General features: G+C 40.3%; 1 protein-coding gene across 2 annotated transcripts; it reads right to left on the reverse strand.

The window, feature by feature from the left end:
• Positions 1–47,479: 47,479 nt before the first annotated feature.
• LOC128506217 (E3 ubiquitin/ISG15 ligase TRIM25-like) lies at positions 47,480–60,470 on the reverse strand. 2 transcript variants are annotated; one of them, XM_053476569.1, is made up of 7 exons: positions 59,819–60,470; positions 51,739–51,834; positions 51,390–51,623; positions 51,091–51,256; positions 50,810–50,869; positions 48,837–48,884; positions 48,495–48,520 (listed from the first exon to the last, which is right to left on the reverse strand). In XM_053476569.1, coding segments are annotated over exons 1-6 (1,161 nt in total). In that variant the 5' UTR covers positions 60,422–60,470; the 3' UTR covers positions 48,495–48,520; positions 48,837–48,882. The 2 variants fall into 2 exon arrangements, with proteins under 2 accessions (XP_053332536.1, XP_053332544.1); XM_053476561.1 differs by lacking the exon at positions 48,837–48,884 and having other exon boundaries at positions 47,480–48,520.
• Between the last annotated feature and the right edge of the window lie 1,591 nt (positions 60,471–62,061).

A 62,061-nucleotide genomic window follows, 5' to 3' on the forward strand; every position in this document is an offset into this window, starting at 1 on the left:
CCGATTGGTCCGTCCTGCGCGCGACCTCCCTCTGAACCGGAACTTCCTGTTTCAGCCTTTGTTTGTATTTTGGCTTGAGGAAGATGGCGGCATGGTCGGATTTACCAAACGGTGGACAAGATTGTGCCTTGTAACCGTCCTTGACTGTGGTGTAGCAATGATCCAGTGTCCTTTCGCCCCTGGTGGGGCAGGTGATGTGCTGATAAAAGTTTGGCGCTGCACGTTTGAGGTTGGCACTATTAAAGTCCCCCGCCACAATAAGCGCAGCATCCCGGTGTTGTGTTTGGTGCTGTATAAGTGCCTCATGCAGCTCGCATAAGGCAGTGCCGTGTCCGCTTGTGGTGGAATATAAACGGCGCTGATTATGACCGATGTAAACTCCCGAGGAAGGTAAAAAGGACGACACATGATGGACAGTAGTTCCAGGTTTGGTGTGCAGGGGCGTGTGATAGGAACAACGCTTGCGCTGTTGCACCAGCTGCTGTTCACCATTAAACACACGCCGCCTCCCCTTGACTTCCCCGAGTCCCGCGTCCTGTCCATGCGGTGAACCGAGAAGAACTCGGCCGGCTGGATGGCGTGGTCCGGCACCGCTGGGTTCAGCCATGTCTCGGTGAAGCAGAGGAGATTGCAGTCCCGAATGTCTCTCTGGAACTTTACCCTGGCCCTGAGGTCATCGAGCTTGTTTTCCAGTGACTGGACGTTGGCGAGCAGGATGCTAGGCAGAGGTGTGCGGTGTGCACGTGCTCTCAGCCTGTTCCTGACGCCGGCTCGTTTCCCTCGGGGCCGCCGCTTCGCGTCGCGTCCTTTGTTGTCCCTCAGGATCTCACTCGGCCAGCTCGGATCCGGAGTTAAAAACGTTGAATTGTGAGTACATTGTATACCAATAGAAACAAGAGTGTCTCTATCATAACTAATGTACCCCATGGTGGTAATTTTGCCGGTTTTAAAACGCTGTAAACTAACTTAAAGAACAAAAACAAAGAAAAGGTGGTCGGAGCAGTCGTGACGGCAGCCGACCTCACCGGCGCCATCATACACAATCATACATTCCCACCCTCATACACACAAACAAATATTCACACACTTACACATGTAGACACACAAAAATAGACAGTATACACACTCACACTCCCCATATACCCACTTCCCTCCGCTGTGGGGACAGAAAGACCCCCCCTGGTCCCCGCAGCAGCGGAAAGGACCACCAGCCCAGACCCCGACCGAACGGCCAGCTCCTCCTCTCAGCCCCCGGCCCTGGACCGCGGATAGAGAACGGGGGTGTGGAAAAAAAGGAAGACCCCCGCTTCGCTCCTCCCGCTCTAATGTAGTGTTGGTGTGTGTTGTTCTAAAGTGCTTTAAAACAAGGGAGGGGCAAAACACTAACCACCCTCCGGCAGCTCGTGTCAGCTCTGCCCCTCCCAATAACCCTAAATGTCTACATGCCACTTAAAATTGGGAAGTGGGCACTGGCACCAGAGGTAAGGCTGATTAAACAGCCCGCCCTCTGGACGCCATTCAGTGTGCCCACCCCCAAGGCCCTATATGTATGTGTAACATGACAGTAAGTAATGAGAGTGTCTAAGATTTGATATAAAATTGAGATGCAGGTGGTCACAAGGAGACAGGGAAGGAAAACCTCCCCTGCATCCCAGCAACACCCCCGCACCCCAAAGCCCTACCTGTATGGTGTTGTGATGGAGCGGGAAGAGGGAAGCATCGGGGATGGGGAGAAAATAATCGGAGGGGGCAAGTACCCCCCCCTTGGGACCAGCTCCCCTACTGACCCCCATAGGCACCCCCGTTGCCCAAAAAAAAAAAAAAAAAAAAAAAAAAAAACGCCCAGGGCCGGGGGCCCAGGCCCATCCAAACCAGGGCCCATGGCAGCGGCCCCACCGGCCACCGCAGAGCCCGGGGCAGCCCACCAGGCCCCACAACAGAGGGGAAGAAGAAGGAAAAAAAAATAAAATAAATAAATAAAAATACTCCCACCCCCACATTCAGTCGACTCCCAGACTACATAGAACAATAGACACCCAAGTTAGGCCCGTCCTCCTCCTGTAATGGACCCCCCCTGCAAAGAGGACACTTGCAGATGGTAGAAACACATTCACCAGCTGAAGAGGCCCCCCAGCTCCACCGATGCGTCGAAGGTCCCCGCCCAGGGCCAGGCACCAGGGCAAGCACCAAGCCACATCCCGGCAGCACACCAGCCAGGGCCCAGGCCCCCCAGGCCCAGCCGGAACCCCAGCCCAGAGGTAGAGCGCCCCCAGGACCCCAAACCCCCCCCAGACCTATCTCGGAGCGGTACGGCCGCCAGGCCGGCAACCTACGTCCGCCGACACGGGCCTCCCCAGCAGCGCCGCGTTGCGGACGGTAGGGTGGGGAAAAAAAATAAATTATAATAAATAAATAAATAAGAAAATAAAAAAAACCCCGCCCAGGAGCCACCCACGCCCCCTCCAGGCCCGGACCGCAGCCCCAGCGCCGGACCCCCCAAGAAACCCACCCCCCGAGAACGCCCAGACGCCCCAGGCCAGCATGCCCCCCCGCCGCATCAGCAACCAGGACCAAAACCGGACAGAACTGCGGTCCCCAGCCACACTAGGTAATGGAGCCGATCAAAGGAGCCCAGAGAGATTGGTCTAATGTGGCAGCAGACGCCGTGTCAAGACTAATATAGTCTAACAAACGATCTCTATATTGGTTGATATTAAGATTATTTCTATTTTTCCAGTTCATGAGGACAGTTTTCTTAGCAATGCATAAGGCGGTGAAAACCATGTGGATTGTGTTGACCTCTGTAGTGACACCCTCTAGGTCACCTAACAAGCAAACTGAAGGAGAGGCTAGAATGGAACATTTAAGACACTTTGATAAGTCTTCACAAATCTCATACCAGAATTTCTGAACAGGTGGACAGAACCATAGGGCATGTATGTAATTGTCAGGTGTGTTTTTTTGGCAGTGTGAGCAGTTGTTAGAAGCTGTAAGACCCATCCGGAACATCCGATGACCTGTGTAGTGCACTCTATGCAAAATTTTGTATTGTATTAATTGTAAACTGGGATTTCTAATCAGTTCAAAAGGTTTTAAACATATCTGAGACCAGAAATTGTGGTCCCAGCTGACTGATAAATCTGCCTCCCATTTTGCAATAGGAATCGATACTGATTCATCTATTTTGGATAGTGTCCTGTATATTTTAGATAATAATTTGGGGGTCCTGAGGTTAAGGAATTCTGCCACTCTTGGTGGTATTTGTAATTTGATACGATCGGAATTAAATTTCTTTTTTATTATAGATTTAACTTGTTGATATTCTAAAAATCTGTTCTTGTTAATCCCATATTGATTGACTAATATATCAAAAGGAATAAAATCTGTCCCTTCGAATATATGTTCCAAGTATTTAATACCTTTACCACCCCAGTCCCTGAAGTTTATCATATTATTGTTTTGTACTATGTCAGGGTTGTTCCATATGGGAGTGCGTTTGCATGGGATTAGTGAAGACTCAGTCATTTTAAGAAACTCCCACCATGCTGTCAGAGAGGAGCTGATACTGATGCTTTTGAAGCAAACATGTCGTTTGATGTTTGAGCTAATGAATGGTAGATCTGAAATCTCTATATTATTGCATAGTGCCTGTTCTACATCTAGCCAAGGCTCATCTAAGAGGGTGTGTTTTAACCACCCTGATATGTGTTGAAGCCTGTTGGCTAAGAAATAGTGGTGAAAGTTCGGCAGATCTAGTCCTCCTTTGTCCTTGGCCTTTTGAAGTGAAGGGGAGAGAGGGCATCCCTGCCTGGTGCTCACTCTTAAGATGGAAGCTGGAGGATGTTTGGTCATTTGTCCTGGCACATGCTGCTGGAGAATTATATAATATTTTTAACCAGTTTATGAAGGAGTTTCCAAAACCAAATTTGTGTAAAGTTGCAAATAAAAAATTCCAATTAACCCTATCAAAAGCCTTTTCTGCATCTAGAGACAATATTGTAATTTGAAGGTTTTTATTACATGAATAGTCTATCAGGTTAAGTAATCTGCGCGTATTTGTTGAGGAGTGCCTTCCTTTTATGAAACCAGTTTGGTCTGGATGGATTATGAGAGGGGTTACCTTCTCTATTCTTTTTGAGAGCGTTTTGCAGATTATTTTAATGTCAACATTAATAAGTGATATTGGACGGTAGCTGTTAGGCAGTACCGGATCTTTGCCTGGTTTTAGTAAGAGACTAATGTTAGCAGAATTCATATTTGGCGGGAGTCTACCATTTTCCTTAGATTCCTGCAACATTCTGTTAAATGTTGGTGCCAGAATTGTCCAGAATTCTTTATAGAATTCCGCTGGGAAGCCGTCTGGACCTGGAGCCTTTTTATTGGGCATACTGTTCAAGGCTTCCTGCAGTTCATCTGATGTCAGTGGAGAATCCAATGCCATCGCTTGGTTGTCCGATAATTTCGGAAGAGTTATATGATGAAGAAACTGGTCAACTTCTTCTTTAGACGGGTTCATCTGTGGTGAATAAAGAGATTCATAAAAGTCCCTGAAAGTATTGTTTATTCTTTCAGGGTCATATACTGTGTCTCCAGTTGAGTTTTTAACAGCATATATAGTTGTTTTTTCTTTATTTATTTTTAACTGGTTAGCTAGGAATTTACCAGATTTGTTACCATATTCAAAGTTTTGCCAGCGGAGTCTTTGTGCTAAGAACTGAGTATTTTTATCAATAATTTTATTTAATTCTAGTTTTGCTTTACATATTTTCTTCAATATTTCCTTCTCCTGAGAGGATACATAAGCTTCTTCTAGAGATTTGATTGTTTCTTCTAATTCCTGAATATATTTATTTTCTCTTTTCTTTTTATGTGATGAGAATGAGATTATTCTACCTCTCATCACAGCTTTGCCTGCTTCCCAGAGAACAGATGCTGAAGTTCCAGGCTGGTCGTTATAGTCTAAATATAAAGCCCATTCTTTCTTAAAATAATTAATAAAATCTTCATCTTTAAGCAATGATGTATTAAATCTCCAGTTTTTACTTGGTGGAGTGTCCTTCTTGTTTTTTAAAGTTAAAGATACAGGAGCATGGTCGCTGACAGCTATGGTGTGTATTTCTGTGTCTGAAATGTCACCCAGCAGTGAGCTGCTGACTAAAAAATAATCCAGACGAGAGTGACTGTGATGAACTTTTGAAAAAAAAGTATATTCTCTACAGTTGGGGTGAAGAGATCGCCATGCATCGCAAAGTCCGTAGTCGCTCATGTACTGTTTAACTATATTAGTGGATTTCCAATTACGCTGAGTTCCAGCTGTGCTGAGCCTGTCCCTTTCTTTATTTAGTCCAAAGTTGAGGTCTCCACCAAGAATCAGTGTACAGTCTAGATGTTCAGAAAGTGCAGTAAAAAAAGTGTGGAAAAAGGAGGGGTCATCAACATTTGGACCATATATACTGGCAATACATAACTTTTTATTAAATATAGATAATTTAATGATTAGATATCTCTACCCTCTGGGTCTGTAACTGTGTTGAGTACTGTAAATGTAACATTTTTATGTAATAAAATTGCTACCCCCCTTTGCCTAGAGTTATAGCAGGCTGCGAACATATTAGGGAACTCAGCTGTTTTAAGTTCATCTATAGCTGTGGCAGGTCTATGAGTCTCTTGTAATAAAACAACGTCTGCTTGTAGTCTTTTAAGTTGGTAGAATATTTTTAATCTTTTCTCTCTGGAGCCAGCTCCATTCACATTCCATGTGACAAGCCTTAGTGCACCCATGGATGTGTGTGTGTAGCTAGTATTGCCTGCTGTGTGTGAAGCTTAGATGAATGAAATATGAGCGAGCGCGTGTGTGTGTGTGTGTGTGAATACAGTATGTCCTGTATGTCTGTGTGCGCTAAGAGTACGGTGTGGTAGTATTGACGCTGAGTGAATATATATTTGGTCGTGCCGTGCCGATGTGTAAAGATATAAAGTGCTGTGTGTGTGTGTGTATGTGTGTGTGTGTGTGTAAATAAGGCGGGTGATCAGTACAGTGAGAGAGGTTAGTATTAAGAAAGACAGCAGAAGGGGGAAAGAAGAAAACAGGAGGGGATGCATGAAAAAAAAAAAAAAAAAAACTTGACAGAAAGAAAAACATTTATATAACCACATTTAAACGCTGTAGAGACTGACGGTATCGTGGTAACATATCAAATTCGATTACTGGAAGAAAAACGAAGAAATATAAGAAATAAAGCGGATTCTTATCTGGAATGGTGTTAGTAAAGCCAGGGAGTTGTACTGGAGTCGCGGTAGAGCTGGGCGTTCACGTAGAGACGATCCACGGCGATGACCGCTCGGGAGCCCTTCTGGATTAGAGAGCGTCGAATTGGAAACAGAATTTTGCGCCGTTCCAGGATCTCTTTGGGAAACTGGTCGTTTACACTAAAGTCCGTTCCTTTTAGCTCCCTGCCGCGACTTTTTACCTGCTCTTTCTGTTTGAAGAATCCAAATTTGGCCACGATAGGACGCGGCCTCGGAGCTCCAGGTCTTTTCGCACCCAGCCGATGGACTCTTTCGAGGGTGATGTTTTCCACGGTGTCTTCCGAAAGCTTCAGATACGTTTTCATGAAGGTTTTAATCGTAGCCTCTGCGTTTTCTTCGGCAGATTCCGGGATACCGGAAAACACCAAGTTTTCTCTCATGCTGCGAGATTGAAGATTTATGACGGTCTCTTTTATTTTTTTATTTTCCTCGTTCAAATGGGTTACATTATCATTTAGAGACTTGACCGAGTCCCGCAGCAGTGCGTTTTCAGCAGCGAGTGTAGAAACCTGCTGCTGGCTGAATTCCAGTGATTCTTTCAGGGCCTGGAATTCACGGTGCAGGATCTCGACCAGGGACAACCTCGCGTCGAAGCTGAACAACCGCTTGTCGATTGAATCCAAGATGTCAGTAAAACTTTTCCCTGTCGGCGATGCCGTTTCAGGAGGGTCTGCCGGCCGAATTCTTTTGGAAGACGGCGTCTCGCTTTTAGCTGGGGAACCTACTAACTGTGCTTTCTTCATGACTATGCTATCGTAGCACAGGTCGATGTAACCCAGGAGAGTTTCTAAATCTTCCTCGTTGTCCTCGCTGTTCATTCAGCTTTTCCGCCAAGTCTCCGGCGTACGTCACCTACAGCATTTCCGGTTCTCTCCAGATCTCTATATTAGAGACATCTATACCATGGGATATAATTAAATCTAGCGTATGATTACAGCGGTGAGTTGCTCCATTTATATTTTGTTTAACCCCAAAGGAATTTAGTAAATCCATAAATGCGAGTGCTAAAGCGTCGTTAGCATCATCTACATGAATGTTAAAGTCTCCTACTATTAACACTTTGTCAGAGTTAACCAGTAGGTCTGATAGCAGATGTCCAAATTCTTTAAAGGGGTCATACAGCACTACAGTACATGCACTATTTTAAGCTGTTTGGACTGAACCGTGTGTTAGGAGAGTGCGTACACAACCACTCTATGATGATAAAGAGCCGCCCAGTGGTTTTCTTTTCATTTATTACAGTAACATCCCCCTTCTGAAATCAGGCCAATCGCAAAAGCCTGTCGATGTGACGCCAAACCGACAGAGGCCGATCCTACACAAGTTAATTGACACTGGTGTTTTTACCTAGGGTTAGTGACCTAGGGTACCTACTTAGGGTTAGGTATCTGAGCCACTGAGGGCGCAGTGGCTGAATTTAGTTTTTAAAGCTAACGTCCCCGCTGATTTACCTAAATGCATTCATGTTTGCACTAATCATTTTTCACCAGACTGCTTCATAAACGTGGGTCAATATAAAGCAGGCTTTACTAGGAAGCTGCTCCTAAAAATGGATCTGTACTAACGCTTCGTGTTCCTGCTTCATCTTCACCAGGCTCGGTGAGTGTGATTTATTTTACTATGACTCTTTGCAGATCGCCTTTTCTAATAATCACGATGAATGCGGAGTGTAAGTTAACTTACACTCTCATAGAACATGGTTATGGCTTCTTCTCTGTGTACATCCGTCTCTATATAATCCCTAATCGCCCGTTTATAATAAACAATGCATTAAGGTGATTGTCTAGTTGCAAACTGTGTACGTAGTTGGAAAACTATTTTATGCTTACCTTTGTTACGTTAGATGGTTTATAACGATGTCTGTCGAAGATTAAGAAGTCATGTAAACACATCAGTAAACACATCGCGTCCGTATCTCTCTCGGTAAGTTTCTCCGCTTTTCTTGTTGTTGCTCGCGGCAGCGCGACAGCCCGTTAATTCATGCCCATGCAGTGATGAGAAAGACAAATCGAGTCGATGCATGTCCATTCTTTTAATTTCTGCGTTGTTAGGCGATATTACAAACTTCCGCGTAGGTTCCGTACTTAAATCAAACCAAAAACGACTGAAGAAAACAGACTCGGGCTCTATAATCCATAGTTTTCCAGTTTGGACTGCATTACCCACAAAGCACTGCGTTGTGGCAATGCTTTGTGGGTAATGCAGTCCAAAGCATTGCCCGCACTGGACTACACTTCCGTCGCTATACCCGACGTGTCACGCCCCACAGACCGGGGGGGGGGGCGGGCTCAGCAGAGGTCATGAGCATTTAAATTAGCATGTACTGAAACAGGTTGCTGAGAACAGAGCTAGTTTTTACCAGGTAAAAGTAGTGTTTTTTTACACAATCCTTTTGAATTTTTAATTAACGTATAATACAAACTTTTCATTAGGACCCTAAAGATCATATTAAAATTTAATGAAAAATATAATGTGTAGGACCTTTAAGAAAATCGACATATGACCCCGGGGGTCCGTACACGGTGGCCAGAGTGAAATATAGCACGGGTTTATTATGTATTTTTCTGAGTGCAACATTAATGATGAGCACTTCAAATGAGTTAAACCCGGGCCTTATTTTCTGAGTAACAGTGAGTACATCATTGTAGATAGTGGCGACACCACCACCACGACCAGTTAGACGGGGCTCGTGCTTATAGAAATATCCTGACGGAGTAGACTTATTCAGACTAATATATTCATTTGGTTTAAGACAGGTTTCGGTGAGGCAGAGTGCATCAAGGCAATAATCCGAGATCATTTCATTAACAATAAGTGCTTTAGGCATGAGGGATCTAATGTTGAGAAGTCCAAACTTTAGAGGTAGATTTTGATTACTTATTTGGCCTTTTTCAGATTGTTTTGGGCAGATTTAACAAATTTATTCTTTTTTTTCACTATTCGGGGAACAGACACAATTTCTATAGGACAAGCTATGTGTGCGTCTATCAGTATGGTGAGTTGTGATGTGGCTAATGTGATTGGAATCTACGGTATGATTTACCGCCAGTCAGATGGTTCGTAATGTCCTGGAGATGTTGTCTGAAAGGACCGCTGCTCCAGCTCTGCTAGGGTGCAGGCCATCTGTGTGGTAGAGCCTAGGACGCTCCCAGAAAACATTCCAGTTATCAACAAAGGGAAATCTCTGTTGTTGACACCAAGATTGTAACCATTCATTAAAGGCAAATAATCTACTGAACCTCTCAATTCCTCGCTGAAATGTCGGAAGTGGTCCAGATACGACGATCTTTGTCGTGGGTGATGTGCTGCGGACCTTCTCAACCAGGCTCCTGAAGTCCTTCTTTAGGATCTCCGTCTGCCTCAGCCTGATGTCGTTCGTGCCAGCATGAAGAACCACAGCTCGAATGTTCTTCCTCAGGGCCGCAGGCACCTGTGCAGCAACATCAAGAACACGTGCACCAGGTAAACAGCGTGTGTACGCCTTACCTTTAGCCGTGGTAGCACGCACGTGCCGGACGATGGAGTCTCCGATGACCAGCGCGTCGTGTGCCGTCTCACGGAGAGGAGCGAAGCGGTTTTGGGTCGAGATCTCGAAGACTGGTGGTGGTATTTTGCTTTGTACAAAATAATTTACCATGTTTGCTGAAATACAGAAAAAAACACCCTTAGTGGGTTATGTAAAAAATGTTTTATACATACCAAGGAGAATCAGTTGAGGAGTTGCAGGTAGTTCAAGTGTTCTTTCTACATCAGCTGCAGTTGAAGATGCCTAAGACACAGTTACAATAATAAGGACATAGAGGCAAAATACACTAATAATAATGCCTTGTATGCATTTAATTTTTTAATTAACAATAATACCATTATAGAAAAAAAAAAAACCCTACATTTGCAAAAAGGATCAGCCCTTGCAGAGTCTCAGAGAAGTGAGCCATGAGAAGTTGGATGACGCAGAGGGAAAGCTCGAGGTCTGGCCGCAGAGAAATGACTGCCCTGACATCTGCATTGGTGGGTTTGTTGCTGAAGAACTCCACAATGGCTCTTCCACACTCTTCCATGGCAAGCTCAAGTGCACGCATAACTTTGATATCAGTAAGAAGCTCAAAATGCCCTTTCTGAGTGAAAAGATATGGCCACTGCTGTTTTAAATCAGCAATTGTGGGTGGTGATATGTTTATTTGCTGCCGCTGGAGGCAAAAGGTTGTTTCCATAAGTTGCTTAACTTCTGCTTTTTCAACCCCATTTATTCCATCTCGACGGTATATCTCCTCCAGTCGCTGACGTTTTTGCTCTATGGTTTCGTCTGTCTCCTCTGGTGGGAGATCAGGCTGAAATCTGGTGCAGCCATATGTATCAGTAGGCCCTCTCTTCAGTCCATCACCAGATGAGCGTTGTTGGCGAAAGCTGGTGGTGCGGTTAAGAATTTCAATTCGGTTTTTAATTTGAATTAAAAGTGAGGTATAACCATTTCCTAATACCTGACCATTGTCACGGAGATCGGCAAAACTTTGAGGATACTGGCGGATGATGTTTTGGCAAACTGTGACACATTGTCTGCGTGTTGGGTTTAGCTCATATTTCCTCATCTCATCTGCCAAAACTCTGACCATTTGTCGCCTTGCTGCTGGTGAAGGTCTCTTGCCATCAGTTAGTGCTAAACGAATGTCCATAGGCATTGCAGTCCAAGGAATCTGAAATGTCTCTGGCCATGTTTTTTTTTATTTGGGAGTATGGACCGCAGTTTTCGGAGCTGGTAGATTCTTGATTTGAGAGTCCACTAAGGTCACCTCTAAGGCATGTAAATAATATGAGATGAATTATGAGATTAAGCAAGTTTTAATTTATTATAAAAAAAATATATAATAAAATATTGGTCCCCTCAAAGAGCCGTAAATAAAACATTAATGACTGAAAATATCTGTATCCTGTAAAGGCCTGTAAAAAATATGAGATTAACCAAGTTTTGTTTTACAATAATAATAATAATAATAATAATAATAATAATAATAAAACACTGGTTACCTTGAAGGCCTGAAAATCAAACATTAAGTGATTGGAAATATATGTAACTTACTTACAACTTACAACTTACAACTATCAATGTGCATTAGCACAAAGACAATTGGTAAATATGCAGGAAGTCCTGGTAATTATCAATTACACTTGTAAAACAGTGCAAGTTAGAAATAAGTTTCCTGTACTTATAAGAAGCTTTAAAGGAGTAGTTCACTGACAGAACAAAAATTTACAGATAATGTACTCACCTCATTGTCATCCAAGCTGCTCATGCCTTTCTTTCTTCAGTCATAGATAAATTATATTTTTTGAGCAAAACATTTCAGGAATTATCTTCATTTAGTGGACTTCAATAGTGCCCCCGAGTTTGAACGTCCAAAATGCAGTTTCAATGCAGCTTTAAAGGGATCTATACAATCTCGGCCAAGGAATAAGGGTCTTATCCAGTAAATTATCAGGCATTTTCTAAAATAAATAAATAAATAAATAAAATAAAATAAATATGTATATACTTTTTAACCTCAAACGCTCATTATGTTTCGCTCTGCAATGCGCGTCCTTACTCTGTTATCCGGATCAATACAGTAGCATGTCAAAAATCTCATTTTAACTTTCAAATTCGCTGTTTTACCAAATTCGCTGTTTTTTTTTTTGTAAAGGGCTTTTAAACTTTGTTGCAAGTTCACTTTGTAAACACTGGGTCAGTACACTGCAGTACAGCAGTAATGTAGGATAATTTTAAAGTTGGATGAAGAAAATGAGAAGAAAGTTTTTCGACATACCCAACTGTATTGATCCGGATGATACACAGTATGCATGCGCATTGCAGAGCTAGACAAGACAAGCATTTGAAGTTAAAGGGTATATACATTTTTATTATGTTTTTTAGTAAATGACATTGTTTCATAAGATAAGACCCTTCTACCTCGGCTGGGATAATTTAGAGCCCTTTGAAGCTGCACTTAAACTGCATTTTGGACGGTCAAACTCGCGGACACCACTCAAGCAATATGGAGACAATTCCTCAAAAAACATACTTTCTTTATAAATGAGGATAGAAAGACATGAGCATCTTGACAATGGTTGAGTACGTTACCTGTAATTTTTTTGTTCTAGTGAACTACTTCGCTGTTCTGGAAGGGAACTACTTATTACCTTTTTTAAATGCTTCCAGAAGCTTCCGTAGTTGAATGGCCGGTAGTAGGTCTGCAATATCTTCTTGAGTCACATATTTCAGGTCTTGTGTAGATTCCAGACCGGGTGATACCCCTCAGATCTTCATTCACAATGCTCATTGCCCTAAAAAGAGGGAAAAGAATGGTGAAGAAGAATTATTGCCATGTCATGAATTGCATATTGAGGTAGAGGGTAATAATCCAGTAGGTCCTCCAGGTTCACACAGTAGTAACAGCTCTTGATTGGTGTGATGCAGTAAACGTCTCGGGTTACTTTGCTGTAACCCTGTTCCCTGAAAAGGCGGGAACGAGATGCTGCGTGAAAACGCTATGGGAATATCTTTTCATGTTGCCGGTTGTAAAGCATGTGTGTACCAAACACGCCAAATTTTGGCTTATATAACCTCGGTCAGGTGACGTCATCTGATTAGATGCACCTGCAGGTTATAAATAGGAGTGAGCCGGCAACATTACTCAGATTGATCGAAATACTGTTACAGATGTGGCCATTAAGACTGCGTGTGTTTTCTCGCGAGATGCTGCAATTTAGCGGGAACATTCGGGAATTTAAATAAATGTGTTGTGCTTTACTGAATATCCGCCAGATGACGCATGGAAGGACTTTATCTAAAAGCCGGACCAAGTACTGTACAACGAAGAACTGTGTATAATTACTTAGCCTAAAACAATATTGTTTCCAATGCTGAAGCAAACATGAATTTTATTTTGTTTAACCACAGATCTTTCATGATGAATGTGTGTATATGTGCTTCATATTATTTTCACAATGATGAAATGAGATGCCCAAATTCTTATATAGTTTTTGTAATGTCTTAACAGGGACAAACAGTGAAAGACATGGCAATGCCTCGGTTTAAATGGTATTGAAATTAATTTAATTTCCTGATAGTAGGCTATCTGATAGTGTTAACTATGCGAATGTCCTGATTCGTGAATATGCCAACATATCTTATTTAAAACGTAAAAATGTGTCGACATCATCAGAAGACATGAATGAACAATATATATATATATATATATATTTTATCATAGTAAGTAAATATTATTTTATGAACACAAAGTTCTTCTGGCTTTTTATAATAATCATCATATTTGCTGTAATATGATGTGATGGTGAATTCATGACTGAAATAAAGCTGTTTGTCTTTTGTAAAGTAGTTTCACTTTACAAAAGGCAGCGTTTTTATCAAAAGGTTGATAAACGTGTGTTGTACAGTATATACACCGCGACAGCGCGCTCAGTTACTCACTTCTCACCTTTCATGTAGGTCTGCTCGGACTTATTAATTTGTTTTAAACCCCTCAAAAATGCGTGTGTATACAGCTTAAAACCTCCATCAATTATTAAAGATAGCATCTATTTAGAAAAAAATGCCCCGGGCCAACTCATGTCGGAAAGAATTTATAAACGGTTTCTAAACGTGGGCTATTGTTTTGTTACTTATAACATTTGTTAATTTAATTTACAGATTTGCCGTAAGCAACATTTGGGAATTTAAATAAATGTGTTGTGCTTCACTGAATATCCGCCAGATTGCGCATGGAAGGACTTTATTTAAACGCCGGACCAAGTACTGTACAACGAAGAACTGTGTATAATTACTTAGTCTAAAACAATATTGTTCCCAATGCTGAAGCAAACATGAATTTTATTTTGCTTTACAACAGATCTTTCATGATAAATGTGTGTATATGTGCTTCATATTATTTTCATAATGATGAAATGAGATGCCCAAATTCGTGCTTTAAAATTCTTTAAAAGTTTCTTATATATTTTTTGTAATGTTTTAACAGGGACAAAACAGTGAAAGACATGGCAATGTCTCAGTTTAAATGGTGTTAAAATTAATTTAATTTCCTGATAGTAGGCTATCTGATAGTCATATGCGAATGTCCTGATTCGTGAATATGCCAACATATCTTATTTAAAACGTAAAAATGTGTCGACATCATCAGAAAACATGAATGAACAATATATATTATATTATTGAGTAAATATTATTTTATGACCACGAACTTCTTCTGGCTTTTTATAATAATCATCATATTTGCTGTTTGTGTCCAGCATTTAATAATTATTTCATACATTATTTAACCACGGCTGGAAATAATAGCTGGAATGTGATGTGATTGTTTGTCTTTTGTAAAGTACTTTCACTTTACAAAAGGCAGCGTTTTTATCAAAAGCACCACATCCCACATCATAATACATGCTGATGATGACCAACACGTCTCCCCTGATCTACCAGAGCCAAGTAAAAAGAATGGCAATCAAACAGAATAAAATTAGTAGCAGCATTAACTTGCTAGTAGTGCTAGTAATTATTATGGTGGTCAATATGAATTGAAATAATGTTTCTCAGCATTATTTCGTATTAATATTGACTACCATAATAATTAAAATAAGTAACTAGTTTACTAGCGTGAGCTAATGCTGCTACTGATTTTATTTCAGCTTACCTGTTCAGTTTTATTGCCATTCCGTTGAAAATATTGTCTTTATAGATTTATATGTTGTTTGTCTTGTTGTTGTTTTTTTTTTTGTTTCTTTGTTTTACTAATATGACCCAATATATGTTCAGTGATACTTCAAATAACATGTGTAAATAGCATTGATTTCTGTATTGTGTTATATTTTTATACTAGTAACTGGTGTTAAAAATGTATCTCCACATTAATGAGCCAATGTATTATGGTGTGGGCTGCTGTGGGCCAGGAAGTCCAGGGCCACTTTTTGGTCCCAGTCTGCCTCGTAATAACGAATGGAGAAAGCGCAGTCAAAGCCCGGGCAAAGTCGTGAATAGCTGACACTCAGTGACAGCCAATGAAATTAAGGCATTTTTGCCGCTTTCCACGTGGTGTGGCGTTACTTAAATAATATCCGTATAATATTCGTTTATCCTATAAAATCGTCTAGACCCTGGTTCGAATCCCGCTCTGGGTGAAAATGTAATAAATGTGAATCCTTTGTTTTACACTTTTTTGCTTATGATTATCATTAAATTATAGCAACTGTGAGGTGAGTGCTAATGTGTTTCATAGCTTAAGCAAAAAAAAATCTCAATTGCAAACATGCATATAGTACTGAAGCATAACTTGATAATGTAATGGCTATATCGTGGCATTTTAGCGCATAACACCAGCATTTTGAGCACTGGCTGGGAATCGAACCCGGCTCTCCCGCATGGCAGGCGATTCACCTACCACTGAGCCACCAATACCCGTCTGTGTTTAAAGCGCATAAAAACAATAAAACAATACTGTTATGGGCCTTCATCATACATCTTTGTAGTGTGCGCTTAAATAAAAGTTGAGTCTTAATAAACTAATAATGAGTCTTGATAAAGGCTATGTAGTCTTATATAGTTTTGCACATTAATCTGAGTCCTCATCTGTTACATTTTTGAGGACAATAGTTTTTTCAGCCTGTCACGGCGTGCGCCCAAATCAATATCGCTCCTCGCTCACTAGTTAGACGGCCTCCCCTTTAGATATGCGAAGCAGCGGGGCACCGGGGCCGCGGAATTTGAATTAGGCACGGATGGTAGCCTAATAGTTAAAATATTAACAAGGGGAATGTTTGATGTCATGTGGGCATTATAAGATTTGTACTGAAAACTTCTACCTAAAAAGTGGCAGATGGCACGCCTAAAAATAGACGTAGGTTAATTTTTTTTATTGTCTAAATAAAAATCCTCCTCTTTAGTGCCTCCTATTCCTATTAATCCTGGGTTGTTGTTCTTTTAGTGTGTGTGCTTAACAATGCCAGACAACATTCAAATGCAAATTATTCACTCTGTTCTTACCTATACATTCAGAGGAACTTTAATGCACCTCTCCACACTTTAAAAACCTCTTGAATCTGGGGCTCTTCTGAAGACTTTCAGTGATTAAGGCCTCTTTTTAAATTTGTGTAAATTTTATCTTCTGGATTTTAGATTCTAAAGTTGACATTGTTACCGTTTTTAATCCTTGGAATGGAAGAAATTGATATTTTCCTTATGATAGCATAAATTGCATTGTTTTAAATCAAAAAGGCCAATTTGTCTTTTCCTCATAAAGTGTTTAGGTGAAATTCCACCTATACAAATGTGACAAATATGCAAAGGAAAAAAATAAAAAAGGGGCAAATACTTTTTCATGGCACTGCACATGTAGTCAGATTGTTCCACTGGGATCCGCGGTAACATAAACACGCGCTCTTTGTCGGCGGCGCACTTGCGCATCCATATGCATAGAAAAGAGATGCATGGTATTATGGTTTCCGTCATTTTTTTTGATATACATATTGTAGCGTTTTTACACCGGAAAGGATGGTGGAGAGACGAGTGAGCTTATTTGCTGCCCAATGCAATGGCTGGGAGTACTTTATTAGGCACACAGCAGGTATGGCATGAGCAGCACCTTCACTCAGGAGCCTACATCCAATTCAGCTTCAGCCTGAACCAGAGCACATTTCACACGTCACACACCTCAACACACACACAACAGGGCCGAAGTCACTAACCCAAACACCTTTCCCCATCATGGTGAACACACCGACATCCCTGCAAGGCATGCTGGTCGTCAGCCGCCGCCCCGCCCACGCCACAATATATTTGCGTACTGACTGGGCTGGCCCATATTGGCCGGCGGCCCACCGGGAAAATCCCTGGTGCTCCAGATGGCCAGTCCGCCACTGCTCCTCTTTACTTTCCTACTGTATGTAAAATCAGCGCTTACCCGCCCGCATAAAGTTTTGTAAATTCATTTAACTTCTATTTTATAAGGTTTTGCCAGCGGTGGTACAGCGCAACGGGGGTCATTATTTACTATTAAAGAAAATTATGATGATCTGTCACGGCAGCTGCCTGTGATGGATGTGCGCCTAAATCTACTATCGCTACTCGCTCACTCCGTAGGCTCCCAGAACAGGCGGCAAAGGGACAAAGCCGCTTATTCGTTTTCGGCTGGCGATAATTAACGTTAATATGATCTCGGGCTTGCTCCACATTATAAAAGCAAGGCGCTGAGTTTAGTCCGAGGTCCGGGAAGTACATGATGTGGTGGAAAATAGGCAGAGGCGGTTCTACACTGAATTGCTCCTCGGGCGAGACTTCCTCTCGCCCCCCCCTGTCCCCGTCATCGCCACTTCTAACCCCCCTGCGCGATGTGTATAAATCAATGTGTGTGTGAATAATATGAAATTTTATTTGATATAGGTATATATTAACTTATGATAGGGTACTTTTGCTATGCTAAATTTATAAATTACAGTCAAAGTATCAAATCCAACTATGAAGTCTGATTTAATTGTTACCATTAAACATTTTATTTCTACGTGTTTATTTTTCTATTTATGTTTATGATTTCCTGGCGAAATACATTGGAAAGAACCTATATGAGGATATATGTGCAAAAATGAAATCTATATGCAGTATATATGCGCATTTATCCTCACCTATATGAGGATATATGCGCATATATGAAGCCTATATGCAGTATATATGCATATATATGATAATATATATGTGTAGTGGATGTCTTTCTGCGTTGTGTGTTTGTGGAGAAATGAAAAGATCCAACGCTATGATGCGGTTGTCACGTGGTTTATTTTCAGCTGCACAATCTGCATCAGAATATAACAGACACCATCAGACAGCAAATGGAAAATGTCTAGTCTAGCCGTGCCTTTCACCACACTGACATTCTGTGAACTAGAGAGGGCGCCCGGAAATTACATCAGCTCTACCCTTTCTCTCACACATCCAGGAGACTTGAAATGAACACTGCTTCCTTTTTATATTCAGAATTAACAGTTCTCATTTCAGAGAAAAAGCAAAAACAGTAGCACGGGAAACTATTTATACAGACTTAAGGAAACAAAAATAATAATATTACTGTGATCACATGACCATTTATCACCGTTCCAACTTCTCCCGATATAAATTTCAAAATAAAAGTCTCCTGCATTGGTACCATTAATGAACACTAATTTCAATAATCTAGTGTAACAACATTACACTTGCCACATATGCTGCATATAGGCAAAATTTAGGTGCATATATGTGCATATACAGGCCATATAGGTCTCCTGTATTGCTTCTTTATATCCACATATAAGCCCTATATGTACATACAAGATATGTACCTTATACTGCCCACAATAAAAGGCCGCCACACCACGTGGAAAGCGGCAAAAATGCTTCAATTTCATTGGCTGACACTGAGTGTCAGCTATTCACGACTGGCCCCCGCGGAACGCAGAATCTCCGGGCTTTGACTGCACTTTCTCCATTCGTTATTACAGGGGCGGACTGGGACCAAAAAGGTGGCCCTGACCTTCTGGCCCACAGCAGCCCACAACATAATACATTGGCTCATTAATGTGGAGATACATTTTTAACACCAGTTACTAGTATAGAAATATAACACAATACAGAAATTAATGCTATTTAAACATGTTATTTGAAGTATCAATGAATATATATTGGGTCATATTAGTAAAACAAAGAAACGAACTGATTTCCGTGTGATTGGCGTGTGGGCGTGTCCTGCCTCGGGTCATTAGCAGATAATGAAGTGCGACAGAAATTCAAAAATGTGTATAATTATAGTTAAATTCCATAACATGCCAATTACATGTGATAACAATTTCACGTGTTCGCACATAAGTTTTTTACATTTTTTTTAGTTAGTTCTTAGTTATTGCCCTGATAATAGAAAATATGAGCGCATCATGTATGACAGTTGCCAAAGTGAGATATGAGCTAAAATGACCAGATCCTGCCATGAGCTTTATAGGAGACATATCTTGTATGTACATATAGGGCTTATATGTGGATATAAAGAAGCAATACAGGAGACCTATATGGCCTGTATATGCACATATATGCACCTCAATATTTTTCTGTTCTTTTCAGTAAAACACACGTGCATTATGATTAATAACTAATTTTTGGAACATTTTTTTTGATATACATATTGTAGCGTTTTTACACCGGAAAGGATGGTGGAGAGACGAGTGAGCTTATTTGCTGCCCAATGCAATGGCTGGGAGTACTTTACTAGGCACACAGCAGGTATGGCATGAGCAGCACCTTCACTCAGGAGCCTACATCCAATTCAGCTTCAGCCTGAACCAGAGCACATTTCACACGTCACACACCTCAACACACACACAACAGGGCCGAAGTCACTAACCCAAACACCTTTCCCCATCATGGTGAACACACCGACATCCCTGCAAGGCATGCTGGTCGTCAGCCGCCGCCCCGCCCACGCCACAATATATTTGCGTACTGACTGGGCTGGCCCATATTGGCCGGCGGCCCACCGGGAAAATCCCTGGTGCTCCAGATGGCCAGTCCGCCACTGCTCCTCTTTACTTTCCTACTGTATGTAAAATCAGCGCTTACCCGCCCGCATAAAGTTTTGTAAATTCATTTAACTTCTATTTTATAAGGTTTTGCCAGCGGTGGTACAGCGCAACGGGGGTCATTATTTACTATTAAAGAAAATTATGATGATCTGTCACGGCAGCTGCCTGTGATGGATGTGCGCCTAAATCTACTATCGCTACTCGCTCACTCCGTAGGCTCCCAGAACAGGCGGCAAAGGGACAAAGCCGCTTATTCGTTTTCGGCTGGCGATAATTAACGTTAATATGATCTCGGGCTTGCTCCACATTATAAAAGCAAGGCGCTGAGTTTAGTCCGAGGTCCGGGAAGTACATGATGTGGTGGAAAATAGGCAGAGGCGGTTCTACACTGAATTGCTCCTCGGGCGAGACTTCCTCTCGCCCCCCCCTGTCCCCGTCATCGCCACTTCTAACCCCCCTGCGCGATGTGTATAAATCAATGTGTGTGTGAATAATATGAAATTTTATTTGATATAGGTATATATTAACTTATGATAGGGTACTTTTGCTATGCTAAATTTATAAATTACAGTCAAAGTATCAAATCCAACTATGAAGTCTGATTTAATTGTTACCATTAAACATTTTATTTCTACGTGTTTATTTTTCTATTTATGTTTATGATTTCCTGGCGAAATACATTGGAAAGAACCTATATGAGGATATATGTGCAAAAATGAAATCTATATGCAGTATATATGCGCATTTATCCTCACCTATATGAGGATATATGCGCATATATGAAGCCTATATGCAGTATATATGCATATATATGATAATATATATGTGTAGTGGATGTCTTTCTGCGTTGTGTGTTTGTGGAGAAATGAAAAGATCCAACGCTATGATGCGGTTGTCACGTGGTTTATTTTCAGCTGCACAATCTGCATCAGAATATAACAGACACCATCAGACAGCAAATGGAAAATGTCTAGTCTAGCCGTGCCTTTCACCACACTGACATTCTGTGAACTAGAGAGGGCGCCCGGAAATTACATCAGCTCTACCCTTTCTCTCACACATCCAGGAGACTTGAAATGAACACTGCTTCCTTTTTATATTCAGAATTAACAGTTCTCATTTCAGAGAAAAAGCAAAAACAGTAGCACGGGAAACTATTTATACAGACTTAAGGAAACAAAAATAATAATATTACTGTGATCACATGACCATTTATCACCGTTCCAACTTCTCCCGATATAAATTTCAAAATAAAAGTCTCCTGCATTGGTACCATTAATGAACACTAATTTCAATAATCTAGTGTAACAACATTACACTTGCCACATATGCTGCATATAGGCAAAATTTAGGTGCATATATGTGCATATACAGGCCATATAGGTCTCCTGTATTGCTTCTTTATATCCACATATAAGCCCTATATGTACATACAAGATATGTACCTTATACTGCCCACAATAAAAGGCCGCCACACCACGTGGAAAGCGGCAAAAATGCTTCAATTTCATTGGCTGACACTGAGTGTCAGCTATTCACGACTGGCCCCCGCGGAACGCAGAATCTCCGGGCTTTGACTGCACTTTCTCCATTCGTTATTACAGGGGCGGACTGGGACCAAAAAGGTGGCCCTGACCTTCTGGCCCACAGCAGCCCACAACATAATACATTGGCTCATTAATGTGGAGATACATTTTTAACACCAGTTACTAGTATAGAAATATAACACAATACAGAAATTAATGCTATTTAAACATGTTATTTGAAGTATCAATGAATATATATTGGGTCATATTAGTAAAACAAAGAAACGAACTGATTTCCGTGTGATTGGCGTGTGGGCGTGTCCTGCCTCGGGTCATTAGCAGATAATGAAGTGCGACAGAAATTCAAAAATGTGTATAATTATAGTTAAATTCCATAACATGCCAATTACATGTGATAACAATTTCACGTGTTCGCACATAAGTTTTTTACATTTTTTTTAGTTAGTTCTTAGTTATTGCCCTGATAATAGAAAATATGAGCGCATCATGTATGACAGTTGCCAAAGTGAGATATGAGCTAAAATGACCAGATCCTGCCATGAGCTTTATAGGAGACATATCTTGTATGTACATATAGGGCTTATATGTGGATATAAAGAAGCAATACAGGAGACCTATATGGCCTGTATATGCACATATATGCACCTCAATTTTGCCTATATGCAGCATATATATTATCATATATATGCATATATACTGCATATAAGCTTCATATATGCACATATATCCTCATACAGGTGAGGATATATGAGCATATATCCTCATATAGGTTCTTTCCATGTGGGGAAACATCATTATTTTGTTTATTCAAGAGTGGAGAAAACCGCTCCATAAGCCATCTGTGTGTTTCCAGTGTGAGTGTGAAGTATTTAGTTTTACTGTTCCAAAAATTAGTTATTAATCATAATGCACGTGTGTTTTACTGAAAAGAACAGAAAAATAGAGGTGTTTTAATGTTGTGTTCCCAACGGTAATGTGAATGTTTAAATGTTCTTCTATTATATACAGAGAATAAAATCAAGCTCCTCATATGAGTGTTAATGTGTCATGCACAAGAATGGTGATGAGCAGTAAGTTTAAATCACTTATTTTGTTTCTGCACTTTCTGCACAGTCTGTTAATGAAGTTATACGTCATGAAGAATTTCCATTGATGTGTCATGTAGTTTAAGCAGCCTTATTCATTCTTTTGTGCTGACAATGTTACATTTATGTTTGTGTTTGTTTACAGAATAAGAGGCTGCTACCGTTGTCTGTTATCCATTTTTTATTGATTGATTGTTTATCATTTTGATTTGGGAGAAGAATTTACTGATTTCAACAACCGTGCACAAGATTTAAGTCTCTCTCTGATTCCTCGAAATTTGCACAATAAACGCTGCTCTATTTAAAGTGCAGTCTGGAATAAAAGATCCCATTTAAATTATTCATCCTGTGTCTGGTGTTGTTCCTAAAATCATATCCCAGGCTACATATGGTTACAATACAGAAGGGATAAACCAATCCTGTCCCTCCAAAGCTGACAAAAAATGATAGAAAACAATGAGAATAAATGTATGAAATTCATAATAATCTGTATATGTAGCCTTATTGTTTAAGTGAAATGATATTGCTGTGGTATTAGTATCTTAAAATAATTTATACCATTAGACTATTGAGGTTTTGTCATTATAATTTGTCAATTTTGCTTTAAAACTCATAAGAACGGACCAAAACTAGAACTGAGCTGCAGGTTAAGCCTCATGCATATGGTGACCATCAGCATTTTAAGTGTTTAAGAATACACAAAATAGCCTATTAACAAACTACCATGACTAAACATTACTAAACGTGACAGACTAACAGTGCTGGCATTTATGCCCAGTATTTTGTTTGTATTTATAGAAAGATGATAATACATTCCTACTTACCTTTCCCACATGTCCGCCAAACATTTGTCATCCCAACAAACCGTGTTCTCTTCTCGCGATGCTTGCTTTGATTTTCTGGTTTCTGGTTTCAGTTTCTCAACATGATTAAATCTCATAAACATGAGTGTGTTGAATTTCATGCAAATACACTCTGAGCAATCACGTTCATCTTGAAAACATTAAATTATTGTTGTACTGTCCTCAACAAAGCTGTGGTGTTGGTATTGACAGTCAGATAAACTCCCCTCCCTCACACTAAACTGAAGACAAGAAGTTTGCATTGAGTGTCCACAGGTTTAATGGTCTTGGGTATAAAGTGAATCTACAAATAAAAAAAGATCAAATAATAATGTCCAGGAACAAAATTACAGTCATAACATTCTTTCATACTTGGAAACAAACATTCTTTCTGTATTGAAAATATACAGCACAGCTACATGACGTTAACACACAATGTGGCCAATACTACAGCTTAATTAAAATGGACAATCAAATAACTTTAACCACAACAGGTCACATTTATACACAAATGTAACAAACATTATTGTAATTCAATAAATACTTACAAGCGATGGTGTTGCAGTGTAAAAGATTACAGAGATGTACAGAGATTAAGAGAGCCATAGTTATCACTGCTCGCATAAAGCACTTTCAAATTTTTCTGAATTATGTGAACACCTGGAATTGTGGTTTAAAGTAACACTAAACTTGCCACTAGATGGGGCTGTAAATTATTAATAAAGTCAATAGAAAAATTACTGCCATTAATTAATTGTACTTAATAAACAATTAAAACTCACATCAAATTAAACACTAAAAATAAAACCTGTTCAAATTAAACTTGTTCCATTATGATTGTGTTAAAAAATGTGTTACACTGTTTGGAGTAATTAGTTTATATTGTAGCGTTTTTACGCCGGAAAGGATGGTGGAGAGACGAGTGAGCTTCCAGGCTGCCCAATGCAAATGGCTGGGAGGACTTTATTGAGCACCAACACAAAACAGCACATTCCACAGTCACTAAAACAGACATACACACACACACACAACCTGGCCGAAGCCACTACCCCAAACACCTTTCCCCAACACGGTGAACACATAACAATCCCTCCCGCAAAGCATGATGGTTGTTACTCAAAACCCCACCCACGCCACAATATATTAATGAGCTGATTACAGAGCTCCCGCCGTTGAGCTTCAACCGTCTGGAAACTGCTGGTATAGTTTGTGTATAGAGTTTTTACATCGCAAAGATCAACTACGATCAACAACTCAGTGTTACCATTTGGTTAATGCATTTCATTACATTACCAGCTAACAAACACTTATGTGAGAGAAGGTGAAGCTGAGCTTTGGTTTTTATTTCTTCTTTCCTTCAGCACCATCCATTGTCCAGCCTTTTTGTCCGATTTTCACGATCTGTCTTTGTATTATAACACGATTCCTAATTGTACGTAAAATTACATTTTAGTAAAGTAAACATTACTAGATTAATTTTAAGTATCTGACAAGCCTTTAGGAGATGATTGGTTGGGATCTCTTACTTCCACGGCATGACTCTAAAAATGCTGCTGGTCCTTCCTAACCCTAGACTGTAGGGCTTATAACAGGTAGCAGAGTGTGATGGGTCTTCCACAGATTCAGCCAATGGTCAGAGTTTAATGGGAAAAAAAAAAACATGATTTAGCCAAAGAATAAATGTAAGCCCATTCCACCAAGCTGAATCAACTACCGACCTCTCCTGATGTCTCCTGATTTAAAATTATAAAGTCTTTGTGGTCTCTACTGGTTCAATGGAAACAAACTCATAAGGACATGAAAACGAGTCTACAGCGCATTTTGACATGAGCAATACATGAAATAAGGACGTGTTATGTACATAATAAAGTTTCAATAACTGCTGTTAAGGAATTTAACTGAGCCCTAAATAGATGATAATGAAACCAGTAACAGTACCATCATAAAGAGAAATTAAAATAACGCTACTGACTATAACAAACTATTACGGAGGTGTTAACAATATGAAAATGATGTCATTATGTTACACTTTGTGTTTTGTATTTGTTTTTTGTTTTTTTGTGTATTCTGAGTGTATTATGACTGAAATAAACCTGTTCACACCAACGGCACTTTCACTGTGCAAAAGCCAACGTTTATTTAGTGAGTATATATTTCAGTTTAGTGGAACTAAAGTGGCCAAACAGCCTAACACAGCTAGGGAGTTTTGTTTTTCTGGGGCACTATTATCGATCTTATTTTCTCTACTGTTGCCACTCTTTATGATTGAAATCATATCATCACACTCCAACGTGCACATGGGAGAGAGGGAGAGATTCACAATCATACATGCAGCACAATCCCACTTTATAGTCCGGATCTTTATTTTTCTCCTGCTTTGGTATCAATAATGATTCTCCTTTGGCTGTGCTTCTTCCATTTATTATTATTATTATTATTATTATTATTATTATTATCTTTGCTTTTTGCTTTTCATCTTCATTTGTTTTTATCCCTACCGTCACTTCATGTTTGATTGTACAGTTAAATGTGTGTGTATTCTTTTTTATCTATTTATTTCCGTTTTTATTTTGTGACTTGATTCTGAGCTTCGGCAGTACGAGTGTATACAGGAGCCGTCATACATTACACATAATATTGTGTGTTTTGTAGAATTCTCTCTTAATCAAGTGTGTTATCCCTAGAATGTTGCCGTAAATATAAATAGTGATGCATTGTTTTGTGTATGATTAAACTCAACGCAGTAATTTTCTCTGTCCTCCTACACAGAACCTGAGCCATGCAGTGTAAAGTGTACGGGTGTGCACACTGGGGGCATCACGTTGCATGTGGGCGCAAAACCAATGCCCTTATTTTTAAAATCTCACTCCAAGCTTTTCTGAAAAGTTGACAGAAATGCATTTTAGGAATAAAATTAAGTATTTTAGGAATAAAAATGATGTGGTAAATTTGTCAAAAGACTTTATAATGAAATTAAAAAGGAATGAATAAAACACAAATCTTTTACATTAAAACATTTTTAATGTGCATCGAACTTTAACATGTAAAATATCTTTCAATTGTGTCTAATCATGACTGTTTTCCTTAAAATATCACTTTGTAAATGTTATCAATACTTCCATCTACAGTACATTTTGTCCAATGATTTTTGGCTGCCAAATGCTGCTGAACAGGTAAGGAGGTGATAAAAACTGATAAGGACTCCATAAATTGGCAAAAAAATTAATAATAACTAGATAACGGCACTTATGAATTGATACTCACAGTGATACAGGGAACTCCTCAGTCTGGGTGAGTGAGTGGAAAGGGCTCATGGTTTTAAGCTACACCACTTTTCTCAGTGATGGTGTTGAGCTGTTATTCTAATTCTTGGTCTAATTCTAGGACAGGACTCGCTAGAAGTGTTGGAGGATGACATTAATGAAGGAAGGATGCCACTGAGTAGCTGCAGATCAGACTTGACCCTATTGTCTAAAAATAGTTGCCATACTGACCTGAAGAAGAACTGGTTCCTGGTCTCACTGATATGAACAGACTATAAGGTGCAAAAAAAAAAAAAAAAATAGACTAGGAAAGATAATAGAACAAGTCATTCATTTTGATTAGACATACTGTGTGTCTGGCAGGTCAATCTTTGACAAAGTGTGCTTAATTTGTGACATTTTGGAATCTCCAGACTATTGGGGCTAAAGGCTGCTCTTATATTTATATGTTTTAAATAATCAAAGGACATTTTAATCAGTAGAAATGGCTTATTTAATAGTAATAATAATCTAGCTGTTATAATTTTATGGCACAAACTGACCTATATTAAACCACCTCCAAAACTAATAGTGGAAATACAGACCATGTTAGTGGACTTTTTCTTAGACAAGCTGCATGGGACACCACAGTGTGTTATACTCACCCAATGAGGTGTGTGGACAAGGACTCAGTTATCTAGCAGAACTGCACCATTTCAAGTTCAAAAAAGACTACCACAGCTTTAATGAGAATTTGATCTGACCAAGACTGTGGCACAGCGACAGCTGGTGGAACCGATGAAAGCAGACATCGCTCAGTCAGACGTAGTAACAGCACAGATAGGGATGAGATGTCTTAATGTTGATTGATGTCCTTGGAGCTTCACTCATGTTGTGTTCTTTCTGCAGTTACACTGGAGGATTCTTTCACTACACCAGACCACAGAGAACTGGCTGCCTCACTGCCTCGACTTGTCTGCCACCCCGCCTTTACTGGTGTACTGACACAGGTAACTCTACACTGCCACCTGAGTCACTGCTTCTCAACTGTCTCCCTGCACTGCAAAGACGCCTGCACTGGATTCTCCACATTCCTAGCTTTGGATAATAAAAGAGCTCATGTTTCTCTGTTCCACTGGTCTCTGTGTCCCCGTGTCCCCGCCTCCATCATAGTTCTTACAGTTTATATCACAGAATGTATTAAAGAGCAAAGAGAAAACTCATCTTTGTGAGTAATAAACCACAGATATTGATTTATTACTGATTTTTTTATTATTAATTTATGAGTTACAATTATGACACATAAATATTACTCATAATAATTTCCAATTCAATTCAATTTTATTTGTATAGCGCTTTTAGCAATTTTAATTGCCGCAAAGCAGCTTTACACAATCAAAAGAAGTTTGTATGAAGTTCGTCCCTGGTGAGCAAGCCGAGGGCGACAGTGGCAAGGAAAAACTCCCTGAGATGGTAATATTACTCATAATAATTTCCAATTCAATTTTATTTGTATAGCGCTTTTAGCAATTTTAATTGCCGCAAAGCAGCTTTACACAATCAAAAGAAGTTTGTATGAAGTTCGTCCCTGGTGAGCAAGCCGAGGGCGACAGTGGCAAGGAAAAACTCCCTGAGATGGTAACAGGAAGAAACCTTGAGAGGAACCATACTCGATAGGGACTCCAACCTCATTTGGGTGAAACGGAAAGCAGTAAATGATCAGCATTTATACAGTGTGGCAGGCAGTTAAGCTATAATAGCTGATGTTAATTAATGTTAATATGGAGTCCAGGTAGTTATTGAAGACCCAGGTAGACTTGTAGGAATTTCCAGTCCTGAACTATCGAACTGTCAAGTCCCCAGAGAAACAGTTGCCAACACCAGTCAAGGCCAGAACCATTTTCTAGGTAGAGAGAATCATCCCCAGACACCAGACGCATCCCAGAGAGACACACGGGGCATCCATGTGACGAGATCTTCAGCCAGAAGCGGGGCACCAGAATGGGTCAGACAGGTCCAGAGGGCAGAGGGAATCTGGATCACTGGCAGCTCGGGAACGACATGTGTAGCTCCACAGAGAGAGAGAAAGAGTGAAAGGGGGAGACAGGAGGAGAGAGGGGGGAGAAAGAAAAGGAGAGAAGAGATAGCAGTTAGGTATGGTCACAGTCACACAATGTATAATGTGAATGCAGGGCCGGAGTGGGACTCATTTTCAGCCCTGGAGTTTCATGCCTCAGACCGGCCCACTTTAGATCACAACCTATTATTATTAAAATCATGTAATTTTAAGCTTACATGTTAAGTCTACAATAGTGCAAATTGTTCTGTAAAGCCTTGTAATTCAGTGTATATTTCTAAAACATTTACAATTCAATGCAAGTAAGCGTTGCTTGGAACTAATGCTTGCTTGTTCACACATCCTGTTACAGCAGCCCACCTCTTTCTTCCATACTGACAGAAGCAACCCTCTCATCACGACTGGCTCCTGGCTCCGATTCTGACACCAAATCATATTATGACAATGGTCATGATTCTCAGCACAAATCTCTCCCTTTTACAAAGTTTTCTGATCAATTTAGGTCAGTTTCGTTAATGTAGTGCTGAATCATCTAGCATTTCAGGGCACATTTCAGATATGGCAGGTCTACACCATACACCATACATATATTATATTAATTTTAATAATATTTAGTTATTCACTCAGTGCGTAGCCTATTCCTACCTTTCCACTCTGGATTTGCAGGCTCATGGCTGGTGCATGGTGCTCGATCTAGCTTCTGAGGAGCTAAAAGACAAAGTTTCCCTGTTATGTGGCGTCACATTATAGGCCACTATCGTTTAAATGGTATAACGTTTTGTTATATGCCACAACAACACACAATTCATTGACTTTATAATTATAATTATTTGTAAAACTAAGAAATAAAATAATACTCTGGAATTAAATAATGTGTGTGTGGGGGGGGCAGTGATGTGTCTGCTACACTAGATGGACCCACATAGAAAACTTTCACGGCATCAAAACACACGTAGAAACGGCTTTATCTGTCATTGAGAAACGGCTAATGTTACTTTCCTCCTGGATCTGTAAGCTAACTCACTTGCTAACGTTAGCTGTCAGTTAAACTCCTCTACAATAAATTCATCACTGGACGTATCAGCAGAAAACCTGACAACCCAGCGGCTGGAAATATTTTTTGTATTATTGTAACTTCAACCTAAACACACAGATGCCGCCGCTATCGTGTTCATATACCATATCCAACCTTTAAGTTGAACTGTGGTTTGGAGTTAAAGTTCAACATCTTTCCTTACCCGTTTCATCGTCCTCATGTGGTGCTAGAAACTGCGAGCTCGTTTTAGTAAAAAAGGTGCCAATTTTGGCACATTTAGCTGCGTCTGTTTCCGGAGCTTTCCTCTTTTTAATTCTTGCTTTCTCCGCGCCACCTTTGCTCTTTCTACTTTCCATCTTTCAACAGCTGATCCGGCCAGGAGAACTCTGCTGCGCTGACCTGGCGCTGACCCAGTGCACCTACGCGTTACGTCAGGGTGCGTCTGCCAATAATACAAGCATTTTTTTTTCTTTTTTATAAACAAAAGAGCCACCATTGGAGGCGGCACAGGGACAGCGGTAGCAGCGTATGATCAACCTAATGCCATGACTGAGCAATGGGCTGGCCCACGAAAAAAAAAATGTAATTAAAAAAAAAAAAAGGAAGAAGAAGAAGAAAAGAATTAGACACCGGCCCTTGCGGCCCAAACATCAGACCGGCCCACCGGGAATTGTCCCGGTCCTCCCGATTAGCCACTCCGGGCCTGTGTGAATGTATACTAACTGTAGAGTGCAAGCAGAGACTCCGGCAGGACTAACTATGACAGCATAACTAAAAGGGAGAGCCAGAAGGAAACACAAACATGAGGGCTTCCTGACATGTAAAGCAAACAATCACCTCACTGTCAGCAAACCTGAGTGATCAATGAGAGTGAGGAAGACAGCATCCAAACATACCAGTTCACCATAATACTCTACGTCCATAAGTCGCCCAGATCTGCTCCTTTACCTATGGCAAATCTATTTATAAAAATGCTTGATTAAAAAAAATAGGGTTTTAGCCTGGACTTAAACACTGAGACAGTGTCTGAGTCCCGAACACTATTTGGAAGACTATTCCAAAATTTTGGGGCTTTGTAAGAAAAAGCTCTGCCCCCAGCTGTATTTTTCATTATACGCGGTACTGACAAGCAGCCTGCATCCTTTGATCGAAATAGGCATGGCTATTAAGAGACTTGTAAGACACTAGCAGTTCGCTCAGGTACTGTGGCGCAAGACCATTTAATGCTTTATATGTCATTGCTCAATTTTAGTAAGCTGTTTTTTCTCATCAGGTTTTGCTGAGACATATAACTGTGTATCATCAGCATAACAATGAAAACTAATACCATGCTTACGGATTATGTTGCCCAGAGGAAGCATGTAAAGGGAAAAAAGCAGTGGACCTAAAACTGAACCCTGTGGAACGCCAAACTCCACTAGAGAACATGCAGAATAATCACAATTTAAGTCTACATACTGATAACGATGGGTCAGATAGGATCTGAGCCAGGAGAGGGCTGTACCCTTAATCCCTAATACATTTTCTAATCTGTGAAGAAGAATAGCTTGATCAATGGTGTCAAAAGCTGCACTGAGGTCGAGTAATACAAGCATAGTTACACAACCCTGATCAGAGGCCAATAAGATGTCATTTACTACCTTAACGAGTGCTGTGTCTGTGCTGTGATGGGGCCTAAATCCTGACTGATACAGTTCATGTATGCCATTTCTATGTAGATATGAGCATAGCTGCTCCGCTACTATTTTTTTTTTTTCAGAATCTTAGAGATAAAGGGGAGGTTTGATATTGGCCTGTAACTGGACAGCTGACAGGGGTTGAGGTCAGGTTTCTTAATTATTGGTTTGATGATAATACAAGTCTGTGTTTACACAGGTGTTACATACATACAGTATAAAGATATTTGTTTAGAAGATTAAAAAATTCACTGCATTAGAAACATTTACTTCAGTTATTAATTTTTTTTAGCAGATTAAAAAAAACTTTGCTGAAATATATTTGTGTGTGTGTGTGTGTGTGTGTGTGTGTTTTAAACATCTACTTTCAATAATGTAAATATAAAGTTATTCTAAAGTGACGTCTGATGTGCCGAATCTCACCACGGCTCTTCACACAGATACTACTTTATAATAATACATTTAATACATTTAAAAATACATCTGTTTATTTTTATTAAACTATATTCAGTGTTAATATTTACTCTTTAATTGTCGCTGTGTTAAATTACTGAGCTGTTTGTGCAGCTGGATTGTGTGTTAGTGAAACAGATGACTGAGCAACAATGTGACAATGTGCAGGAATGTGGTGTGGACTCTGTGGAGGAGCTTCATCGTGTCAGAGATGCTGTAGAAGGACAGAGTTCCTGCACTGTGATCCACATACACTTCTATTCTGGAGGATGATGGAGCTCTGAGATCAGTCTTAATGTTGTTGTGATAGAAAGAGAGAGAAGAAGAAGGACGACACCACAGACTCCAGGACTGATTGTTGCCTCCAAACACACACTTATTATCCCGTCCTTTCCGGCTAATGTCTTTACTGTATATGAGACTGATATGGACACATAACGACCACTCCACTCCACCTCCCAGTAACAGAACAAAACAAACTGAACAATGTGAACATGTTGGGTTTAATTCACAGAATACTGTATATTCATGTGAAGAGTGAGACAGCTGTCTGTGTGCGCTGATATCTGAGGGAGAAATGTCTCAATGTTCATTCAGATTTTAATCTAAAGAAATAAAAAACTGTTATTTATTCCAATTTGTCAGTATTTAGTGTTTTCTATTCTGCTAATGGAAGATATAGTTTATTATTATTATTATTATTATCCCTATTTTTCATGTGTGTAATAAACATTTCTCTCTATTTTTCACTCTTTTTCTCTCTCTCTCTCTCTTTTTCTCTCTCTCACACACACACACACACACACACACACAAATAAACTAATAAAATTGTTACGTGTTTGATGTTTAGGAGGGATGGTAACTGTAAATGTCAGAGATGTGTGTGTTCATATTTATGCAAAAATTCATTTATATTTGAGTTCATTTGTTTGTAAAATGCTTGATTCATTAATATGATATTCATTGTCATAAAAAGGGTTGATGTTTCTTTAAGAAAATCCATACTTGAAGTAACAGGTTACATGTTGTGCATGAACACCATGGCATTATGGGTAGTACATATATGAAGGCAGAAACGCACATGCTCTACAGCCTGAAAAGAGAGACGTTTTATCTGCATGGTCTAAGGGCGCACACGGTAATTTATGTTTAACTCTGTTGCATTGTGTGTTTAATTTTGTGTTCATATCTATTTATGTAACAGTGTTTGAAAATTGTGTACATTGAATCAAGTTTTGGACACACGTGTACTTGTATGTCAGTGGACATTCAAATTGAGAGACTGTGAAAAGAGATGCATGTTTAAATATGCTTATGTTTGCTTTTTGTATTTTTCACGGTGTCCGCTGAAGAGAGGGAGAGAGAGTCAGAGTTAAATAAACAGCAATATGACATCAGTATGAAGCGTGGCTATCATTTTATTAGACCAGTGCAGCTACAGTGAAAACGTTACGCCATCACAGTCCACGGCTTGAGGTATTGAACGGCATCGCGTCGGAGAAGGCACGGCAAGATCGTGGGTGCATCACGTTGAAAAAGACGTCGGAGAAAGACGGAGACACGAGCAGACGCATCACGTCGGGGAAGAGACCATTTTACAGCTAAGGTCAAAAGTACTGCATCGCAACCAGTAGAGGGCGACATTCTTCCGCAGAGATTACAGCCTTTCAGGTATCCTTTCCAAAAGCTTCAGAGAACAGTGTTTATTCCATCTTAGAGTTTGGAAGAGATCAACTCCGCAATCAACTGCAGGTTGGACTGTACCATCTTCACATCTACACCTTTTCTTAAAAAAAAAAAAGAGAAGACTGTTTACTGCTTTAATTGGTTTACTATTACAACCTTTCTAATGTTTATGCTTTAGCAGTAATATTATTGTGAAATGTGCTAAAAGTACTTTTGATCTATGAGTAATTACTTTAAAGTGCTTTGGTAAGCGTTTACAATGTCATTCCATGGGGGAAAATCACAGTGTGGTGAATCAAAAGAGCAAACTGCGAATATTCAAGCAGAGTTGATTAGACTAACTGAATTATTAGAATCTCAAACTAATGACATAGAAAGGAAAAGATTAGAGTCCCTCATAGGTGATATGCACTCTAAGATACAGTCACTTAAAACAGTAATGATCGAATCTACTGCTGCTACTTCAGGAAGAGATGAACCCAGGAAGTCTTCACGAGAGAGAAAGTTGACTCCAAAAATGCAGGAGCTTAAACAGCAAGATGTTTCTCAAAAGGAGAACAAATTTATCAAGCTGTATGTGAGCTGGAAAGAACAAATTAAAGCTGCACGTGCCAAAATTAAGTGTGAGTGCTCTGACCAAGACTTAAGTGACCTGATGGATAGTGTAGAAGGAATGGAAACTCAAGTTAAAGATGTGTATGAGCTTATAAGATCTCAATCAGTTCCTTCTACTGAGATACGAAGAAAAATGGATTCTTGTACAGCAGTAACATCAGATATAATGGGTTTAATGAAGGTGCGAATGAGTGAAGTGGGCCTAGACGAATTTGATGCTGATGCAGAAGATGCAAGAATTCGTATGGTGCTTGACAAAGAATATGCTCAGTCAGTGTACTCATCCACGGGCCCTAGGTCTATTCGTAGTCACCGTTCAAACAGCTCAGTAGACCAGCAAAGCATCACTGCAAAAAGAGCAGTGTGTGCCGCCCAGTTGGCTGCAAAGCAGGCAGAAATAGAGATGGAGGAGGCTATCGCAAATCAAAGGCTAGAACTTAAAAGACTGGAGAATCAGAGAGATCTTCAAGTAATAGCTGCAAAACTCAAAGTGTACTCTGAAGTTGATTCAGCTGAGTCCAGTAAGGATAGTGTAGCAGCAAGCCGCGAGGTACCAAATTGTCCTTTAGCAGCTTCTAAGGAAATAAAAAAAGAACAAGCTGTAAGACAGACAATGAGAGACAGACAAACCATGCTAGCAGTGAAGCATCAATAGTACAAGCCTTACATGACACAATGGTTCTCAGTAGACTGCCTGCACCAGAGCCCTCAGTTTTCTCAGGGGACCCACTCAAGTTCTTAGAGTGGAGAACAAGTTTCAAGGCATTAATAGAGCGGCGATGCACAAATCCAGCTGATAAGTTGTTCTACCTACAGAAATATGTCAGTGGTGAGGCACAATCTGTTTTGGAAGGAAGCTTCTACAGAAAGGATGATGAAGCGTATGATCAAGCGTGGGGAGCACTGAATTCCCGATATGGCCATTTATTCGTAATCCAGCGTGCGTTTAGAGAAAAACTAAACAACTGGCCAAAGATTGGTTCGAGAGAGTCTGTCAAACAATTCAGTGATTTTCTAACAGCCTGCAGCAATGCCATACCACATATCAAAGGCCTTCAGGTGTTAAACGACTGTGAAGAAAATCAGAAAATGCTACAAAAACTCCCTGATTGGCTGACATCTCGTTGGAATCGGCATGTTACAGTACAGCTGCGACAATTAGAGGAATACCCTACTTTCAGAGAGTTTGCTGATTTCGTGGCACAAGAAGCGGAAATAGCATGTAATCCTGTAACATCTTTTAATGCCCTTAAGCTCACTGAAGACAAGTCATCTAGAGAACTTAAGCGCTCAATGGCTAATGCATTCTTCACTAATGTGAAGGCATCAGACAAATCAAAAATAGTGACAAAGACATACAATGTAGGAGTAAGAAACTCAGTGGAATCAAACAGTGCCAATAAAATCAACACTGTCCCTTCAGTTTCAAACCCAGTCACTTGCAGGTGCTGTGGGGAAAGTCACTCCATTCACAAATGTCAAACGTTTGACAGCAAGTCTGTGGAAGACAAAAGAAAGTTCATATTAGACAATAACCTGTGCTTTGGCTGTCTTAGGAGAGGACACAACTCAAAGGATTGCAGGAGCAAAGCAACTTGTAGTATATGCAAGAAACGTCATCCTACAATACTTCACGAAGACCGCCCATCTCCTGCAGCTGTCACATTTCAGCATGCTATGCAAGTAGAACCGAACACGTCTTCTCTTTCTTGTAGCGTTGAGAGTGGTGATGGTGGGAGTACATCGATGATAGTGCCTGTATGGATTTCTTCAACTTCCACTCCTGAAAGGGAGACCTTAGTTTATGCCCTTCTGGATACACAGAGCAGCAACACCTTCGTGGATCAAGAATTATGTGAGAGGATGGGTGCAATTTCAGAGCCAGTCAAGTTAAAACTTACCACAATGATGGGAAGGGATTCTATAGTTCAAAGTAAAAGAGTAAGTGGGCTCAGAGTTAGAGGGTTTACCTCCCATGGCTTAATAAGTTTGCCACCTGTCTATACCAGAGACTTCATTCCACTTGAACGTTTTCATATCCCTACTTCAGAAACCGCTAGAAGGTGGAATCATCTGAAAGAAATTGCTCAGGAAATCCCAATGCTGCTGGATTGTAAAGTAGGACTCCTGATAGGTTACGATTGCTCAAGAGCCTTGGCACCACGTCAAGTCATCACAGGAGGCAATGACGAACCGTATGCCATCAGGACAGATTTGGGTTGGAGCATAGTTGGCTCTTCGCACCACATTGCAAAGTCAACTGAAGTCACAGGCCTGTGTCATCGTGTATGTGTCAAGGAAGTCCCAATACTGACACCAGCTTCCATCATCAGAGCTCTTGAGTCAGACTTTAGAGAAACAAGTCCAAGGGATAGAAGCATTTCACAAGATGACATACAATTCACACAACTTTTGAATGACAAAATTCACAAGAACTCGGAGGGACACCTTGAGATGCCCCTCCCCTTTAAGACACGGCCACAGTTACCTGAAAATAAGCAGCTGGCTCTGGTGCGTTTGAAGCGCTTGAAAGGAAAATTTGAGAAAGACCAAAAATTTAAGGATGATTATGTCAAATTCATGGCAGACGTCTTCAAGGATGGTGATGCAGAGAGAGCCGAACACCAACCTAAGGAAGGAAACGCTTGGTATATACCTCATCAGGGAGTATATCACGCTAGAAAGCCAGAGAAGATTAGGGTTGTGTTTGATTGCTCTGCCAAATATGGCGGCACTGCATTAAATGATCACTTGTTGACTGGACCTGATCTCATTAATGGGTTAACAGGGGTGCTCTGCAGGTTTCGCAAATATCCAATCACAGTTATCTGTGATGTAGAAAGAATGTTCCACAGGTTTCATGTGAGCCAGGAAGATAGAGACTACTTACGGTTCCTGTGGTGGGAAAATGGCGATACAAACTCCGAGCCAAAGGAGTATCGCATGAAAGTCCATCTTTTTGGCGCAGCATCCTCTCCTGGCTGCGCAAATTATGGAATGAAGTATCTTGCATGTCAGAACGAAAGAGAATACCCTGCAGCAGCCAGTTTCATCAAAAGTAATTTCTACGTTGATGATGGGCTCATCAGTGTGGAAAAGGTGGATGAAGCTATAAGATTAGTACAAGAAGCCCGAAATGTGTGTGCAAAAGGGAAATTACGTCTGCACAAGTTCATCTCAAATGACAGGAAAGTCATGGAGTCTATCCCTGTCAGTGAGCGAGCCAGTGAAATCCAGGATGTGGAGATCGGTTCTGATGAATTCCCAGTCCAGACAGTGTTGGGAGTTGGATGGAATGTAAATAGTGACACCTTTTCATTTAAAGTAGCCTTGGATGAGAAACCAGCAACGCGCAGAGGAATCCTCTCAACAGTTGCATCTGTGTTTGATCCGTTAGGCTTCCTGGCTCCCTTCATCCTATTAGGAAAGAAAGTTCTACAGGAGATGTGCCAAAGGGGGTTTGAATGGGATGATCCACTCCCCAAAGAGTTGATGCCACAATGGACCAGCTGGATAAATGATTTGAAGAACCTGCAAAATCTCCAGATTGCAAGATGCTTTGCTCCTGACTCACTAGGGAATGTCCAGAGGATCGAACTCCATCACTTTTCAGATGCGAGTAGCCATGGCTATGGTCAGTGCTCATATATACGAGTGTTGAGTGAAGACAAAGTCCACTGCTCCTTTGTCTTCGGAAAGGCAAGGGTTGCACCCACCAAAATTGTGACAATACCTAGACTTGAGTTAACCGCTGCCGTGATCTCTTCAGCAGTGAGTAGCATGTTAAAAGAGGAGCTGGAGCTTAAAATTGACGCAGAATACTTTTGGACTGATTCAAAGGTAGTCTTGGGCTACATTAACAATGAAGCCCGTAGGTTTAGCGAATAGAGTACAAAGAATCAGAGAGACGACTGACCCTGCACAGTGGCATTATGTAGAGACACAGCAAAACCCTGCGGATCATGCTTCCAGGGGTCTCAAAGTGTCAGAGTTGATCAACTCGAATTGGCTTACTGGACCCAAGTTTCTCTGGGAAAGAGAAATTGTAACAACAGAAACAGCTCCAGAGCTTCTGATTGGCGACCCTGAAATCAGGGCAACGCAAGTGCTACAAACAGAGGTAGCAAACAATGAAAACTTTCTGGAGAGGTTTCGTCGATTTTCAAACTGGCACACTGCATTGAAAGTTGTAGCTCGTATTCAGCAAGTTGCAAGAGACAAGTCAGCTAAACCCATTAATGTTGAAGACATGAGAAATGCTGGCATCAGGCTTGTACAATTGGCACAAAGAGATGCCTTCAAGGATGAGATACAAATACTGAGACATGGCAAATTACCACATGGTAATCCGTTGTTCCAACTTGACCCAGTACTGCAAGATGGTGTTCTTAGGGTGGGAGGACGTTTGAAGAAAGCTTCCTTACCTCTTGACTTGAAGCACCCAGCAATCCTCCCAAGGGATAGTGTGATTACTTGTCTCATTGTTGATTACTGCCATGAAAAGACTCAACACCAAGGCAGAGGACAGACGCTTAATGAATTGAGAGCAAGTGGTTACTGGGTTGTCGGAGGCAGTAAAGTTGTGGCAAACCACCTTAAGCAATGTGTGACATGCAGGAGAGCTCGTAGGCCATTAGAGACACAGAAGATGGCAGATCTTCCTGCTAACCGTGTTGACCCCTCTCCACCGTTCTCATACTGCGGGATGGATTGCTTTGGGCCATTTCTCTGTAAGCAAGGGCGGAAGGAGCATAAGAGATATGGGCTTATATTCACCTGTTTCTCCTCAAGAGCAATCCACATAGAGATGCTGGAAGATCTAACAACTGATGCCTTCATAAATGCCTTGCGATGCTTTATAGCTATCCGTGGAGCTGTAAGAGAAATAAGATCGGATCAAGGGACAAATTTTGTTGGGGCGAAAAATGAGCTGACAAAGGCTTTGGAAGAGTTAGACCATGAGAGATTGACCGCTTACCTATCCCAGAAACAATGTGACTTCATTTTGAATGTACCTGATGCCAGTCACATGGGAGGGGTTTGGGAAAGGCAGATCAGAACAATTAGAAACGTTTTAAGTTGGGCCCTTTCTCAGAGCACTGGAAGATTGGATGATGCATCCTTGAGAACTTTCTTCTACGAAGCCATGTCAATCATAAACAGTCGCCCACTCACCACAGATACCATCAATGATCCCAAGGGGCTAGAGCCACTTACACCAAACCATTTACTCACCATGAAATCCTCTGTCCCTCTACCTCCACCTGGGAAATTTGTGCCAGAAGACCTGTATGTGAGGAAAAGGTGGCGAAGGGTACAATATCTGACACAGCAATTTTGGAGTAGATGGAAGAAGGAATACCTGACAAACATCACTCTCAGACAACGATGGCACTCTCCAAGACGAAATGTCAAGGTTGGAGATGTTGTGATTCTCAAGGAGGAAGAGGTTCCCCGCAATGAATGGAGACTTGGACGAGTGATTGCTGTTTGTGCAGATGAAGACGGACTGGTGCGAAAGGCCAAAATTCAAATGGGAAGTAGGAAGTTAGGGAAAAAAGGTCAACGACTGACCAATCCATCAATTCTGGAACGTCCTGTTCATAAACTAGTGGTACTTGTAGAGAAAACCTAGAGTCAATCTGATTGAAAAGGCTGTTCTTTAGAGTGTTAAGTGTCACAAGTTAAACTAGAAGTTTTTGAACCAAGAGCTATACTGTATGGTTCAAATTTTTGGTTTGTGAAATTACTAAATTTATTTAAACATTGACAACGTTCATCATAAATTAGTAATTTGGTGGGAGTGTAAATGTCAGAGATGTGTGTGTTCATATTTATGCAAAAATTCATTTATATTTGAGTTCATTTGTTTGTAAAATGCTTGATTCATTAATATGATATTCATTGTCATAAAAAGGGTTGATGTTTCTTTAAGAAAATCCATACTTGAAGTAACAGGTTACATGTTGTGCATGGAAACCATGGCATTATGGGTAGTACATATATGAAGGCAGAAACGCACATGCTCTACAGCCTGAAAAGAGAGACGTTTTATCTGCATGGTCTAAGGGCGCACACGGTAATTTATGTTTAACTCTGTTACATTGTGTGTTTAATTTTGTGTTCATATCTATTTATGTAACAGTGTTTGAAAATTGTGTACATTGAATCAAGTTTTGGACACACGTGTACTTGTATGTCAGTGGACATTCAAATTGAGAGACTGTGAAAAGAGATGCATGTTTAAATATGCTTATGTTTGCTTTTTGTAGTTTTCACGGTGTCCGCTGAAGAGAGGAAGAGAGAGTCAGAGTTAAATAAACAGCAATATGACATCAGTATGAAGCGTGGCTATCATTTTATTAGACCAGTGCAGCTACAGTAACCTAACATTTAAGTGAGACAATAGCTGAGTGAGGCAGATCAAAAGATGACAACAACTCGGGTTACGTTTAAAGTGTTTACTGAATTGCGTTATAAATACGCATTAAGTGAAGAGGAATACATTGTGACAAATAGCAAAAGAAAAAGGTGTGTCACCCAAATTAAATAAAGTAATAAAACAAAAACAGCCTTACGTCTAACCTCTAAACTAATTAAAGAAAAAAAAACAAGGAAAGAAAACCGAAATCTTCAGCGCATACGACGCCCTAACTAAACTCAATTAAACTAACAAAAACACAAGTACAAAGATGGCATGACACACACAACCTAGACTAACAATATACAAACTAAGCTCAAAACGAAACAGACCAAATCATGGCAGTTGACATTGTTCGGATTGTTACACACACAGAGGGTATGAGCTCAAAACATGAAGGCCAAAGAAGATGCATTCCTAACCTTGAACTTGACATGTAATACTAAAACTCCATACGGCAGAATTATCACTCTCTAAACTTGATACAAGTCAATAGCCAGCAACAAGATCTATAAATAAATCAAATCACAATGCACGAGGTATTACTTCGAGAATCAGGATACTTTAAGCATTCAAAAATACTGTTGAAACACACAAGACTGACTGCAAACCGCATGGGAGCACAAGGTACGCTGGCGTGGCGCCCCCCCACACTCTGAGCTCGAGGCCTCAAATGCAGCTGGCAAGTCAGCGGATTGGCAGGTATGGTGACGTCATAATGATGATTGACAGTCTGGTCAACCAATAAACAGACCTAGGAATAAGAAATAATGCAGAAAAGGAGGAGTGAGGAAAAAAAAGAACAAGATATACACAAATGAGGAAACAAAGCACACGTGGAACGTAACAAAAATATTCATTTAAATCACACAAGATTCCTGCAAATCACTTTTCTGTATTAAATAGTTTCTAAGCTGCTTTTAAAGAAAACCATACTCTATAGACCAAATAAACCTGTGTGTGTGTGTGTGTGTGTGTGTGTGTGTGTGTGTGTATGTGTGTATGTATGTGTGTGTGTGTGTGTGTGTGCGTAAACATTTCAAAAACTCTTCTCTGCTTTGTGGCTCTGGTAGTGAAAAGATCTGAACTGCTGCAGCTGTGGAGAGAAAAATGGAAATGAAGACAAAAAGCATCATCAGGTTGTAAAAGATGGAAACAGTTTAAAGTGATACAGTCAGTTTATTAATTTTAAATCAGTATTTTAGTTCAAACTGTTTGCAGGAAGGTCAGCAGGAGCATTGCTAAAAAATAAGACTTCACAGAGCGAGTAAAGACATCCATCATTGTGTTTCTCCAGCAGGAACAGCTCCTCTTACCATGTGGAGGGATTTTGTTGAATTCCTCCTCACAGAATTCCTCGAGTCTCTTTTTCAGATCTGAGAGAGAATTCCTCACTCCATCAAATGAGAGATATTGATAGACACTGATGATGGACGTCTGAAAGTTGGGTCGGTCCATTGGAGGAGACTGACGTCCAGAAGCTAAAGCCTACAGAAAGCAGATTAAATCTAAAACACACAGTACTTGTGATGTCAGTGGAAATTCACTGTCCTTTAACAAGAGTGTGTGAGGAACGTCTCGGGTTACTTTGCTGTAACCCTGTTATCAAACACACCAAATTTTTGGCGCTTATAACCTCAGTCGGGGGACGTCATCTGATAAGACGCACCTGCAGGGTATAAATAGGAGTGAACCGGAAACATTCCTCAGATTGATTTGTCTGAATGGACGTCCGGTCACGTAGGCAGTGCGGCATTGGGACGCAACATCTTGTTCCTGCCTTTTCAGGGAACAGGGTTACAGCAAAGTAACCTGAGACGTTTCCTTTCAAAGGCTACACTCGATGCTGCGTGAAAACGCTATGGGAACAAGAGTGCCAACGCCACCGCACTGCAAGTGTCTGCAGGCGCGGAGGCAGGGGGTGGCCGGGGGGGGCCGTGGCCACCCCCCGCCAAACCCCGGCCACCCTATTGGCCCCCCCTGGTCTGACCACAGCCATCCATGCAACCACCCGCGCGACGCGGAACCTTTTTTGTACTGCCACAGCAATGCCGGACACTTTTGTGTGCGCACATCCTGGTACCGCCAGTGGAGTGGAGTTCTTTTACTGTCATTGAGTGGAGCCAGGTGGAGCGGATATATTTCTATGAGTGGAGTGGAGCGGAGCGGATATATTTCTATGAGTGAAGTGGAGTGGAGCGGAGCGGAGAGGAGTCCAGTACCACTGGCGGGAATTTGAAAATGCGACGGAACAACAAATAATTACAGGTAATCTTGTTTAAACACTATTAATCTAATACAAAAGAAAAGATAGTAAAAGTATAAGCATTTTTTAACTTCTTTATGCCTCGGTGAATTCGTAATTAAACTGTTTAGTAAGCTACATGAGGCAAAAAAAGAGAAAAAAATAAAATGATGTCACATTTGTCATTCCAACTAAAGTCTGACTACTTTTTGAATAATTTGTTGATAGTTTTGGTAACATGATAATTGACTAGCATATCTATTGGTGATAGATAACTCCTGCAAATAAGTTAAATCAAACAAAATGTGTTAGTTTGTTAAAAGAATGTTATAATTTGTTAACTTGGGCTGTCAATTTTATTGTTTGCTTTTGTTAATTTTGCAAGTACTAGCTGTAATGATGGTGATGTGCACTGAATCATGTCAGAGCAGCAGACATGAAGAGAAAGGCATCAGACATAATTAATTTTTTTTTTATAAAAAAGTTACACTCAAGTATTTCACTTTCGTAAGTACGCTTTATATGTAAATATGTTTACATATTGTAAATACGTTTTTTATGCATTTTGTAGAGTAGTTTGTAATTGTAACTGACTTGATTTGACTCTCACCTGACTTGGAGACTTTTTTTATAACTAAAATAAAACAACTAATGGTTATAATAAAACAACTGTTTCCTGTATGTTCTTTCTTAAGGAGGTGTGTGGTTTACAGTAGGTGACCTAAATATAGTTCTCATTTATGCCACCCCCAAAATGATCACATAATCATCCTGGCCACCCCACAGAAAATTTCCTGGCTCCGCCACTGAGTGTCTGGACTCCAAGGTTGTGTAGAGTTTGCGCACAAGGCCGAGAAGTTCTCAGAACTATGTCTGGGTAGCTGACTCAAGGACCCGTGAGCCCGGAGTAGCATGAACATCCAGACTCTAAATGTAACAAATGTGCGGAGAGGACAACCCAGAGCACGTACTGGACACAGTAAGTGAAGTTTCTCCTGCTCCGAAGCTGTAAAGGCGGAGGACAGAAGGCTTCAAAACAATAGGATGCATATTGGCAAATGTGTGCGGAGAGGACCAACCCTCCGCGTCACACACTTGCTGCAGGGGAATACGTCTTGCTAGTGCAATAGATGGAGCGATCCCCCTGGTTGAATGAGCCCTAATTCCTAGAGGCGAAGTGAGCCCACGCGCCTCATAGAAGAGGGCAATAGCATCTCTCACGCAGCTTACGGCCCCAAAACATGTAAAAGCTGCTCTGACTAACGCCACTGGCTGAAGCGGTGAACGTAAATCTGAAGAGCACGTACTGGACACAGTAAGTGAAGTTTCTCCTGCTCCGAAGCTGTAAAGGCGGAGGACAGAAGGCTTCAAAACAATAGGATGCATATTGGCAAATGTGTGCGGAGAGGACCAACCCTCCGCATCACACACTTGCTGCAGGGGAATACCTCTTGCTAGTGCAATAGATGGAGCGATCCCCCTGGTTGAATGAGCCCTAATTCCTAGAGGCGAAGTGAGCCCACGCGCCTCATAGAAAAGGGCAATAGCATCTCTCACGCAGCTTACGGCCCCAAAACATGTAAAAGCTGTTCTGACTAACGCCACTGGCTGATGCGGGAACGTAAATCTGAAGAGCACGTACTGGACACAGTGAGTGAAGTCTCTCCTGCTCCGAAGCTGCAAAGGCGGAGGCTGTACAGGCTTCAAAAACAATAGGGTGCATGTTGGGAATGGAACTTTCGGAAGATAGTTCAGTGAGGATGCAAAATGGCCCTGACTATCCCGGGGCAAAGTCTAGGCAGGATGGGGAGACTGACAGATCTCCGATCCTCTTAGAGAGGTAACGGCCATTTAGAAAAAACATCTTAAGGGGCAGAAACCAGAGGCGCTGACTCTAGTGGTTCAACAATGGGGCACAAGCCCGAGGACAACTTTTTCTGCAGAAACTCCAGCACTAAAATAGTTCAGCAGTGGACTGGGTCTACATGCTTCATCATGCACCAACTTTCAAATACATTCCATTTGAGGGCATAAGCTCTTCTAGGGGAGGCAGCCCTAGCACTTATAATAGTCTTAATTACGCTGTCTGGAAGACCAGCTTGACTTAGTTGGTCCCGTTCAGGGACCGCCAAGGCGTCCAGACCCAGGGGCTGGAAGAGTCGGAGAGTAGTAAAGGGGACATTTGCTGATCGTGCGAGGCAAAGAGGTCCACCTCTGCTACATGAAATTTTCCCAGAATGTAAATCACCCTGAGGGACATGAACCTGGTGCGCTAGCTATTTAGCGACATGAGCACAGTCCCCCCAGTCTCAACTGTTGGAGGAAGAGCTTTAGGGCCAGAAATAGAGCCATCATTTCGAGGCAATTGATGTGCAGCGCAAGATGATGGCCTCTCCAGCTCCCTTGGGCTGGACGGTCATCTAAGACCGCACCCCAGCCCATAAGGGAAGCATCTGTCATTAGCATCTGCGACGACAAGACAAACTTAGAGTGGGACCCAAAGTCAGAAACCGGGGTCTGAACCACATAGGAAGGGTACGAAGCACCTGGCGCGTAGCCCTTATTGGGGATTGGCCCTAGAGTGAAATCCCCTGGTTCTTAGCCACAACTGAAATGGTCTCATGTGCAGAAGGCCCAAAGGTGTCACCGTGGATACAGCTGCCATGAGAGCTAAGATGGTCTAGCTTGATTTCCTTGAGGGTGTTGAGAATGGATTCGACACGAGCAGGAGACAGCTGTGCCCGCTTACGCTCAAATCCCATGTGACAGCAAAATATGTTATCCTCTGAACAGGAAAGAGCACGCTTTCATGGGACAGGATCTCAATCCTAAGAAACAAAGATGAGCTAGGACGATATGCTGATGTCGCAGCGCTAGCTACTGAGACTGGGCCAGCCAGTCATGTAATTCAAATACGGATGCTCTGGAGTCGTAAAAACCAGAACTATATCCATGTATTTTGTGTATTTGCGGGTGAGAGAGCTAGACCAAAGGGAAGGACATGGATAGACTTGGCAGTAGCTTCCACCCTTCCAGTTTCTCAGAAAGGGGCATAGTCTTGACGGCTTGGTTAAACGGGGGGGGGTTGTTAGATATTCAGCATTCAGAAACATGGCAGAAAAAAAAAAAGAACTAACCTTTTATTCGAGACTGGTGATGCCCAAAAAAGTGGTGGCGAAGCAAGAACACCGATCTCCTGGGGGTGCCAGGGAGAACACTTCATTCTTTGAAATTCTGCGTGCCTCTCTACATTGGGGGGCCACCCCCTACGGTCCTGGGCACATAACCCTCAGGACTTCTTTGTGAAGAAGACAATATGCCAGTCTAACCTTTTTTGAGGCGGATTGTGCGATGCACCCCAATATTACGAGGGGGTGCCCGGCTCAAAAACACTCTTCTTGTGTGTTTCATGCCTTTCAAGAGTCAGACCTGGTCAAGACTGGGTGGCCGATCACGGTGGGGAAAGAATTTCCCGAAGGCTTGTTATATAACTTCGCCTCATGAACCTAGTGGCGACTGAGTTAATGACATCGTCAAGTAGGCCAGAAGGCGAAATGGGGGCATCAAGGAGGAATGCACGATCCTTCTCCTTGATGCCCCTGAGATTCAACCACAAGTGCCTCTCTGCGGAAACCATCGCAGCCATAAAACGGCCGATAGCACGAGTTGTCTGCTTTGTTGCACGAAGAGACAAGTCTGTGGCCCGGCGTAATTCCAATATGCCCTACCTTGAAGAGCCTGCATTCATGACCTCCAGACTGGACTATTGTAATGCATTACTAGGTGGTTGTCCTGCATCCTCAATAAACAAGTTTCAGTTAGTCCAAAATGCAGCCGCCAGGGTTCTCACTAGATCCAGAACATATGGTCATATAACCCCAATATTATCATCACTGCCCTGGCTACCTGTTCAGTTTATAATTAATTACAAAATAGTACTACTTACATACAAGGCTTTAAATGGTTTAGCTCCCACATACCTAACCAGTCTTCTGATACGCTATAATCCACCACGTTCCTTGAGATCACAAAACTCCGGACTTCTGGTAATTCCCAGAATTTTAAAATCTACAAAAGGGGGCAGAGCATTTTCATATTTAGCTCCAAAACTTTGGAATAGCCTTCCAGAAAGTGTTCGGGGAGCAGACAGAGTTTCCCAATTCAAAAGTAGACTCAAGACACATCTCTTTAATCTGGCATACGTGTAACTCATCCCATAACTTCATACTTCAGTACATCTATCCTGAATAGCAACTACGCTAATTCTCTCCATCTGTTCTGTACTTTTCTACCCATCCCGAGGCATCTGGAGATTGTACCAGCTTCAGTAGACAAAGGCCAACCCTTGGCTTACTCATCAGAGACATTTCATTCATTCATCTATCTTATTATTATCTAGACACATTTTTCTCACACATACACAATTTATTATTATATATTTTTCATTATTATTTTTTAATGAATTTCTTTTATTTTTGTGAAGCTGCTTTGAGACAATGACCATTGTTAAAAGTGCTATATAAATAAAATTGAATTGAATTGAATTGAATTAACAAATTAAATGGTTGTGTATAAAACAGTATTTCCAGTAGGTGTAGCAGATCGTACCTGTTGTGAGTAAAGCACACCTTTTATTTAGGACCAGAAAAAAAAAAAAACTGCAAAGCATTAAAAAAATTAAGATGTTAAGATTTAATTAGGTTAACATCAAGTATATAAATTTGCCCATTATATGCAAACCATATTCGATTGAAAAAAAAAGTGCTTATGTTCAGCTGGGAATGTTACACAGGTGTTACATACATACGGTATAAAGATATTTATTTAGAAGATTTAAAATTAACTGCATTACAAAAATTTACTTCTGATATTTTTTCACACTGATTTTTTAACTGATTTAAAAAAAATAAATAATTCTTTGCCATAATATTTTCAGCTGTGTGTGTGTGGTCAGTTTTAAACATCTACTTTCAATAATGTAAATATAAAGTTATTCTAAAGTGACGTCTGATGTGCCGAATCTCATATTAAACTATATTTAGTGTTAATATTTACTCTTTAATTGTCACTGGCGTAAATTACTGAGCTGTTTGTCCAGCTGAATTGTGTGTTAGTGAGACAGATGACTGAGCAACAATGTGACAATGTGCAGGAATTTTACACAAAACACTACACACTTTATTCTGGATCACACAATCTCACAGTAGAGTCAAACAACATGTAGAACCTAAACCCAAACCCAGCATACAGAGGCTGAGTGAATGTGGTGTGGACTCTGTGGAGGAGCTTCATTGTGTCAGAGACGCTGTAGAAGGACAGAGTTCCTGCACTGTGATCCACATACACTCCTATTCTGGAGGATGATGAAGCTCTGAGATCAGTCTGAATGTTGTTGTGATAGAAAGAGAGAGAAGAAAAACGACCCCACAGACTCCAGGACTGATTGTTGTGTTCAAACCCACACTCATGACCCCGTCCTTTTCTGCTGATGTCTTTATATGAGACTGATATGGACACATCACCGCTCCACTCCACCTCCCAGTAACAGCGTCCACACACACTCTCCTTACACAACACCTGAGACCAGGAGTCAAATCTCTCTGGATGATCAGGGTACTGCTGCTCTCTTACACTGTATCTCACCGCTCTGTTCTTCTCAGACAGAATGAGGTTACGATGTGTCGTGTTGGGATCCAGAGTCAGATAACAGAAATCTAAAATAAAAGAGAAAAACAAACTGAACAATGTGAACATGTTGGGTTTAATTCACAGAGTATATTTATGTGAAGAGTGAGACAGCTGTCTGTGTGCGCTGATATCTGAGAGAGAAATGTCTCAATGTTCATTCAGATTTTTATCCAAAAAAATAAAAATCTGAATAAAAAAATAAAAGAATAAAAAAATATAATCTAATTTGTGAGTATTTAGTATTTTCTATTCTGCTTATGGAAGGCATAGTGCTTTATTATTATTATCAATTTTATATATAATTTTTTATTCATTATTTTTTTATGTCTTTGTTTAATATACCTTTTAGGAAATCTTCTCTGCTCTTTCTCTCTCTTTTTTTCTCTCTTTCTGTCACACACACACACACACACAACACACAAATAAACTAATTATACAGTGGAACCTCGGATAAGGAGTAACGCGGTTTACGAGTGTTCCGCAAGACGAGCAAAGATTTTTAATAAATTTTGACTTGAAAAATGAGTGTTGTCTTGGTTAATGAGTACCGAGTATCATGTATCACGCATGCGCTTCTTGTTTTGACACCCCGCGCCACATCATCACAACTGAGCTAATAGTTTTTTTCTCTCGTGCTGCGGAATTGTAGGTAATCGTCTCCCCTGCTGGGTGAATATATATGTATATATATACGCACACTCAGAAAGTCTGCAGGCACTGCAGAGTTTCTGTGTGTGTGTGTGTGTGTGTCTTTTGGGAACCTGAGAGGAGAGGGGTGAGTTTGTGTGTGTGTGTGTGTGTGTGTGTGTGCGCGCTTATTCACTTACACCAACACACACACACACTTTCTCTCTCTCTCGGCTTCAAACACACTGAAACTCTGCTCTGTTGCGATTGTTTTTAAACGTAAGGGGCTGGTTAATTTGTTTTGTTCACATTACAGCAGTGATTCTGTTAGTATGCGCTCACGCGAGTGTGACTAGCGATGTTCCTTGCTAATTTTTAAATAGTTAATTTTTAAATGGTTTTAAAAATGGTCTTTCCATTTGTGTGTGTGTGTGTGTGTGTGTATGCACATTACACACACACACACACACACACCCACACACACACACACACACACACACACACACACAGCGCCTGCGTGCACAAATGGAAACACTTATCTGTCTGGATTTATTTTTATGTTTTTTTTTTTTAGGTAAAGTGCAGGTTAATTTGTTTAATCTTTACTTTATATTTTGTGTTAATTATTTTTATGTTTTTTTTGGGGGGCTGTAAAACGAATAATTTGAGTTTCCATTATTTTCTATGGGAAAATTAAATTTGGTTTACGAGTGTTTTGAAATACGAGCCCACTTCCGGAACGAATTATGCTTGTTATCCGAGATTCCACTGTAAATTTACATTTTAAATCACACAACATTCCTGCAAATCACTTGTTTGTATTTAATATACTGAACAAAAATATAAACGCAACACTTTTGTTTTTGCTCCCATTTTTTATGAGATGAACTCAAAGATCTGAAACATTTTCTACATACACAAAATAACCATATCTTTCAAATATTGTTCACAAATCTGTCAAAATCTGTGATACAGTAGTGAGCACTTCTCCTTTGCCGAGACAGCATGATTATTGCACAGGTGTGCCTTAGACTGGCCCCCTGTAAAAGGCCTCTTTGAAAGGTTCAGTTGAATCACACAGCACAATGCCACAGATGTCGCAAGTTTTGAGGGAGCGTGCAATTGGCATGCTGACAGCAGGAATGTTCACCAGAGCTGTTGCTCGTGAATTGAATGTTCATTTCTCTACCATAAGCCGTCTCCAAAGGTGTTTCAGAGGATTTGACAGTACATCCAACCAGCCTCACAACCGCAAACGACGTGTAACCACACAAGCCCAGGTCCTCCACATTCAGCATGTTCACCTTCATGATCATCCGAGACCAGCCACTTGGACAGCTGCTGAAACAATCGGAGTGCATAACCAAAGAATTTCTGCAAAAACTGTCAGAAACAGTCTCAGGGAAGCTCATCTGCATGCTCGTCGTCCTCATTGGGGTCTCGACTTGACTCCAGTTCTTCATCGTAACGGATTTTGACAGATTTGTGAACAATATTTGAGAGATATGGTTATTTTGTTTATGTATAAAACGTTTCAGATCTTTAAGTTCATCTCATTAAAAATGGGAGCAAAAACAAAAGTGTTGCATTTATATTTTTGTTCAGTATATTTTCTAAGTGGCTTTTAAAGAAAACGGTACTCTATAGACCGAATAAACCTGTGCGTGTGTGTGTGTGTGTGTGTGTACATTTCAGAAACTCTTCTCTGCTCTGTGGCTCTGGTGGTGGAAAGATCTGAACTGCTGCAGCTGTGGAGAGAAAAATGGAAATGAAGACAAAAAGCATCATCAGGTTGTAAAAGATGGAAACAGTTTAAAGTGATACAGTCAGTTTATTAATTTAAAATCAGTATTTTTAGTTCAAACTGTCTGCAGGAAGGTCAGCAGAAGCATTGCTAAGAAATAAGACTTCACAGAGCGAGTAAAGACGTCCATCATTGTGTTTCTCCAGCAGGAACAGCTCCTCTTACCATGTGGAGGGATTTTGTTGAATTCCTCCTCACAGAATTCCTCGAGTCTCTTCTTCAGATCTAAGAGAGAATTCCTCACTCCATCAAATGAGACATGTTGATGGACACTGGGTGCCTGAAATTTTGGTCTCTCTATTGGAGGAGTCCAATGTCCAGAAGCTAAAGCCTACAGAAAGCAGATTAGATGTTAAACGCACTTGTAACATCAGAGGACATTCACTGTGCATTAGCAGGAGAATTTTTTAGAGAGTGTGTGTGTTAGGAACAGCTGTGTGTGTAGATCAGACAGTGAGTGTTACCTGAAGGAACTGGATGTGATCGTGTGTGTGTGAAAGCTGCTCCAGCTCAGTGAGTCTCCTCTGAAGATCAGCAATCTCCTGCTCCAGTTGCTCCAGGAGTCGTTCAGCTCGACTCAGTTCAGTCTTCTCCTGAGCTCTGATCAGCTCCGTCACCTCCGAACGCTTTTTCTCCATGGAGCTGATCAGCTCAGTAAAGATCATCTCACTGTCCTCCACTGCTGTCCGTGCACTCAGCTGTTAGGACACACACACACACACAGATACACACTATCATTCCCTCTCTTACTGCGACTCTAAATGACTCTATGTTGTCCATGTTGTGTGTGTTTCTGTCTTTGTCTCTGCTCACCTTTATAGTGTTCACAGCCTGTTTCAGCTCCTGCACCTTCTTCTGCTTCTCCTGGATTCTCTGCTGGGATTTCATCTGCTTCTCCTTTAACTTACTCTGAGGCCAGAACAGTTACATTGAGCTTTTTATAAAGTACTTACATAGTAAGATAATACATTACATACAAACATTCATATTTCTCAGAGCTTAAACAAAACATTTAATGAATAGAAACCTTTTCTTAACAGGAGCTAACTTGAGCAGGAGCTTCAACAAAACATGAGCCTAAACAGGCTAGGAGCTTAACACTAGAAGCGCCGAGCGGTCATTTGACCGCAAGGGGGTAAAAAAAAAAAAAAATACTTCACACTCGATCAATTTCCAGGACCCTCCTTTCATGACTTTTCCTAGTTCTGTGAGCTTAATGACCCTGTATGCTTAAATTTTTAAAATCGCACCAGTAAAAGCCAGTATAAAGCTATTTTGCTCTTATTTACGTGAAATCGCTGACAGCTGCGCGGCGGCATGACGTTTCCTGTCTTTTCCAACCTGCGATTCTCATTTCTCTCAGCAGATGGTGCAAGGGATCGCGCATACTATTTATGCGTCATTCAGTGCGTATATGTAACTATCTCAGGTTTCATTCCATATATATGCTTCCGTAAAATATCGACAATTCGCCATTCATTCTGGCGTTGATATTCAGCGATATTTTATAAGGACATTTACGGAATTTCGCTTTACTTAATTTTATAAGGTTTTAAGAAAATTAATTAGTTTGTTCGTTCTGTTAGAAGCTTCCGTGAAATTATCTCTAAAACAATATTGTTTTACATATTACATATGTAATGCCCCCTCCTGAGGATATAAAGCCTTAGTATTGAATGCAAATAAATCAGATCTACCACAGCAGATAATAAACTATGCTATGTCATAACCGAAGCAAACACCACGATTATGCCTCGTTTCGTTCGGTGTTGCTAGGCAACGGAGCACGCGCCTAATCGGCAGGAACGTGGTTCACTTGGCCGCGGTGTATTATAAACCTGCGGGATGTTTCACTGCTTATGTTCATGTAATAAAAGCGAGGGAAATGTGAAAGTGATGTGTGGCCACTGAATGAGAACTAAATCAAAGATTTCAGTAACTACACTGAGTGTAACATCTGCATAGTGACACTAAACAGCTGAACAACTTCACTTTCCCGTTTACCTCTGAGAAAGAAAAAAAGCTGTATGTTGTTTGTTTATATGTAGAATGTTTATAAAAGTACACGAAGTAGGCGCGCGCGCGCGCACAGACACACACACGCCTCCCCTGAGCCCTCGGTCAACATCTAATGACCTTCGATATGCAAATAAGTCAAGACGTAGCCTAACGTGGTGTTGTGTCGGATTTCAGCGGTCACGGAGAGGAAAGACTTTGAAGCAGTTTCAGTGTTTTTTTCAGTTACAACAAGCACAGCGATGAGTCCACGTTGTTTCACTGGTTATGACATAGTGACACTAAACAGCTGAACAACTTCACTTTTCTGTTTACCTCTGAGAAAAAAAAAGCTGTATTTTGTTTGTTTATATTCAGAGTAACACCTTCCAACCACCTCTCATAGTCTATTGTTAGTTTTAATGATTTGGCTGAAACTAATTATCACTACATAAGTACCCCAACACCACTGATCATGAGTTTCAGCTGAAACTAATTCTATACATGCAACAGAAAATGTAGATGCAGATTCCAAATGTATAAAGAGACATGCTATATATTCCGCTTCAGCGTGTTTCTTAATCTTTCCCTATATATATATATATATATATACTTTTCAAATAAAATCGCTATTACTTGACCCTGAAGTTTAGTTTAGCACACAAAAACTGAAAAGTCCTTTCTGGTAAATCAACTGCATATGTAGTTTATTCACAGCAATTCATTAATAAAATGAATATACATTGTACAGTACAAGGTAAACACGAGAAAGATTACAAAATAAAAAAACAAACAGCGTCTTCTTTATAAACAGCTTATACTGTGCGTCGAGATGCTGAAATCCCTTGCATGTTGCCCCTCAATTTTGTGCTTCCATTTCAAGTGGAGAGATATTTGACCGACAGCTTAGAACAAAAGAACTGTAGGTGTGATCACAACCCCCTCCGAACGATCGTGCAATCAATCACTGACCACCTCAGAAGTTCCCTCCAATGTATGCTGATGTTTTGCAAGTATTTTTGCAAAACTATGGCACTCTCTTGAGAGGTGGTTGGAATGTGATATTCATTCATTTATTCTATACAAGGGCACTAACTACACAGACCAAACTGTTACCTTATTTTATTCTTATACTCATCGCTGTGCTTGTTGTAACTGAAAAACGCCTCAACTGCTTCAGGGGAGGTGTGTGTGTGTGTGTGTGTGTGTGTGTGAGCGCGCGCGCGCGCTGCAGCCTGTGAATGAATACGCACAGCAGAGGGACAGAGACATGAGGGACATCTAATACCATATTGTGTAGTGTCCCTTTTTCAGCGGATTTCTCTGCTACCGCAGATTAGTTTATCAACTTGTAATATATTAATTTTAGGAATATATTAACATGTGCAGACATTTAGTTGATGGGGCGCTGCCCCTCTTGCCCCTGAATAGAGCCAGCCTCGATTACACACACATACACACACACTTATATATATATATATATATATATCATGTATCTTTATACATTTGGAATCTGCATCTACATTTTCTGTTGCATGTATAGAATTAGTTTCAGCCAAATCATTAAAACTAACAATAGACTATGAGAGGTGGTTGGAAGGTGTTACTCTGAATATAAACAAACTAAATACAGCTTTTTTTCTCAGAGGTAAACGGAAAAGTGAAGTTGTTCAGCTGTTTAGTGTCACTATGTCATAACCAGTGAAACAACGTGGACTCATCGTTGTGCTTGTTGTAACTGAAAAAAACGCTGCAACTGCTTCAAAGTCTTTCCTCTCCATGACCGCTTAAATCCGACACGACACCACGTTAGGCTACGTCTTGACTCATTTGCATATCGACGGTCATTAGATGTTGACCGAGGGCTCAGGGGAGGTGTGTGTGTGTGTGCGCGCGCGCGCCTACTTCGTGTACTTTTATAAACATATAAACAAACAAAATACAGCTTTTTTTTCTCAGAGGTAAACGGAAAGGTGAAGGTGTTCAGCTGTTTAGTGTCACTATGCAGATGTTACAGTCAGTGTAGTTACCGAAATCTTTGATTTAGTTCTCATTCAGTGGCCACACATCACCTCCACATTTCCCTCGCTTTTATTACATGAACATAAGCAGTGAAACAATTCGCAGGTTTATAATACACCGCGGCCAAGTGAACCGATTAGGCGCGTGGTCCGTTGCCTAGCAACACTGAACGAAACGAGACATATTCGTTGTGTTTGCTTCGGTTATGACATAGCATAGTTTATTATCTTCTGTGGTAGATCTGATTTATTCAAATTTAATATTGTTTTGGCGATAATTTCACGGAAGCGAGTTCAGAACTAAATCGCTGCTCCGAGACGTTCAGAAGCTTCAAATAGAATGAACAAACGAATAAATTTTCTCCATACGATATAAAATTAAGTAGAGCTTTCCTTTTTGTTATAGTACGAAGCCCCTAGATGGACAAAGGAGGAGAAAAAACGGCAGGAAAAAAGTCAAAAACTTTGGGTTATAATTCCAAACATGAGTTGTTTTTTTCTGCCGTTTTTCCCTCTGTCTTTGTCCCCTTAGAGACTCTGTAGTAGGTTTTCTCAGTTGAATATGAAAAAAAGATACCGCTGATTATCAACGCGGGAATGAATGGCGCATTGTCCAAGTGCAAGTTGATCTTGGAGCTAAACTATTTTCTTTGGGTGAAAGCGCCATCTAGCGATCATTGTGTGTCAGCAGCAGCTTCCCATTCAAAACAATAGGTGGTCAAATGACCGCTGAACCGCGTTTTTAGTAGGTGACACTGGCGCGGCGCTTCTAGTGTTAAACAGACTCTGAGTTTACACAGACTAGAAACTAAACAGACTAGTAATTAAACAGACTAAGAGACACACAGGCCCGGAGACAAACTCACAGCTACAGTAACTAAACAGGGGAGGTTATGCGCTAAAATGCCCCCCTGCCATTGATTTGCCCCCACCCACATAACCGCTATCAAATATTATATTAGAACATAAATTTATAGGTTAATGGTTTACAAAATACAAATTACATGAGAGAATAAAATTCTGCAACGGCCGGGTCACTCCCAATGAGCGTGGATACCATCCAGTGCGGGGTCGAGCCTTTCGATGCATCACAGTTACGGGCGTGAATGTCACAGCAGAGGCCGGCCTCAATGTTAAGTCTATGGGACTTTTTGGGGCCGTTTTTGGGGCCGTTTTTGGGGCCGTTTTTGGGGGGGATTTTGGGAGCACCGCCCGACGGCCCTGTGGCGCACGGAATGGTGTAACGCTGCAAAGTTTTAGGGATATAATAAATGGATTGTGCAATGATTTCTAGGGGAGAAGAGTAATAAGTGTGCGCCGGCACACTTATTAAGCAATATGAAAATAAATATGTTCTATATAAAAAAAAAAAATTTTTTTTTTCAAATACAACATGTATACTATTATATTGTTTATTTTACAATAAAATTAGTTTCGTCCAATTTTTCATTTAAAAAAATATTTATTTTTATTATATATAAATATTTATTTGCTTATTCATGACAAACCGTGAAAAAAACATGTGTTACAAAATAAACATTATACAAGAATTTGTATTAATGGTCTTGACAGTTGTCTTGTGCCTAGGGTTTATTATAATAGTAATGTTCATATTTGATAATAATAAACCTATGAATTTATGTTCTAATATAATATTTGATAGCGATTATGTGGATACTTTTCCTTTCCCACGTGAGTCAGTCCGCGTCAGTTGTGCTCTTTAACCAATCAGATGTGACCTCGCCATTTCAACCAATCATAACCCGCCAGGAGCTTAAATCCTGTTTACATGAAATAAACCTGCTACTGAGCAGGTTTAAGCTTATGGATATGTTGCTATGACAGCAAATGTGAGAAGCGCATAGAAGAACGAAACAATTCAAGATCAGGACGAATTCACAATAATCAAATCCGGCTAACTGAGTTAGAGACGTATGAAGAACAGACCCCAGATTTCAACTTAACAAAACAACTCAACAAAACAAATGGCAACTTTTCAGAACAAATGCAAGACTCTAGTCAACAGGACAAAGGACTACTTAAAACAAAACTAATGACCTCCCTCGGTTCTATGGAACTCCAAAGTGTTCAAAATTAAATAAATAAATAGGACATGATGAAATATACTCTATGAATAAATAAGACACATACATGTAATATGAGAATGATATTGTGAATCGAATTATTTTTCCCAATTACAGAGATTATTGCAGAGGCATTTCATTTAATTCATGTTGTTTTTATTTCAAACTGTCATTTTTTCAAAGTTAGTTTTTATTTTAAAGTCTCATTTTTCAGCAGAATGAGTCGTTCTGTCATTGAAGAGCGATAGGGCGGAGCCAGCTGTGTGATTGGTTGCTCCTTTATTCAGACGTAAGTGATAGCGCATGAAGTATCAAGTTAGGTCTAATGGTGCAATTCATATTCCATGCAGTAGGTGGCAGTACAGTGTCTACTGGTAAATTATCCCTCTCCATCCGATCAGCTAAAATGAGTAGAACTGGCTGAAGTTCACACCAGTCCGCCATCTTACGTGACTTTTGACTTAACACACAACTTACTAGTATAAAAATATAACTCAATACAGAAATAAATGCTTTTTACGTATATTATTTGAAGTATCACTGAACATACACTACTGTTCAAAAGTTAGGGGGCCTCTTTCTAAATCCATGATCGTTCCTGATTTTTATTAATATCTACACTGTAAAGGAATGCTGAAGGTGTCCAAAAATGCATTAATCTCCTTTGAACAGTTAATGGTGAGATGTTTCTGCTACTTCTGCTCTGTAAAGACTTCATAACGCCTCTAATCTGAGGTGCTGTTAATCGGTAATTTTTCAGGCTGATAACTCTAAATGAACTTCTCGTCTGTGGCAGAGGTAGGTTTTGGTCTCGCCCTCCTGGGATGGCCTTCATGAGAGCCAGTTTTATTATGGTGCTTGACGGATTTTGCAAATGCACTTGACAATACTGTTCTTGCAAGAACTATTACAGAAAGGCTGACCTCTGTGTCTTAAAATAACAACTAACTGTTGATTTTCTTGTTGTTACGTAACTACCTAATTCCATATGTGTTATTTTATAGTTTTGAAATCCCCAGTATTGTTGTAGAATGTAGAAAATAAATCACTAAACAAAAACAAAGAAATTTGACTCGGGTACAGAAGGGGAGAGGTGCTGGTTATCATCATCACTGACCCTGAGGCTGCTGGATCCAGACTCTCTGTCCCTGATCGTAATGTTAGAGCTGTCAGAGCCTGTGGAACTGTAATTTCCCCTCACGCAAAAGGCATAATCTGCTAATTTGAAGAATTTTACAGAATCTGCTTTTAAAGCTTTTTCTTCCAGTCGCATAAATTTTCACCTTCACCTTTTCTTTTTTTTTTTCAACTTTCATCCATGGCAATTATTCATTCTTTGCTGTATCGAGAAATGATCCATATCTCTCCCTCTGTAAATTAAAAGTGAAAGGGTGCGTGGTTTCAGAACACGTATGGAATAGGATTACAATACATTCACATGCACACAAACTGTGCTGCTTTAGGCCGGATAGCCGGGAAAAAAGAGCTCAGAGCCAACAATAGCGTTCAGCACAAAACCTTTACCTGCCTTTTTCAGCGTCACAAAATTATAATACAAAACATACAGTAAAAGTAAAGAAAAGGGTAAAACAATAGAGCGTTTCGGTGGGGAGCAGCACAGCTGAGCTCCTGCTCCACACACCACCCCACGCGCAGCACCTCATAAAGGGCAACATACTTTACATACATGATGTGATATACCGTACAACATAGTTTTGGCCATTACAAAACACACGCTCTTTAGCGGCGGCGCCCGTACGATTAATGCACTCATCTATCTGCGTAAAAAAGAGATGCAATATTATAGTTTCCGTCATTTTTTAAATAAATTTACATACTGACTGATGCACATTGACCAGCGACCCACCGGAAGAACTCCAGGTGCTCCAGACGGCCAATCCGCCACCGCCTAGCACGTTATTGCTAGCTATAGCGGCGGTCCGCATGGCAGGTATTCAGAGAAACTAATCGATGTTGAAGGATCAGCCAATAGGCGCGCACGTCCAAACCACTAGCGCTGATTGACAGAACGACTCATTCTACTGAAAAGTCGCATTATGAAATAAATAGGCCATCGTGAAAAACGAGATTTTAAAATAAAAACTGACTTTGAAAAAAATGACATTTTGATATAAAAACAGCATGAATTAAATAAAATGCCTTTGCAATAATCTGTTATTGTGAAAAATAATTTGCAGAGTGCAATATATTTCACAATAATAGGCTTTTTTCAAAATATGTTTCATTATTTTGCAATATCATTCTCATATTACATGTATGTGTCTTATTTATTTATTCATAGAGTTATTTATTTTATCATGTCCTATTTATTTATTTAATTTTGAACACTTTGGAGTTCCATATGGTTCAGGTGAGCGTTCATGTCACCTGACAGATGTGCATTCTGGGAACTTGTGTTCAATAAACATAAAACTACAAAAAACACAAACACAGCACCCTCTGGTGGTGATCCCTGACTAGTCTGTGTGTAATCAATTTATTGTATATAATATATGAGATTGACTTTTAAAACTGAATTTCTGAAATAATAAATTACCTTTTTGCTGATATTCTAATTTACTGAGATGCAACTGTGTATGTGTGTATGTGTATTCATATATCTTACAAACATTATCTAGCAAAAAAAGTCACAAATTCTAATATTTCATATTTTATATAGTAACTAGTAATAGTGATATAACTTTTATTAGTAACTAGCACAACACTGTGCACATGTTACTAGATATAAACTTTAATTAAGAACCTCATCCTGGAAATCTTTCTCATTCTCACCTGTTTCTCAGCTCTTTCTACTGCGGCTGTGACGGTGTCGTGTCCTTTGTGATTATCCATCGTACACAAATAACAGATACAGGTTTGATCAGTACGGCAGTAGATCTTCAGGACTTCGTTATGTTCAGAGCAGAGCTTCTCTTGGAGTTTTGCTGAAGCTTTAGTTAATGTGTGTTTTTTCAAAGCAGGAACTTCCAGGTGAGGTTTTAGATGAGTTTCACAGTAAGAAGCCAGACACATCAGACAGGACTTGATGGCTTTGTTTTCTCTTCGGGTGCAGAAATCACACTCCACATCTCCAGGTCCAGCATAACAGTGAGCAGGAGAAGCAGCTTGGACTTCAGTCTTCTTCTTCAGTTTCTCCACCACTTCAGCCAGCATGTTGTTTCTGCGTAGAACAGGCCTTGGAGTGAAAGTGTCTCTGCACTGAGGACAGCTGTAGATGCCCTTCTGATCCTCCTGATCCCAGTGACTATTAATACACACCTTACAGAAACTGTGACCACAGGAGATAGTCACCGGATCCTTCAGGAGATCCAGACACACTGGACAGATGAACTGATCCACTGAAAACTGATCTACTGAAATACTGGCCTCAGCCATTTTCCTGCACGAACACACTGAGAGACAGAGAGAGAAAGTCTGAGTTTCGTTTTCTTGGACAGTAACTTCCTGGTTCTGTGTGTGTGTGTGTGTGTGTAAGAGAGAGAGTGTGAGAGGAGGAGCTAAAAGTGAGGGAAGGCATGAATACAACTCTGTTAACCATTTCATCTCCCTTTAGTCCATGAATATGTGGAGATGTAAATTATTCCTGTCTACAAAACACCTGAATTAATCCGTCGGCCTTGTTAATAAATACATTTACATAGTTTATTGATATTTTTATATATTAATTTATTTACTTATACATTTTTCTATTTTTCACTATTTTTCCGCTCAGAGTAGATGCTTCCATGGTGTGTGTAGTGGAACCCATAAAAGATTACACTGTAAAAAGTTGGACTGGGCTTAATTAACAATTGTTAAATTTATCTTAGTGACAAGTGCATATTAATATTTACTAACTGCATTCTAGAGTCTAATTAAGCTGATTTAAACAAATGCTGATTATTTATTAATTCCATTTCAAGTATTTTTTTTGTCAGTTTAAATCAACGAGGAAAAAATGGGGAAATTTTAATTTAATTTTTCTGGCCATGTCACAACTAAAGAATTTTTGTAAATTTTATTCATTTAGAGAGATTAGGTTCTACTGCCATGCAATTTCCCCCCAAGTTTCTACATCCATACAAGGTGCCACATGCTGCAGGATCTGTATTTTTCTTAAGGTGAGATTTTAGTTAGTAATAAGTATGTACAAATTATTTTGTAGCAGTTTTTTCTTTTTTTTTATAAACAGTTGTGAAATATACAAATTTTATTGTGTGGTTAAATTCAGTTAAGCTATTTCCTCTCAGTCTGCTCTGTTTTTATTTGGCTAAAAGCATGGTAGTTAGTTTGGTGTGTGAATTTTATTACAATGTATGTTATATAGTATGTCATATTCTTTAAAGAAGCAGCCGGGCGATGTTTCAGAGTTTCAGTGTGAGCTTCCCCTCCCCCACTTTAACAAGTGATTAGCTGACCTTGACACTGAGGGTCTAACTGCAGCAGTTAATTCTTGCTCTAGAAGTGAGTAATTAACTTAAAGATTTACCTTTTGTGTTTTCAATTGAGCTCAGTATAAACTATTAAATTAAAGGGGACACGTTTAGAAACAGAATATTGTATGTTCCTTTATGATGAATATGGCCCACCTTTGTAATAATCTCATAATGCTGTTTGCTAGTTTTAATATCAAAATAAAAACACTTGATGTTTTAGATGAAACAGTAATTGTAACATATTTGGCAGTATATTCTTTTTTTGATACACAAAGTATACAGTTACTGTCCATTTTACCAGCTTCTGATGCTGCACTTTAAAAAAATGTTGGAGAATGTTTATCATGTCTGCAAATAAATGTCAGTGTTACAAATGTTAAATGCTATTACTGTTGTGTTTATGGTAACCCAGCACAAGCATTTAAGTAACTTAGAAATACAGTGGTGTGAAAAACTATTTGCCCCCTTCCTGATTTCTTATTCTTTTGCATGTTTGTCACACTTAAATGTTTCTGCTCATCAAAAAACGTTAACTATTAATCAAAGATAACATAATTGAACACAAAATGCGTTTTTTAAATGAAGGTTTACGTTATTAAG

Source organism: Clarias gariepinus, chromosome 2, assembly GCF_024256425.1.
Source record: "Clarias gariepinus isolate MV-2021 ecotype Netherlands chromosome 2, CGAR_prim_01v2, whole genome shotgun sequence".
NCBI lineage: Eukaryota > Metazoa > Chordata > Actinopteri > Siluriformes > Clariidae > Clarias > Clarias gariepinus.

What these genes read in the sequence shown, in the direction of transcription:
- LOC128506217 (XM_053476561.1), bottom strand. Translation starts at nt 60,421, where the DNA reads ATGGCTGAGGCCAGTATTTCAGTAGATCAGTTTTCAGTGGATCAGTTC. An exon ending in CAACAAAATCCCTCCACATG is followed by an intron (nt 50,870 to 51,090) that starts GTAAGAGGAGCT and finishes TTCTCTCCACAG; the next exon opens with CTGCAGCAGTTCAGATCTTT. An exon ending in CAGAGAAGAGTTTCTGAAAT is followed by an intron (nt 48,521 to 50,809) that starts GTACACACACAC and finishes CTTTTATTTTAG; the next exon opens with ATTTCTGTTATCTGACTCTG.